Source organism: Ranitomeya variabilis, chromosome 2 (assembly GCF_051348905.1).
Source record: "Ranitomeya variabilis isolate aRanVar5 chromosome 2, aRanVar5.hap1, whole genome shotgun sequence".
Taxonomy (NCBI): Eukaryota; Metazoa; Chordata; class Amphibia; order Anura; family Dendrobatidae; genus Ranitomeya; species Ranitomeya variabilis.
This window is the reverse complement of record NC_135233.1, coordinates 341,982,477-342,054,565: the sequence shown is the minus strand read 5'-3', so window position 1 is coordinate 342,054,565 and position 72,089 is coordinate 341,982,477. Positions and strand designations below refer to the sequence as shown.

The window sequence follows — 72,089 nt, the reverse complement described above, 5'->3', positions numbered from 1 at the left end:
GACATTTATACACTATTTTAATTATTGTAACGATTTGTCTAATAAACTGTGTGTTTTACTTTGCAAAAGCTTTGTTTCTCATTCTTTCAGTAGTAAGGGCCCATATATACATACGTGTACTCATATGGATACAGATACATCCATATACACATACATAGAAATCTACACAGATATACAGATACCTACATATACACATAGATATTCACAGACATACAAATATAAATACCTATCTAAAAATAAATATATATCCATACATAAAACCACCAACACTCCAGTCTTCCTGTGCAACCGGAGACGCTGTATTGATAATGCGTCACTTTTTGAACGCAGCAGCGTCTCCGGGCTGACCTGGAGATATTTAGAATTCAGCCCGCTTCCTTCGCGCAAGCAGTAGCGTCCTGTAATAAACCTGCTGGAGACGTTGATGCGTCGTAGGCGTGGTTTACGGCGTTGATGCATCGTGGGCGGGTTTTACGACGTTGATGCGGCCTAGCTTGTTACAAGAGGCGGCAAAATGGCGGCCAGGAGACGAGCAACACCATGGGGTGACGCAGAAGTGCGCTACTTAGTTGCAGAGGTGGATGCAAGGGATTATGGGTGTCATGAGCACTCTGGACATCCAGTCCTCCACAAGCAGGCTGTGCTGCGGAGGATCAGTCGGGGCCTAGCCCAGAGATTTGGGGTGCAGCGCTCCAGTACCCAGATCCGGAAGAAGCTGGCGGATCTGCGGTACAGGTCCAGTGAGCGTATCGCCAGCATCCGGTCACAGAGCCTGCCCCATCGTGGTGAGTGGCGTTAAGATAGGTTAGCATAGTATATGGCGGCACATTAGTTACAACAGTAATTACAGTGCAGCACCTCAGGTATGTAATAAGTTATTTTTTCTCCAGCACCTGCAGACCCGGAGCCCCAGCCGGAGTCACCTACAGGCTCGTCACCTACAGGCTCGCCAGCATCACTCCGTCATATGGGTGCAGCCTTGTCTCCCGGTAATTCTTGCACATAAAAAAAGGTCCATACAACTTGTAAAGGATAGGGCTGTCGTGTACTATGAAGTGTTGTATCTTTCCCTAGCCGGTGATGCCAGAGGATCCGGGTGGTCCCTTAACTCGTCATCACCCGAGCTAACCGGAAACCGTAAGTGTTAAATAACAAACACGTACCTGATAGTTAGATGCATGTACAGAATAAGTTTTACCATTCCCTCCATAGAAATCCCTACATTAGAGGACCTCCTGGCTTCACACAGGAGGATGATGGTGGCACAGCGGACACTGACTGATGCAGTCAAACAGCACGGAGTGATGCTGGCAAGTTTTGTGGCTGCCCAACAGCAGAGCGGCAGCCACTAATTTTTTTTTTTGTTGTTGTTTTTATATTTTAGTTTTTTGTTGGTGTTATATTTATTATCGTTATAAAACAAAATTAAAGTTTATATCCGCTGTTGTGTACGCTTTGTTAAAAACAAATAACATGTTTCATCACTCACACTCATTATATGTATGCATCTGTATACATGCACCCAGCCCATTACCCCGCCTACTAGACCTGCAAATAACTATATGCTGAATTCAGTAAAGCAGGCTGCAAGTTTGAATCAAAAAAACATTTTTATTTATAACAAATATTAAAATTAATAAACATTTTAAATTAACTATTTCATTAACAATAACTTAACTATTTAACAATTAAACTTAAACCCTAAAAGTAAAATGGCACTAAAAGTTCTTCATACTGGTTTTCTGCATTCAAAAATCCTTGCCTGGGCGGAGAAGATAATTGGGCAAGGAAAGAATGTGAAAACCTGGGATGTTGTGGTGGAGGGGCAAGCGGCAGGTTTTGATGTGATATAATTCGACGCACTGGTGTGCTACGCATTGCCTCTGGCGTTTGGGTCATTGACTGCCGTGAACAAGGATCACGTTCCATCCAACTGTGTACAGTTGACGTTTCATCCAGTTGACCGGCTGCCGCTTTACTTAAAGTCTCAAAAATGACCCTTTCGGCGTGGATCCTCTGTGTGTCTTCCAGCTTCCCAAGATGATCAGCGGCGAAGTTGGCAAAGCTGTCCACGCTAGTGTTGGTCTGCTGGCTTAAAATTTGCTTTGCCAAACAGACTAGCTCTGTCGATGGCGACAAGGTGGCCTTTCTTCTGCGTAAATTGTTTATTCGCCGTGGTACAGTAGCTGAGTTGAGGGTTGAGGGTGCAGGGTCTTCACTCGACCCCTCAGTAGCCTCCGCCAGGCTCGGTTCATCACCCAGCATGTCGTCACTGGTTGCGGTTGACAGATCATGCCGATGTTGCTGCAGGAACAGAAAATTAGAATTAAGGGGAGGAACTAGTAGTACAGGATAGGAATTGTCAGTCAACGGTATGAGCACTGAGTGGGGCAAAAATAGTAAAGGATTGTACTTATCTGAAGTGGAAGAGATAACTTTTATAAACTGCAGAATAAAGCAGGTAAAAACTTAGTAAATTTTTTCTATTCAACTATGGCATGAGAGACCAAGTTTTAATGCTTTTTACAGGGAAGCAAGCAAAGAAGGTACTTACATCTCCAACAGGGGTGTCAGTCGGGATCACAGGGTCTTGATCCAGGGTCTGCCGCATCGAAGATACCATTGTGCTCGGCAGCTCCTGGTCACGGGTGAAGCCAAGCAAGTCATAGTACCATAACGAGGGCACATAAACCTCATCTGTGGCGGCACCAGACTTCATTGATTTCACCACCTTGTTCAGCTCTTTTTTATACACTGTGCGTAGACCCTGGATCTTTTTCCGAACAACGCTCTCATCCACCTTCTCGCAGGGGTTATGCTGCTTAAAAAGAGCAACAAGTTTTCCATATGCCTCCCTTTTTTTATTTCTATTACTGTACTCAGCAGATTTAATCTGCCAAAGGCAGGGCAGGGACCGATACATCTCAATTAATTCATGGACAAATTCCTCGCTATTGTAAGACATCTGAAAGAAAGAATAGCATACAGTGAGCATATATGGAACATTTTAAAAAGAGTTAAAAATAAAGTTTGAACCACACTACCGTGTGCCCACGAGACCGCCTAAAATGGCTGCCTGTGCAAAAGTATATGTACACAGATAGCAGCCAAGCCCTCCCTCCCTCCAGAGCAATGATAGCAGATAATTAGTAGGTGCCCTATAAATTAAGGAAAAATGAAAACGCATTTGAGACCCCAAACGATACCTACCGTGCACAAAGTATAGGTGTCAGAAGAACCGTTGAAGAATAGATAAATCGAAGAGGAGTCGCAGGCCGGAGAACTCTACAACAATCTGCAAACCACCACGCGGTCAGGAACAAAGGACGGAAGGGCTATTGTGTCGCCTCATAAGGCAAGGCCGCCACCAATCAGAACGCAGTAGCGACCACCAATCGGAACTGAATGGGCGCGGAAAAGGCAACGCAAATGCATGCCTGTGGGACTACAACGTCACACAGGACGTCCCTCATCGAGGTCTGAATCGTCATAATAGCTGCCATGTGACAGGGTCACAACGACCAACGACATCGTTGTACAGGTCGCTACAGGTCGCCGCATCGCTGCTGCGTTGTTGGGAAGATCTCACTGTTTGACATCTCACCAGCGACCACATAGCAACGCAGCAACGATCCCTGACAGGTCGTATCGTTGTCGGGATCACTTTAGCGTTGCTAAGTGTGACGGGGGCTTAACTCCTTGCAGCAGGAGTTGGAGGCTGTACAAAATAAGATTAGAGAAATGGACTCGCGGGCTGGCCACAATGCGCAGGTGTTTAGTCAAGCTCTACAAGATTTGCGTACTTTGATAGAAGCTCAGGAGACCTCATCTGCTCGGCATACACCACCCACCAGTATGCCTAAATTGCCTCCATTCCGGTTTAATGGTGACCGAAGTCAATTCAGTGGGTTTGTTAATCAGTGCATATTATTCTTTGATGCACATGCCTCCTACTATCAGTCTGATAGATCTAAGGTACTATGTATTATTATGTTGTTGACATCACGGGCACTGGCTTGGGCAAATCCTATGGTTGAAAGTCGCGATGTCTGTCTAAATAATTTGGATGATTTTCTGGCAGCTATGGCGCAAATGTTTGATGATCCCAACCGCCGTGCCTCCGCTGAAACTGCCTTGCTTTTCTGACACCAGGGGAAACGTTCAGTCATAGAATATATTACTGAATTTAAGAGGTTAGTAGTGGATACCAACTGGGATAACAATGCCTTATTGGCAATTTTTAAGAAAGGGTTGTCCAGTACAATCAAGGATGAGCTAGCTCGCTCAATGTCTCCACAGGAATTTGAATTATTTTTCCAACACTGTGTGCATATTGATATCTGCCTAACTGAACGCAGACAAGAGAAATGGGCAGCTTTAAATCGCATCACTAATTTTGCTCTTCCGTCTAGGGAAACTACCAGCAAGAACCCGCGGGAGGCTCAGGAGGTGCCTATGCAAGTGGACTCACTACAAAAACGTGAGAGTAATGAACACTGTGAATATCGTTTTCGTGAGCGCTTATGTTTTTACTGCGGTCAATCGGATCATTTCCTCATTAATTGTCCTAAATGTCCCAGGCGACCTAATAAGGTGTTGGCAGCAGTAGGGGATTATGACAATACGGACCTATATTTAATACGAACACTGAGTCAGAGGTTTTGGAGACCAGTTTACATCTAGATGCTGTGGTTCCCCTAACAGTGATGTCGACTTCCCTAAAGATCAAGGGGAGAAATATTCACATTGTTCTCTTCCTATTCAGATTCAGTGGGAGGGACAGTGGATATCAAGTCCTGCTATGATAGACTCTGGAGCAGACGGGAATTTCATGGATTCTTCTTTTGTAGGGAACATGGTAATAAGACACAACTAAGAGCCTCACCAGTCACCATGTAAATAGTGGATGGTTCTCCGTTAGTTTCCGGACCAGTAGACCCGGAGACGGTGCTTCTGAAGTGTAAGATGGAACCAGACCATCAGAAAACCCTTTCATTTATGTTAATATCTTCTCCTCATTTTCCTGTAATTTTAGGAATTCCCTGGTTATGGTCACAAAATCCAAACATCAATTGGGAAACCAAGGAGATATCCTTCCTCCCGAAGTGTAGTCCTACCATCAGTCCAACGGTAACGGCTCCAGTTACCCAGAATTTGGAGGAAACAATACAGGTATCAACTCTCCCTATGGTTTACCAGGAATTCTTGGTTGTTTCTGACAAGAGGAAGGCAGACCAACTCCCTCCACATAGACTATATGACTGCCCCATAGAACTGCTTCCTGGGGCAGCGATTCCTTTCGGCCATGTTTACCCGTTGGCAGCTCCAGAATTAAAGACTAGTGTTGAGCGATACCGTCCGATACTTGAAAGTATCGGTATCGGAAAGTATCGGCCGATACCGGCAAAGTATCGGATCCAATCCGATACCGATACCCGATACCAATACAAGTCAATGGGACTCATGTATCGGACGGTATTCCTGATGGTTCCCAGGGTCTGAAGGAGAGGAAACTCTCCTTCAGGCCCTGGGAACCATATTAATGTGTAAAAGAAAGAATTAAAATAAAAAATATTGCTATACTCACCTCTCCGACGCAGCCTGCACCTTACCGAGGGAAGCGGCAGCGTTCTTTGTTTAAAATTTGCGCTTTTCTTTCCTTTACTGAAGTCCCGGCTTGTGATTGGTCGCATGCCGCCCATGTGGCCGGGACGCAACCAATCACAGCAAGCTGTGACGTAATTTCAGGTCCTTCAGGATTTTAAAATTACGTTCCGGCGTTGTGATTGGTTGCGTCGCAGTCACATGGGCAACGCAACCAATCACAGCAAGCCGTGACGTAATTTCAGGTCCTTAAGGATTTTAAAATTACGTCCCGGCTTTGTGATTGGTTGCGTCGCAGTCACATGGGAGACGCAACCAATCACAAGCCGTGACGTCACGGGAGGCTGGACACGCGCGCATTTTAAAATGGGCGCGTGTCCAGCCTCCCGTGACGTCCCGGCTTGTGATTGGTTGCGTCGCGATCAACCAATCACAAGCCGGGAGGCTGGACACGCGCGCATTTTAAAATGAGCGCTTGTCCAACCTCCCGTGACGTCCCGGCTTGTGATTGGTTGCATCGCGGTCAACCAATCACAAGCCGGGAGGCTGGACACGCGCGCATTTTAAAATGAGCGCTTGTCCAACCTCCCGTGACGTCCCGGCTTGTGATTGGTTGCATCGCGGTCAACCAATCACAAGCCGGGAGGCTGGACACGCGCGCATTTTAAAATGGCTTCCCGGCTTGTGATTGGTTGACCGCGCCGCAACCAATCACAAGCCGGGACGTCACGGGAGGCTGGACACGCGCCCATTTTAAAATGCGCGCGTGTCCAGCCTCCCGGCTTGTGATTGGTTGACCGCGCCGCAACCAATCACAAGCCAGGACGTAATTTTAAAATCCTTAAGGACCTGAAATTACGTCACGGCTTGCTGTGATTGGTTGCGTTGCCCATGTGACTGTGACGCAACCAATCACAACGCCGGAACGTAATTTTAAAATCCTGAAGGACCTGAAATTACGTCACGGCTTGCTGTGATTGGTTGCGTCCCGGCCACATGGTCGGCACGCGACCAATCACAAGCCGGGACTTCAGTAAAGGAAAGAAAAGCGCAAATTTTAAACAAAGAACGCTGCCGCTTCCCTCGGTAAGGTGCAGGCTGCGTCGGAGAGGTGAGTATAGCAATATTTTTTATTTTAATTCTTTCTTTTACACATTTTTACATTAATGTTGTTTCGATACCGATACCACAAAAATATCGGATCTCGGTATCGGAATTCCGATACAGCAAGTATCGGCCGATACCCGATACTTGCAGTATCGGAATGCTCAACACTATTAAAGACATTACGAGAATATATAGATGAGAATTTAGCCAAGGGACCATCTTCTTCACCAGCGGGAGCTCCCATATTCTTTGTAAAGAATAAAGATGGGACTCTAAGACCTTGCATTGACTACCCGGAGCTAAATAAGGTAACCATTCATAACAGGTACCTGTTGCCGCTTATTCCTGAATTGTTGGAGAGAGTTCGTCAAGCTAAAATATTTACCAAATTACATCTTCGCGTGGCATATAATTTACTCCGTATACGTCCCGGAGACGAATGGAAGACAGCTTTCAGATGCCGGTATGGACATTTTGAATATTTAGTGATGCCATTCGGACTCTGTAATGCTCCTGCTGCTTTCCAACACTTAGCCAACGATATTTTCAGGGATTCACTGGATCATTATGTAGTAATTTACCTGGATGACATCTTGATTTTCTCTGATTCCCTACAGGAACATCAGGAACATGTCAAGAACGTGCTCAGACGTTTGAGAGATAATCATTTGTACATCAAATTCGAAAAGTGTGAATTTCATTGCTCCAAAATTCAATTTTTAGGCTCTGTTATTTCTCCCCAGGGATTGAATATGGAGTCCAACAAGATCCAGGCGATCGTAGATTGGCCGGTACCAGGAAACATTAAAGAGGTACAACGATTCATTGGTTTTGCTAACTTTTATAGACGCTTTATCCGGAATTTTTTTCGGAAATTGTCTGTCCCATCACTCTCCTCACTAAGAAGGGGAAGAAGTTTGTATGGTCTTCACAAGCCCAGGGAGCCTTTGACCACCTCAAGGTTTGCTTTACCACGGCTCCAATATTGACGCACCTGGATCCTGCACTGCCTTTTGTCATGGAGGTGGACGCTTCTGACTGTGCACTGGGAGCAATCCTCTCACAACGAACTGGAGACAAAGGTTTGCTGCACCCGTGTGCCTTCTTTTCTCTCAGGTTATCATTTGCTGAGCTGAACTATGATATTGCAGATAAGGAACTTTTGGCAATCATTTCCACCTTTAAGGAATGGGGACACCATTTGCAAGGAGCAACTCAACAGGTAGTAGTGCTCACAGATCACCGTAAATTGGAATTCCTTAAGTCTGCAAGATGTCTCTCTCCTCGACAAGCTAGGTGGAGTTTGTTCTTGAACCAGTTTGATTTTATTATCTCGTACCGCCCAGGTTCACATAATGGGAAAGCCGATGCATTATCCCAAATCCACACGATGGACTCTGTGCCTGGGACCCCGTCTAAGACCATCTTGTCTGATGCCAATTTCATAAGAGTGCTTCAGGACCGGGACTTGTGGGAAGAGATCAAGCTGGCCTATGATGGTGACGTATTTCTTGCTGCCCCACCTGACAATGTGAATCTTGTCTTTCTGAATGGTGTATAGCTTTGAGATCGATGTATTTATGTCCCTGAGGCTGTGAGACTTCGAATTCTCAAATTGGTCCATGACTCCGTATTGGCTGGTCATCGGGGGGTACAGAAGACGCAGGAACTTTTAAGTCGTTTTTTCTGGTGGCCTACCTGGTTGAAAGATGTGAATGACTATGTCCGCTCTTGTGAGGTTTGTGCACTGTACAAAGTTCCTCGTGTTTCACCTACTGGCCTTTTAAAGCCGCTACCCGTACCATCTCACCCTTGGGGGTCTATTTCGATGGACTTTATTGTGGAGTTACCCACCTCTGGTGGTAAAAATACTATTTTGGTGGTAGTGGACCATTTAACGAAGGCTGCTCATTTTATTCCCTGTACCGGTCTTCCCTCAGCTACAGAGACAGTGGATCTGGTTATCCAGAATGTTTTCCGGCTGCATGGGGTACCAGATGAGATTATTTCTGACCGGAGAATACAATTTACCTCTAGGTTTTGGAAAGGATTTTGTTCTGCGCTCCACATTAATGTTTGCTTGGCTTCTGCATACCATCTTCAGACCAACGGGCAGACCGAACGGACCAATCAAACCTTGGAGCAATATCTACGCTGTTACGTCAGTCATTTGCAGGATGATTGGCTGAAGCTGCTTCCGTTAGCGGAATTTTCGTATAACAACTCACAGAGCAATTCCACGAACGTAATGACTTTTTTCGCCAATCTGGGATATCATCCAAATATTTTACCTAGGTCTCCAGTTGCTACTTCGGTACCGGCAGTTCAAGACAGAGTGGCGGTGTTGCAACATAATCTTGAAGTTTTGAAAGACTACCTGACCGTAGCACAGGAGCGTTACAAGAAGTCGGCCGATAGATTTCAGAAACCGGCACCTTTGTATAAGGTAGGAGACTCGGTTTGGTTGTCCACCAAGAATCTAAGATTGGGTGTTCCTTCGCAGAAACTGGGACAGAAGTTCATTGGACCATTCAAGATCACCGGGATTGTGAGCTCTGTTGCTTGTCGGCTGAAGCTACCACGAACTCTAAAGGTACACCCAGTATTTCATGTTTCTTTATTAAAACCGGTTTCTCTTAACAGATTTCAGGGACGTATCGTACCTCCTCCTCCACCAGTGTTGGTTGATGGCGAAGAACAATTTGTGGTACAGGACATTATTGATTCAAGACTTCATAGGAACCGGCTTCGGTATCTAGTTAGATGGCAGGGTTACTCTCCTGAAAACGATTTTTGGGAACCAGTAAGTAACATCAATGCTCCCCTGAAGATTGCTCAGTTTCATCATAGATACCCAAACAAGCCTGGTCCAGGATCGTCCTGAGGCCGTTTCTAGGGGGGAGTAATGTCAAGTATTCCGGGTTTTCCAAGTCACCTTGTGAATGATCTTGCCCTTTGTTAAGATGGAATTTGCTGTTTTTGTCTGCCCTATTTCCTGTTCGTTTGTTTAAAACCCGGCTCAGGTGTCAACTTCCTTGCTGGAGTATTCTGCTTCTGTTCCCCTTCAGCTCAGCTGTTGTTCTACTGTGCTTCTTTCTGTGGCTCTGGACATTCTCTGCAGTATGTAAGCTACACTCTCTAAGTTATATTTAGTCTGTTGACTTTGGAACTTAAAATTGGTTCACTCCACCTGGTAACAATTTTGTTTCTGAACTGTATTTTTGAGCTAAGTGCCTGGACTGTGTTTTGCTACTTAATCCTTCATTTACTCCCCCCGGTGGGAGCTGTTGGAAACAACACAAGTATAATACTTTAATGTGAACTTGTTTCTGGACTTACCCGTGTTTATGCCACAACTGAGATCAACTTGTGAACTAGTTTCTGGACTTACCCGTGTTCATGCCACACCTGGGATTAACCTGTGGACTTGTTCTGGAGTTCCCTGTATTTACAACATACCTGGATGTGACTCTTTCTGCACCGACAGTGTTTTGGATCTGCACCAAGTCACCTGTCACACTCACCTTTTGATCACCTTCCCGAGGACACTGCCTTAAAAACTCTACTGATTTGCTGTATATGTTTCAACTAATGCTCCAGAACAAAGTCAGGAAAAAGAACTTGAATTACAGTCAGTAAGGGGCAAATAAATGCCCTTTAAATGTGCCTAATGTCATCATCTCTTGGTGCCAGGAGCATTGGCAGCTGGATACTGTTTTGTGGAGCAAATAACTGATCTCGCTGGTTTAGGCCATGCAAGAAGTTAATATTCAGTTTGCTAGCAACACCACCAGCATGTAGAGCAGCACCTGCTCACTGAAATAAAGCTCTAGAACTAGGTAAGAATAACCATTCTATAGAGCATGATTACAATAGTCACAGTGCACAAGTTCACTCTATACTCCATTCAAAGGGGTCACTCAGAACCCCCTTTCTCAAAGTCAGGGGGGTCTCAGACGGCTGACCCCCCCCCCACTGATCACAACTCATCTTCAATCCTATGGATAATTTGCAGCTTTGCTTGATCCTTTTTACTATTGTTGAATCTAAAGACTCCCATAGACAACAAATAGCTGTTGGCTTAATGATCATTCGGCAGTTTGGTAAGTTCTTTTTACCTCGTTCCTCATACAGAGGAACGCTCGCCCGAGAGCTGCTACCAGACTAAATATACAGGTGCTCTTCAAAAGATTAGAATATCATCAAAAAGTTAATTTATTTCAGTTATTCAATACAAAAAGTGAAACTTGTATAATATGTTGAGTCATTACAAACAGAGTGATCTATTTCAAGTGTTTATTTCTGTTAATCTTGATGATTATGGCTTACAGCCAATGAAAAACCAAAAGTCATTATCTCAGTAAATTAGAATAATTTATAACACCAGCTTTAAAAAATGATTTTAACATCCGAAATGTTTGCCTACTGAAATGTATGTTCAGTAAATGCACTCAATACTTGGTCGGGGCTCCTTTTGCATCAGTTACTGCATCAATGCGGCATGGCATGGAGGCGATCAGCCTGTGGCCGTGCTGAGGTGTTATGGAAGCCCAGGTTGCTTTGATAGCAGGCTTCAACTCGTCTGCATTGTTGGGTCTGGTGTGTCTCATTTTCCTCTTCACAATACCCCATAGGTCAGGCGAGTTTCTGGCCAATCAAGCACAGTGATATCTACCAGATAGATATACATCTTTATCCACTGTAGATATCTACTTTGTATCTCCATGGTTTTTGGCTTTCCCATCTACAGTATATAGCTTTTTTTTTTTTTTTTTTTTAAATATTAAAATCAAATTCTATTTAAACAGAAAAAAATCCCCACGGTCAATGTGAAAAAATTGTCCACAACTAATTTTAATACTCCGGGGAAAAAAATGCAACATTATTGTTTTGTTTTGTAACATCTTTACACCCTGGGGTTTTATATCTATTCCCTCCTTTATTATATTCTTATTTGTATCGTCAACTAGAAATTGTAATTTACTCTAACACTTTAATTAATACCAGTGGACCAATATATTTAAATACGAAGCCGTGACTTCTGCTTTTCCCGTAAGGGTACCTTACATCAATAAGCATGTTCTTTATTTCCATGGATAACTGGGCAAAGTCATGTAATGCAGGCAGAATGTATAGTTCGATGCTACATAGTTATATTGTTATATTTTTGCAGGATGTATATGTTGATGTTATTTAATGAATTCATTTATTTCTACATCTTACTTCCTGCAACCCTGAGCAGTAAACTTGTGTCATTCGTAGCATCTGTACAAGAAACTATCTAAAAACGGGTTGAGTTTTTAAGAGTTAGGGTATGTTTTATTTCTTCTGGTTACTAAACTGATCGTAACTTATACCTGCAGTTTACTGTTGCTTTTTCAGATGTTTAATTTACAGTTTCTTTCCCAGTGACACTAATAGGCTCATTGCAATTATTTATACCGTCACAAATATTAAAAAGGGCTTTATATTAATATTTAAAGATAGTTACAAAAATTTAAAAAGTGTCATTTCAGCTCACCACTCCTGTGTTAGAATGTTAGAGATTAAGTATCTCAGGAGACTTCAAGCGTAGACTGTCTGTGGTTTGGGGGTGGTGCACTGAGTATGCACTGGTCTGGCTTCCAGGTCAAGGATCCAACGGAGATCATCTCCATCACCAAAGGAAAGTGGTTAAAATTTAGCTTTTTATCTTATACGATAAAAAAATGGCAGAATGTACACATATAAAAAAAACCTAATGCTAGCCTGTTTCTGGTAGAAAAATCCTTAATCGTAGGGTTTTTAACAACTTTCCTTTGGTGCTGGAGAACATCCTATTTGGACAATCGAGATTTGAAGATAGCATTATAATTTATGGTGTGGAATAAATGGTATCCATAGGTCTTAATCCTCCCATACACTTTTGATAGCTCTCAGACAAATGAAGGGTTGTCCGAACATTCGTCCGGTAGCTATCTCGGCCATCTCTCCCATATATAGAAGCACTCAATCGCTTGAGCACTTTGTGATAGAGCAGCTGCCAGATTCATCTGGCGGTGGCTTATCTTTTAGAAGATGAAAGAATCGACAGTTGAAAATATTAAATGCTTCTCTTCCCCAATATCATCTGTCGGTGGTAAAGTCGGGGTCCCTGTGTACATTACACTGTCGGCTGAACCTGTTGATATCAGCGTGTTCGGCCAACCTCAGTCTAAGGTGCATGATGGCCTTTGTATATATAGATAATCCTTCTTTCTTCATGTACTTTCCATGATAAGGTCATAATATCTCATTGATGTGTTTTTTCGTTTTTACCTGTATTAACCTTAAAAAAGTTATTTTCATGTTGCTGGCTTCTATATTAGGTTTACAACTCAGCTACTGTTCGTTCTTAAAAACGTGTTATCTTTACTTTTTCTTTCTCAGATGGAAATTTTAAAAGTGAGGTGCTACAATCAGACCACTGTTTCAGAATTTCTTCTTGTGGGATTTTCAATGTTGAATGATGCTGGGTCTTACATTTTTATTCTCATTTGCATCATTTATATGTTATCTGTAACAGCCAATACCTTTATCATCATCATAGTTAAAAGTGAACCTCGTCTACACAAACCCATGTACTTCTTCATTGGAGGACTCTCGTTCCTTGAGATTTGGTACCCTTCGGTCACTGTTCCCAGATTACTTTGGGCTTTGCTAACTAAGGAAGAGTCTATTTCTTCAGCCGGTTGCTTAACTCAATTCTTCTTCCACTTTTCTTTTGGGGCCACTGAAAACTTTCTCCTGACTGTCATGGCCATTGACCGATTTGTGGCTATCTGCAATCCATTACGTTACTTATTGATTATGAACCAAAGTACTTGCACCATACTACTACTGGGCTCGTGGATCTGTGGGTTCATAGTTGTAGTTGTCCCTTGTCTACAGATCTCAAAACTTTCCTTCAGTCTCGAAAATGAGATTGATCACTATTACTGTGACTTTGCTCCCTTGATTAAGTTGTCCTGCACCGAAACATCACATATTCAGAAGATGGTTTTTGTTTCATCATGCTTTGTAATACTAGGATGCTTCTTGGCAATCATCGTGTCCTATACTTGCATAATCCAAGCGACGATGAACTTTCCGACCTCCTTTGGCAGACAAAAGACATTTTCTACCTGTGCATCCCATCTAATTGTTGTGATTGTCTTTTATGCTACAACTATTTTCATGTTTGTTCGACCTACTACCGGTGATTTTATACATTTGAATAAGATCATTTCTGTAATTCCGTCCATTGTAACTCCTTTACTAAATCCTATCATCTATACGCTGAGGAACAATGAAGTAAAAGAAACTATAAAGAAGAATTTCCAAAACTTGACAATAAAAACACAAACAAATTTTACATTTTTGTTACAATAAAAAGTATTATCAGGGATTTTCATCCTCCAACTAGAGTATACAATAGAAAGCAAAACCAAAGAAATGAGCCAGAGCATAAGTTGGTATACATGTAATGTGTAGAAACACATTCACACTGTGGCCACTTCACAGACAAAACCCAAGAAAAAAAAAACAATAGAAAATAAGCATATACCCTGTAGTAAATAAATACGCAAATAGTAATAGTACACGTAAATAACATAGGGGACTTAGTTAACACTACTTTGATCAAAAAAGCGTAAAAGCCATCCAACAAGGTGAATCAAATTGGGATGGTCCTATCTCTAGTATTAAAATCTCACCATGTGTCAGCTGACCTCAATATGGATAAGGAAGGAGCAGGAGCCAGACTCGACTGTTCAGACATCTGTCCATGGGAAGCTATATAGATGAAATGCCTAGCTCAGAAAAGGAGGCCATGCCCCTGTTTGTACAAAGGACAAGAAACTACAGCAAAACCAAATAAATGAGCTGAAACATAAGTTGGTATATAGTGGCTTGCGAAAGTATTCATCTCCATTGGAAGTTTTCTTGTTTTGCTACCTCATAATCTTGAATTTCACAGTTTTTTTGAGGGTTTGCATCAGTTCATGTAAAGAACATGCCTACAACTCTGAACATTTGGGGTTTCTTCCATTGTGAAGCAAACAAATAGGATAAAATAACTGAAAACTTCAGTATGCATAACTATTCACTCCCCCTAAAGTCAGTTTGTAGAACCTCCTTTTACAGCAATTACAGCTTCAAGTTGCTTTGGATAAGTCTCTATGAGCTTTCCACATTTTGCCAGTGGGATTTTTGCCCATTCTTCAAGCAAAACTGCTCCAGCTCCTTCAAGTTAGATGGTTTCCTCTGATTAACAGCAATCGTCAAGTCTGAGCACAGATTCTCAATTGCATTAAGATCTGGATTGTGACTAGGCAACTCCAAAACATTTACAAATTTCCCTCACTCACAGAATGAAACAGGTTTTGCTCAAGAATATCTCTGTATTTCGCGCCATCTATCTTCGCCTCAACTTGGACCATTTTCCCTCTCCCTGCTGCTGAAAAACATCCCCACAGTATGATACTGCCACCAACATGTTTCACTGTGGGGATTGTGTTGTTGGGGTGATGAGCTGTGTTAGTTTGGTGACAGACATAGCGTTGAAGTTGGTGATCAAAAAGTCCAATTTTGGTCTCATCTGACCACAGCACCTTCCTCTATACATTTGTGGAGTCTCCCACATGTCTTTTGGCAAACTCAAAACGAGCCTTACAATTTTTTTGTGGGTAAGTAAAGGCATTTTTCTGCACACTATCCCATAAAGGCCACCTCTATGGAGTGTGCGGCTTAATGTGGTCATAAGGACAGATACTCCAGTCTCTGCTTGTGAACTCTGCAGCTCCTTCATGGTTACCTTTGGTCTCTGTGATGCTTCTCTGATTAATGCCCTCCTTGCCCAGGCTGAGAGTTTGGTGGGCAGCCCGCTCTTCGCAGGTTTGTTGTGGTAACATGTTCTTTCCACTTCATGATAATGGATTTGTTAGTGCTCTGGGGATCTTCAGAGATTGAGATTTATTTTTTTCTTGGGCTTTGTCTATTAAATGGCCACAGTGTGAATGTAATCTTACATGCTGCACGTATACCAACTTATGTTCTGGTGAGTACCAGAATATGCACAAAGAACCTTTTGTCTCTTTTTTATTTAGCTGCCAAACTGTCAACTTGGTTTGATGTTTTGAATAGTTGTTATTTTGGAATGTCTAAGAAATACATACTCATGGCCACATTCCGACTAGACTGTTAAGAAACTCACTCAATACACTTGTATTGTCGAGGCTGCGCCCATCTAGTCTGAATGTGACTGGGAGTATGCATATCGCATACTTGTGCTCACTTTATTGCCGGCTGAAGCATTGGAGAATTCTGACAGTGTGCAGTGCATGTGATATAAAGATTCACAAGATTTGTAGTTTAGGACAGAAAAACCCCTGTAATGAATTTGTTGTATCTCTCTGTTGTCGTGCACAAGCGTCAGGAATGTTCTCCAGTCGCTGACTGTACTACATTTATATCTTTATTTGCGCCACTTTAGTTATGTTGACTTTGTCACGTTTTGGTTGGCCAAGGCCCCAGGTGTTCCACCCAAAAGTCTTTCAATGTAAAATGATTGTTTTGAAATCTTGTTAATTTTCAAATAATTTAATTAATTTTTGCTTTTGCTAATTTTCAAATAGCTTTACACTAGATTTGTGCTGCAAATTGTTTGTTGATTCTGCTCTTTCTATTATAATGTTTTTCACACCAACAAATATGAATTCTATGTTTAATCTCTTCTCGGTTATTCATAGATTTTCTTTGAACTGCAACAATACTTATTCTCTTTCTTACTCTCGTACCAAACTACATTTTTTATACTGAACATCAGGCAATGGTTATACTGAATTTATTGCAACATGAAAATGTTTTTTTCTTTCCCAATTTCTTAATTAAATCTATTTTTTGCATTTTTGTCACACAGTAGTGTGTATTGGTGAGCACAGTAAAAAAAACAAAATAAAACAAAGAAATAGAAAAAAACAGGCAACATTTTCATTTTGTTTATCCAGCCACTAAAAAAAATGTAATTGGAAATTGATCAAAAAATTTTATCTGCAAAAATGACCCATCATAGAAGTTATTTTGATGGAAAAAGAAATGTTATGGGTTTAGGAAATTAATTTTTTTGCAAGTGTTTTTGTTGCAAATGTAGCATTTTTTAAAAAAAATTTGTAATCGTAAAGTTATCAGCTCATTTATAATGCACAATGAATGCTATAAAAATACATCCCTCCAAAAAATTGCAGGAATACTTTTTTTTCCCATTCCCCCGACCAAAACTTTTTTCCATACATTATTTGTGCCCGAAAAATACAAAAAGTGGTTAATTATTTCTGGTCGTATCATAGTAAGCTGACATTGGTAAAATTTGTGTCAAAAGTGTATCTATACTATATATAAAAGGGAAGTTATAATAAAAAATGACCTATTGATTCTATCAAGTTTTTACGTTAAATGCATTTTTTTTTTTGCAATGTATTTTTTTCATATCGCAATCCGTATTTAACATAGGCAATAGAAATGTGGCAAATTTCACACTCTTCACTGGGGCATTTTCCAACTTTAACTTCCTGTTGTTTCAGGAAACAACAAATGTACATTCTGCACAATGAACGGACTCTAACAGACTCTTTAGTATTGAAGCATCTAATGATCATATGCAAAGGCCATTATGAAGGGAGGAAGGATGTATCCTGTGTTATCAGCTGTGTATAGAGGAGTTACTTCTCACTGTAATCCTGCCATTTAAACAATTAGATCATTTCCTGATTATATCTTCCCTTGAAGAGGATTTGGTTTTAGGGCTGATATTTGGATGAGTTTAAAATATTTCTGAATTTCTGGAATTCGAGCAGGTGATGTTAACAGGATAAAATGAATAGAAGTATCATTTCTAAAAATTTCCAAAAATACAGTACTCACAATGAAACAGAAGAATTAAACTGCTGTTACCGAGTTATACCTCTTAGGTTTATCATAGTCCACTGCAGTTGGATTTAATGTTATCCTTTAATTATTGCGATTACTGATAGGTGTCTTCTCAAACCCATGTACTTCTCCATTTGTGGTCTCTAGGTTTGTATAGATCTGGTACTCTTCATTTATTGTTCCCAGACTTTTTTGGTTGTCACTTAACATAGAACGATCGATTTTTTTCAACCTCTTACATTATTTGAATATATATTGATTCCTAGAACTTGCGTCGATTTGCTGTTGGGATCCTGGATTGGTGGTTAGGGCGCAGTCAAAAGGATGTATAACACGGACAATGATCTCATTGTAGTGCATGGGCCGGCTGTCGGCTCTCATAACCCGATCGTGAGAAGAGCTGCATAAAAATATATGAAGATCTCACGCTTGGGTCAGTAGAGCCGCTGGCATGTCTGAGCATTGCGATACTATAGTCGTCCATGCTATACGGCCATCTGACTGTGCCCTTCTTGTCATTGTTGTCTTGTGCATACAGGTCTCAAATCTTTTATTCCATCTTTTATTACTGTTAATTCGATTTTGAACCACTAGTAAAGTTGTATTGCATAGAAACCTCAGACCTTTCTTACATCTACATCGTCCAAACAATTTTGACATTCCCAGCTTTTGGAAAACACAAGACCTTATCATCATGTGCCTTTCATCTACCTATTGTTTTCTTTTTTACACCTTACCAATTTGTGTTATGTTTGTTCAACCCACTACTACTGGACACTTTTTGTATTTGAATAAAAACATATCCATCCATATTCCATTAGTGGTTGCCCCTCCATCAAAAGTGGCATATAAAAAAACATCGAAAAGTTGTACGTTATTTTGCACAACGCTGAGTTGTGCCAAAAACCTGTAACTTTTGGCATTTTTACACCAATTTTGAACAGCTCTGTTGAAATGGAGGGAACTGGGGTGGAGCCTGGGTGGGACAGGGCATGGAGTAACATTTCTATAGCGATGCTCAGTGACTCATACCACTCAGAAGGAACACTGAATTCATTAAGTGGCGAGCGTCTCTTAATGAATTTGCTGCCTCATTTACTCAATAAAAACTGGCATAGCGCGAGGGTACACTACACCAGTCTTGATGAATCGGCCCCTAAATTTCCTGTTGCTGCATCAAATCACAAGAATATGATCCAAACAATCTTAGTTGAAGCTGTATCATTTTTATTTTATATTATGTTATAAAACACAATATCCCTTGGAGGTCGATTAATCAATACTGGCATAGCGCACAATCACACTACACCAATCTTGCAGGAATAGTAGGCGCTGAATTTATTAAGTGCTGGACGACACTTACGTTCAATGCATCTCCCAAGTGACGTGTGCCTCTGAGCATAGCGACAGAAATGCTCCTCCAGCCAATCATTCAGGGATTGGAGTAGCATTTTTGGCAAACAAAAGCATGCGCTTTTGCTGACTTTAACGAGCAAACATGGACAATTCTCATGAAACCCCACACCAGCTCTGCCCCAGCTTTGACCATTTTACCGGAGCTAATTCAAACTTGCATGAAAATGTCAAAAGTCGCAAATCTTTTGCGCAACTCTGTGGTGCACAAAACATTTTGCAACTTTTAGAAGCTTTTACACCAATTTTGTGGCTTTAAAGATTTGATAAATTGGGTCCATTGTGTCTAACCTTTACAATGTATAACATTTTGGCACAGACGGTAGCAAAATAAACCTTCAGTGGCATGTAAAAGTTTGTGCACCCCTGGTCAAAATTACGGTTATTGCGAACAGTTAAGCAAGGTGAAGATGAAATAATCTCTAAAAGCCCTGAAGTTAAAGATGACACATTTCTTTGTATCCTTGTAATTTAGGCAAATATATATATATATATATTTTTTTCACCTTTTACATTTGAAAAATTACGAAAAGGTAAATGGGCTGATGCAAAAGTTTGGACACCCTACAAGGTTAGTACTGAAATAAAAAGAAAACAGAAGCATAATGATTGAATACCATGCAGTAAATAAATAAGCAGCAATAGTGTATGAAAATTAAATACAGTACTAAGGCTACGTTCACATTTGCGTTGTGCGCCGCAGCGTCGGCGACGCAACGCACAACGCAAACAAAAACGCAGCAAAACGCATGCACAACGCTGCGTTTTGCGCCGCATGCGTCCTTTTTTTGATTGATTTTGGACGCAGCAAAAATGCAACTTGCTGCGTCCTCTGCGCCCGGACGCGTGCGCCGCAGGGACGCATGCGGTGCAAAACGCAAGTGAGACGCATGTCCATGCGCCCCCATGTTAAATATAGGGGAGCATGACGCATGCGGCGACGACCGCAAATGTGAACGTAGACTAAAGCTGGTTTCACACTTGCGTTTTGATCTGCAGCGTTTATTAAAAAAACGCATGTGGTGAAAAAACGCATGTAACGCATGCGTTTTTGCGCCAATGCATGTGGTGAAAAAACGCATGTAAACGCATCGCATGCGTTTTTGCGCCCAAAAAAAATTTGCGGCAAAACGCGGCGTTTTCCCGCGTTTGCATGCGTTTTTTCCCCGCGTTTGCGTTTTTGAAACGCATGCTGAGAAGTGTGTGACAGCTGCCAAACATCAAAATCAACTAGAAAACACACTATTAATAGAATTAGCTAGGGTTAGGGTTAGGATCCCTAGGGTTAGGGTTAGGGGTAGCTTTTTATTAGAATGTCCTGGTCACCAGGTCACTGATAAGCCACCCCCCACCATCAAGGTGATAAAGGGATCCAAACCCTAACCCCACCCCTAACCCTAACCTGAAATACTTGGCACTGAAATACGTGGCACTGAAATACGTTTATATACGTATATAAGTGGCACGATATTTCAGTGGCCACGTGTATAAGTTCCACGTGTATAAGTGCCACGTGTATAAGTGCCACGTGTATAAGTGCCACGTGTATAAGTGCCACGTATTTAAGTGCCACATATATAAGTGAAACGTATATAAGTGCCACGTATTTACGTACCACGTATTTAAGTGCCACGTATTTCACGTAAATGCCACGATATTTAAGTGCCACGTATTTAAGTGCCACGTATTTAAGTGCCACGTATTTAAGTGCCACGTGTTTAAGTGCCACGTGTATAAGTGCCACGTGTATAAGTGCCACGTATTTACATTTATAAGTGCCACGTATTTACGTGCCACGTATTTAAGTGCCACGTATTTCGCGTAAATGCCACGATATTTAAGTGCCACGTATTTAAGTGCCACGTATTTAAATGCCACGTATTTAAGTGCCACGTGTATAAGTGCCACGTGTATAAGTGCCACGTATATAAGTGCCACGTATATAAGTGCCACGTATATAAGTGCCACGTATTTCACGTAAATGCCACGATATTTAAGTGCCACGTATTTAAGTGCCACGTATTTAAGTGCCACATATTTCACGTAAATGCCACGATATTTCCGTGCCACGCATTTAAGTGCCACGTATTTACGTGCCACGTATAACCACGTAGTTATAGTATTTATAGTACGTGGCACTTAAATACGTGGCACTGAAATACGTGGCACTATGACTGTCAGAAAATGTTCATTAAACGGTTAGGGGTGAGGTTAGGGGTAGGGTTAGGGTTTTCATGTTTTTTTTGTGTTTCCTTGTGTTTTTCTATAAAAACGCATGCGTTTTTAATGCAAACAAACGCATGTGTTTAAAAACGCATGTGTTTACATAGACAGCAATGCATTTTTTTGCCGCGAAAAAACGCATGCGTTTTTTCGCGGCAAAAAAACGCCGCAAGAAAATACTACAGGTAGCATTTCTGCAAATGAACGCACGCGTCAAAAAACGCATGCGTTGCCGAAAACGCGAAAAAACGCATGCGTTTTTAATGTTAAGTATAGGGGAAAAACGCATGTGTTTTTTGCGTTTTTTAGCGCTAAAACGCAGCTTACAAAAACGCAAGTGTGAAACCAGCCTTAGTTAACATGTTTTTTTTATAAAAAAAAATATGCAAAGGCCATCCCACCACTCCACGGTGACCCTAATTGGGACAGTCCTAACTCTAATATTAATAACCTTACCTTTTGTCATGGGATATGCATGTGGATAAGGGCTGAGAAGGACTGGGCCCAGCTAGTGGACACACAACCATGGGAGACCACATCTATATAATGTCCAGCTCAAAGAAAAAGGCAGGCCACTCCTTTATATGCACATGATGCAAACAGACTGAAAATAAAACTAAGGATATGAACTGGGATATAAACTGGTGTGCATGCAGCGTGTAAGTACACATTGGCCACTGAACAGTGTGAAGTGATGGGATGGCTTGTGCATTTTTTTTATCAAAAAACTGTAACAACCCTGTCGGCATCACTGCATGGCCTTCCATCCCCCACCTGCCTGATACATCAACTCACTCACCCCGGGCCATGCTGTGAGTTCTGTCTGTCTGCTGCCGGCTCCATGCCGTGTGCCTCATGGCCGCTTGCTTTGTGTACATTTCCTGGCTGTGTGCATGGGGGGGGGGGGGCGCTGTCAAATCCAGATTCTTATTGAGTCTGTGTGCACCTCCCTATGGTGTCCCCGGCCAATTGCCTAGAGGCCTCTGATACTTAAGCCGTCCTCACCCATTGGAGGATGCCTGAGCAAACTATTTCCCTCAGTTAGTATTTGCTACTGAGCTGCCAGGTCATGTTCTGTTTCCTGTCTCTGAGGGCTGCAATACGCAGGCCTATCTGTGTCTAGTTCTAGTGTCTGTTACTGTCTGAACTCTGGTCTATGTCCGTTCCTGTTGTTTCTTTGATTGCCAATCCCACTCTGCTGTGCGTACCTCTGTATTCACTACCTCTGCATCTCTCTGCTCTGCTCACCACTACCTGTGGCTCTGCATCTCTCTGCCCTGTTTGCCACTACCTGTGGCTCTGCATCTCTCTGCTCTGCTCGCCACTACCTGTGGCTCTGCATCTCTCTGGTCTGCTCGCCACTACCTGTGGCTCTGCATCTCTCTGCTCTGCTCGCCACTACCTGTGGCTCTGCATCTCTCTGCTCTGCTCGCCACTGTCAGTGGCTCTGCACCTCTCTGCTCGCCACTGTCAGTGGCTCTGCACCTCTCTGCTCTGCTCATCACTACCTGTGGCTCTGCATCTCTCTGCTCTGCTCGCCACTGTCAGTGGCTCTGCACCTTTTTGCTTTCGGCTCCGCACTCTGTGGCTTTGCTGTGCTCTCGGTCCCACACTCTGCAGCTTTGCTCTGCTCTCGGCTCTGCACTCTGTGGCTTCGCTCTGCTCTCAGCTCTGCACTCTGTCGTTTCGCTGTGCTCTCGGCGGCTTCGCTCTGTGGCTCCGCTCTGCTCTCATGCTCCGCTCCTTGCGGTTCTGCCTTGCTCCACTCCTACGTTTCTGCTCCTGTCTGAACAGGTTCCTACCTGTTTCCATTTACCCTTCTGTCTGAACAAGTTCCTATATACTCTCCTGTCTGAACAGATTCCTACCTGTTTCCATGTACCTGCCAGTATTCCGGTACCTACCTGACCTGCCAGAGTTCAGCCCTGTCTGCCAGTCCTGCCAGTGTGCCAGTCGTGTCTGCCAGAGTGCCAGCCGTGCCCGCCTGCCCGCCAGTGTCTCTGCTGTACCCGTCTGCCCGCCAGTGTCTTTGCCGTACCCGTCCGCCTGCCAGTGTCACAGCTGTGCCTGCCTGCCTGTGTCCTGTCCCCCAGTGCGATCAGCAGCCACAGCCAGACACCGCCCTGGAGTGGTACCTGGTACTAGGTAGCTTTCTGCCGCACAAGTCTGACCTCACCATCAGAGGCTCTAGAGAAACACCTAGGAAGCTACTTAGTTACACCCCTTCCAGGGTAGTCTGGTCAGTGGTCCAGTGGGCCACACCCCCGGACCCCCTAGCCAACTAGTCTGGGCATGAGCGTTACATTAACTAAGTATCCTATATTATTTTCATGCACTATTGCTGTTTATTTCTTTACTGCAGGATATTCAATCTATATGTTTGTTTTTTCTGTTCAGTGGCCAGTGTGAAAGTGCGCTTTCATGCTGCATGCACACCAGTTTATATCCCAGTTCATATCCTATGGTTGGTGCCTAGTAGCTCCCCCTTTTGAAAGTATCACAGCTTGTAAACACTTTTTATAGCCAGCCAATAGTCTTCCAATTCTTGTATGAAGGATTTTCATCCATTGCTCCTTGGAAAATTTTTCCAGTTCTGTGAGATTCCTGGGTTGTCTTGCATACACTGCTATTTTGAGGCCTAGCCACAGGTTTTCAATGATGTTCAGATCAGGGGACTGTGAGGGACATTGTCAGCCCCCAGAGGAAGCCAAACGTGAAACGTGCGTCAGGGCGACAGACGTACACCTGGGTTATTTCCCACATGGGTAAGCAGTGTGCTGCACTTTTTTACACATGAGGACAATTTATCAAGCTTTCTAGTTCTTTTACGAGTACATAGCCTGTTCCTTTGACTTGGACAAGTATGTGAGAACATTTTTTCTGCACTAGGGTTCCATCTTGTGGCCATATCTTTTTACTGTCCATCTGTATACATTTTTTCTCAAGATTGGGACTCATAGTTGTCCTTCCTACTAGGTTCTTTTACTCTGATATATGATGTGATTGTTCATTGTCCTTATCTGCTTGTTTGTCATACCTATCATTACCCATGGTGATGTTCTAATTGTGTCCTCACCATCAATCTACTATACTTGTTTGCATTAAAGTATTACTGTTTGTCATTAGTTTTTATACATTGAGAAATAATTTCATATTTTTATTACCACCATGACTTTTAATTTAGTGTTACTTAATTTTGGGGCATATTGCTGTATTTTTTGGTAGGTTCTATGTTTATACTATGGTGTGGCAATCCTTATCCTATAGTATGTCTAGAAAGTAGTTGCTCAACTGAGTTGTACATAAGGAATACTGTTCTTTACAGGTTATTTATCTTTTTATATTACTCATAATTTACTTTTGCATCTGCTGCTTGGAATTTAATAATGTTACATAAAGAAGAACTTAGGTCATATGATATTGGGCATATAATATTGATGACTTGTCCTTAGGCTAGGTGACCAATATCAGATCGGTGGGAGATCGACATCCGGCACCTCCACTGATCATCTGCAACCAGATGTAAACATTGAACAGAGCTTTTTCACAAAACTTTATCGAAAGTGTAGTGGCCGCAAATGGACACCCAGCAGCTTCCGTGACACTAGGAACAAAGCTGAACAGCACAACTCTGATCAATGCTTACACCCAACCAGCACTGGAGCTGCTAGCCATTGATCAGTAGGGGTTCTGGGTATCAGATGGTCTGATATTGATGGTCTTTCTTCTCTGACAACCCCTTCAATGACATTCATACAATTGACGACATGGTATCAGACCATCTTAAACATTGATGACAAGTGATTTTCTAGAAATGATCTTTCATATATGAATTACACTGTATAATGATTCCAGTCTTTGAAATAATCCAAAATATTCATTTTACAAAAATACATATAGAGAATTTAATTAAAAATTGTATCTGGATTGGACAAGAACCCCTCGGTTTCTAGACCCATATGACCAAGCTGATCATCATTGAAGCCCACTGCTTAGTTGCTTTGACTAGTTGTTATTGATAGAAACACTTTAGTGATAGTATGGATATCCTCATGGTCCATTTATCAAAAATAAAAACATTTGTCAGTGCATTTGATTACATGAAGAAGTGGAAAGGAACCTTTATTAACCCATACCAACTTAAGTTTCAGCCCTCTCTATGGAGCCTTTTTCAAGCAGTTCCATCTATTGATATGACTTTTGACTCAAGCTAATGGAGGAAACAATAGAGATATTCCCAATCTAATATGTCCTTCATGCCATTTCTAAAGGAACTCTGCAAATTTGAAAAATTAAAGAAAATTCACCCTGGCATAGGAACATACATTTCATGAACAACTCAATAATATCGTTGTAAAATAAATAAATTGGAGTTGAAAAAAAATCAAGGGATCACCTAATGGAAGAAACACTTTCTTTGCTCATGAGACGAACACGGACCACGGAAGAACTACGCTTGGCCAATTCATTCTGGAACTCTGATGCAGTAAAATAATACAAGATGGGGTTCAAGCAACAATTGATACTGGCTAGGCACAGAGAGAATGGGTGGAGATCCATAACAACTTTTTGCACTGCACAGTTATGGATTATATTCGAGTTGAACATTACATAAAAAAAGAAAGTGATATGATATGGAGTGAAGCAGATAAAAAACACAGATGCGCAGGTTACTAGCATCTTTAAAGCCTTGTGTTTCTCCTTCATATTTACGCACCCTAATGAGTCAATTTTTAATTCTTTTTTTGTTTTTAGGGTACAGTATGCAATAACCATCAGAGGGATTAAGAAACCAGACAACTCTGCCCCTACAAGCATGATGACAACGGTCATAGTGTTCATCTGTTTCATTCCAAGATCAGCAAAACAACTAGTACTTGTGTTGCTTAGACCAGAGCTTCGGTATATTGGGAAAGGCAGACAGGCAGCTCCGACCACTATCCATACACCTACACAGATGGCGACATCATATCTCCTCTTCCATCCTTTGGCTTTGAAAGGGTTTGCGGTGAAGACGTAGCGCTGTACACTTATCAGAGTTAGAAACATGATACTTGCATACATGTTGAGATACTTAAGGTAAAAGCACAGCAAGCATAGGAAGGTCCGAAACGGCCATGTGTGGTTTACATAGTAATAAATCCGTAGGGGTAGTGACAAGACGTGAAGAAGGTCAGCCAATGCCAAATTGATCATGAATATAATGGCCTTGTTCTTCTTGTTGATGAAGCCCCTTAGAAGCCATAGAGCAACACTGTTTGCAAGTAGGCCAGGTATCAGTATGATGGTGTAGGTGACCGCATAAAGGGTATGCCGAAATTCCTGGGTATTGTTGCAGTTTGCCATGCTTCTGTTAGGCTTTTTTGTAGAAAATCTTCTTTGATATCTGCATAAATAAAAGGATAGTTTAACAACCTGAGTATTATGGCAAGACTTGTGTATTATTGCGAAGGTATGAAGGTATGAAGACTCATTAAGAAAATCCACTGGATGTATACTCAGATGGACCATCAGCTTCAGCACTGTTATTTTTAAAGTAGAGGAGCTGTCCAGTTTAGAGAATTTACTGTCATGTACTTTATTGGGAATTTTTAAGCTTATTTTTCATGGGTCCTCTCTTTAAAATTCAGATTTCTTTTCTAGAATGGTCTCCTGCTGTGAATAGCCTGTCCCGACTTACACAAACAATGGCCCAGATTTCACCTCTCTGCTGTCTAAAATCCCTGAGTGTCTATAATGCATATTCTCCTCATCACGCTTTCTGAAACTCAATGGGCACAAAACCAAATTGATCATTTTTCATCCATCTCACTCATCCCCCATCAGACCTACAGTACCTATCACAAAGAATGACTTCATACTGTCCCCTTTATCACATGCCCGTTGCCTTGGTGTAACCAATAACTCTGCTATGTCCTTAAAACCACACATCAAAGCTCTCCCCATCTTTTCCTGAATCCCAATTCCACTAAAATGATAGTGCATGCTCTCATCATCTCTCACCTGTACTACTGTACTGTCCTTCTCTGTGGCCTCCTAACAATCTTTCACCTTTTCAGGCCATTTTTAACTTTGTGGCCCAATTAAACCTTCTTTCTCCTGTCTAATCCTCCAGCTCTGCCCTTCACAAATCCCTTAACTGGCTTCCAATTCCCCAAAGAATCCAGTTCAAACTACTAACAACAATTTACAAGGCCGTCCATAATCTGTCTTCTCCATATATCTCACGTTATCTCTGGTCCTCACAAGACCTCTTTATGTCTTCCATTTTTTTACATTCCTCACCCAATAACCTTCAAGCATTTTCCAGAGCCTCCCCCATACTCTGTAATTTAGTACTTAAATCTTCCTAATGTCAGCCACAATTGGAGCTTTCAGATGCAGGGTCGTAATGATTGCGGTCACAGAGGTTGGGACTGGGCCTGTACGAGTGAGGAGCCTGCCAACGTCAGCACAAACTTCAACTGGATGTTTGTCCTCAGACACACATTCAGCTGAAGTGTTTTGTGGTGCAGGCCCGTGAGCTGCAATATATGCTGCCAGCCAGAGGCCAGCAACTGAAGTCGGTGTGCACATGACTGGGGGCACATGGGAGTGACGTCACTTGCACGCTGAAGTCAGCTGCCGGTTTCAGAAAAGGACGTCACTTGGCATGGGAGTGGAGGAAAGGTGAGTAGAATCTTTTTTTTTCCTATGCATTAAAGATCAATGGCAGAATGAGGGACACATACCAGGATGGGCACAAGATGATGAACATATATATTAGGATGCAGGATATGTATACCAGGATGGGGCCCAGGATAAGGGACTTATGTACCAGGATGGGGAACATATATACCGAGGATGTGCCCATGATGAGTGGCATATATATACTAGGATTGGCCAAGTATGGAGAAGATATACATCAGGATGGAGAATATATATACCAGGATGTGGAACAAATATACCAGAATGAGCCTAAAATGTGGAACATATATACCAGGATGGTCCTAGGATGGGGAACATATATACCAGGATGGGGAACATAGCAAGATGGAGGTCATATATACCAGGATGAAAGATATATATATGCAGGTAATGCATAGTGTCTGGTTCACAGCCTATTAGTCACGTGGCTAACGCCCATACTATTCGATTAGGCAGGCTGGCCAGCACTCTCTAAATGCATCCCAGTGAACACCCCTGTATACAAGACCCAACGTCCTGGGCTTGGCTGCACCTTGAAAAATAAAGTGCACAAAACACATATAAATATGTGAGGTATTGGTCGATATTTTGGCAAAGATATGCAAACCTGCAACACCCCGTGTAGGGTCCTCACGCTTGCGAGTCCTAACAATAAACTTAGTAGTAAAGCCACAAAAAAGGACTGAAAGTCCTCCAAAAATTCAAAAATACAGCTGAAAAGAGGCAGCACCGCTTACCTGCCCAGGTCTCTGAACAAATGAAGCCAACCCATGTAGTAAAGATGTCAGCAACACAGGTGCAAAATACTAAATAGACAGCCACTAACAGCCTACCAATTAATGGATGGGGTGACTGCTTAGTATATGTTTGCAAAATAGAGGCCTGTCGGCAATTGTAGCTTTCGACATTATGCAAATGAATGGAGAGAGACTCACATTTCTGGCCACGAATCAACGGACAGCTAAGCACCATGGGGTCCCATTCCCAGGGACCGACTCACTTTTATCAGACATTTATACTGTATCCTGTGGATATGCCATAAACATACCCAACAGGACAAGCCCTTTATGTATTGTCCTCCAATATTCAAGTCTGTAGTGTTCACCTAAATTTTGCTGTCACTAATTTCAGCCTCCATAAGGAAAATGGCCCAGAGCCACACTTCCAGCGAACAAAGCAATAATATATAAAATTCTTGGAGTAACTTCATGTTATATTCACTGTATGTATAATATATTTTCATTCAGTCCCAAGTTTTATAACCTATTTACAGATCTGTTTGGCTGTAAATTGCAGACATATCACACTGTCTGTACCTGTTAGTACCCATGTTAAAATAAGCATGTTGCAAAACAGGATATGTGTAAAGGGCGAGATTAATAATGCAAGAATGAGAAAAACAAGATGATCGACCACAACATAACAACAACATAACAAACAATCTCAGGGTAACATCTAATATACTCTGCTCAAGTCCTTGAAATGTTTAGTAAATGTCATACACATGAATAAAGCTAAAAATGATAAAAAATCTGCAAGAACTGTTCTTTATTTTAAGGCACTGTGCTATCTGCAGTTACCTAAAGAATCATTTAACATCGATGAATTATTGAGTTAAGATTCTCCACTTTTAACAATCCCTACTTGTTTAAATGGTTTCTTGGAAATACAAAGATTACAAATATATAAGGGGTAGTAGATTTGGATGATGATGCTTCACTATATATATTTTCAATACAGTAACCGTTGGAGGTACAGCTTCCCACTAACGGATGATGGAAGGATGACAGAGTACACAAGAGAACGTTATTCATGAAGAAGCAACAAACCTGGGGGTTACATCTTTCAAGAGGTAAAATCCTTAGCTGTTACAACAATATACGAAAGACAACAAGAAAGGTGGTTACAAAAATATGCAAGAGGCAACAAGTTTGGTGGTTCCACCGGTTTACATAAGGCAAAAGGCTTGGTGGTTATACAAGAGGCAACAAGTTTTGTGCTTCCAATAGATTACATGAGGCAAACAGCTTGGTGGTTAAAACACTTATAAAATACAACAGGCTTGGTGGCTGCCAGTAGATTATACTTGTTACCATCATAGCACTACCTCAGCACCTTTTCTGCCACACCGCAAAAATCTTTCAATCACTGTCTTGCAGTTCAGTACAGTGTTGTCATACCCATCCCACCACTCACCTCTTGACCTTTAGCAATCCTTCTGCAGTAGCTTTGTTTTGTCTGGATGATATGCACACATTTGTGGCCTACCTCCATAATTATTGCTTCACAGTTCTTCACACTTAAGCATCAGTCTCCTAGAATTCTCTGATGTGGAAATACACAGACTTCAGCGTCTACACTTCCTTTGGTGTGGTTTTCTCCTCGTGGTCTTATGGCAGCTAATCTTTATCCTATCAGGAAGCTATCGGGTTCATCCTGATGGTGTGTGCACTCTAAGGCCATGTGCACACGTTCAGTATTTTTCGAGTATTTTTCGCGTTTTTTCGCTATAAAAACGTGATAAAAACGCGAAAAAAACGCTTACATATGCCTCCCATTATTTTCAGTGTATTCCGCATTTTTTGTGCAAATGTAGCCTTTTTTTCCGCGAAAAAATCGCATCGCGGAAAAAAAAGCAACATGTTCATTAAAAATGCGGAATTGCGGGGATTCCGCACACCTAGGAGTCCATTGATCTGCTTACTTCCTGCACGGGGCTGTGCACACCATGCGGGAAGTAAGCAGATTATGTGCGGTTGGTACCCAGGGTGGAGGAGAGGAGACTCTCCTCCACGGACTGGGCACCATATAATTGGTCAAAAATAAAAGAATTAAAATAAAAAATAGTCCTATACTCACCCTCGATGTCTTCCCGCCTCACCGCTGCATGCTGCCGCTTCGGTTCCTATAGCTGCTGTGCGGTGAAGGACCTGTGATGACGTCACTGTCTTGTGATTGGTCGTGAGCGGTCATGTGACCGCTCACGTGACCGCTCACATGACCGCAACGTCATGGAAGGTCCTGCGCGCACACACCAGCTATAGGAAGAGGAACGGACGCCGCTGAGGAGATGTCTGGGTGAGTATAAGCATTTTTTTTATTATTTTTAAACATTCTATCTTTTACTATAGATGCTGCATAAGCTGCATCTATAGTAAAAAGTTGGTCACACTTGTCAAACAGTATGTTTGACAAGTGTGACCAACCTGTCAGTCAGTTTTCCAAGCGATGGTACAGATCGCTTGGAAAACTTTAGCATTCTGCAAGCTAATTACGCTTGCAGAATGCTAAAAAAAACGCGAAAAAAACGGAAAAAAAACGCAAAAAAAAAAATGCGGATTTCTTGCAGAAAATTTCCGGTTTTCTTCAGGAAATTTCTGCAAGAAATCCGGACGTGTGCACATACGTGTGCTGCATAAGCTGCATCTATAGTAAAAAGTTGGTCACACTTGTCAAACAGTATGTTTGACAAGTGTGACCAACCTGTCAGTCAGTTTTCCAAGTGATGCTACAGATCGCTTGGAAAACTTTAGCATTCTGCAAGCTAATTACGCTTGCAGAATGCTAAAAAAAACCCCTAATAAATATGTCGCCTGCGCCAAGATACTGATGTCTTGTAAGTCTTTGGTCTATAGCAGCCTTCAGCTTACAGGATCATACGCTCCCAGCTCTACCAGAAGAGCCAACTGTATGGGCGTCATTCTGACACTGATACAGTTCAAAATGGCACTTGCCAAAAAATCTGCTCCGAATCTTCAATGCTAGTCACAACACTGCTACTTTCCTTGTTTTCCCTTAAATTTTGTGTTTTTATGAATTTTGCCCATGGCATAGTTGTCCATACGGCCAGTATACCATGACACTAGGAGTAATGTCCTCTATAAGATATCACTCACTCGCACCCTGCACATGGTCAATTGTTGCATGTGTGGCGCCCCAGGGTCCGGGTCGTCACAGTAGCATTACTTTCCTCACAGGGAGAGTGATGTTACGCTTTAAGGCAAGAAGGGATAACTGCAACCAGGTACCACAAATATGCAACACATTCACACCCCAAGCCACCAGGGGGAGCTTTTGATCCTACTTGCTAGGTGACTCTCCATATATATATAACTGGTAGTCTGTAGGGAAAGTTAGTTAGTTCTTGCCAGGACACAGGCTGGATCAGTCTGAGGCAGCAGAAGGTTTTACGGAGCTGTGCCGCCGCAGTGCAGCAGCTCCTGGAAAGAGACATTGAGAAAGCCAAATACATTGCAGAGAGCGTGCAGGAGAGCAAAGCATAGGAGAGAATACCAGGGGGAGACTTGCCCTGAGCAGGCTGCCTCCTTCTGAGGCACAGAGACTGGTAGCCGGAACACCAAGGGTGTAAGGACCTCTATGGCTTACATCAGAAACCGGCAGCCTGAAGCCACCAGTCCTACGGGTTATGTCCTATCCTACCTGGGGGACAGAGAGAGAGATAACAACTGTGAGGACCTTATGTGGAGCTTTAAGCCGCAAGGAACTACAACACCATGGTGCTAGAGGAAGGCTTTTGATTTCCACCTGGGTAAGGGGACTCCTAACTAGCCTTCAAGCCAGCCAGACCCTGCCTGCCCTGTGATCTGGTGCTCTGGACTGCGGATGCTGAAGTCTTCAGTAAACCAAGGTAAAGAGACTGCAAACCTGTGTCCTCATTCTTTACTGCACTCCTCACCATCTTCCATCTACACACCGGGAGCCCTGGGGATATACTTCACCTGTGGGAAGTTATACCATCTAGCTGCCATAACATCACCCCAGAGGACCCCTTAAAGCAGCGTCAGTCCCCACTGACCGAATACCACAGGTGGCGTCACAAAACTTTATTCCCTTTAAAGACCTTTCCCTTTTACATGAGCGCTCAGGGCCATGGACCAGGTCGCAGCCACTGTGACATCCCCCTGTGAACCGCAGGATCCGGTACCAAGAACCCCACAGCCCTGGCGGGCGACTCACATGTTCTTATAAAAAACTATAAACTTACACACAAATGAATGTGCAAAATGTTCATGGCATTGCATTGAGGCCTTACTATATAAGGCATAATACATGTAGCACAATATAATGTTACATTTAGACACTTAGATCCTCACTGTCTGGAGGTTATTCCTCCTGTCAGTGTTCGAGTTTTAGTCATGGCTGTGGCACCGCCGTGGGTTCAGTAACCGCTCTGTCTATAGAGAGCGGTGGCTGTAACTGCCCCCTCGGCACTGACTAACAGCTCGCTCAGCATTAGGGCCAGCTGTCAGTCAGTGCAGAGGATGTAGTTACAGCTGCCGCTATCTATACATAGATTGGTGACTGAACCCGGCACCCCTCTGACTGAAACCTGAACGCTGCCGGAAGGAATAAAGTTAATTTCCTCCTGGCATCGAAGCTCCAAGTGACGGTGCTGGGCAGATTCAGAACGATATTAACCTGCAGATTAACTCAATATTTGCAGGTCAATAGGGTTTTTTCATTTGACAGATTCCCTTTAACCAACTATGTACTGTCTCCAACAAATTATTGTCAGCAATTGGTCATAAAAGCCAACAAAGTTGATGAGAGTGCTGGATGGTTAAGAAACCAGAGGGGTCCATGTTACCTAAGTCCTTATTTTTGTATGCCAGACATGGTGGGATTCCCAGTGATCAGTGAGAAAACCTGCCAATAACCGTTCTTTGTAGCGCCTCCTCTGGGGAAAATAAGAACTAAATTTTATTCTAATATAAATACAATAGAGAGGCTGACTTCTGGTCGATACTAAGTATGTTTCTAACAGTCAAGCGCACGGTCATGACTCACGTGGACCTGCGGGAGAACTGAAGGGTCCATCATGTATATCGCTATCAGTTGGGGGGATAAACATTTTCCTTTTTTACATACAGAGGTTAATAATAAAAAAAGAGTTAATGAAAAAATGATAAAAATAATCTTTTTTTAAATAATAAATACATTTTTTAATAATAATAGTAACAAAAAGTTAATAATGCGGTAAGTCCCAGTCCAACACAATACATTTGCATTTATTACATTTTTTACAGATATTTAAAAATACAAAGCCTACAGGTATGACAGTTTATGTATTAAAATGGCAACTTTATTACTTGAAAAATATAAAATGTAGAATATAGGATTATTGGTGTTATTGTCTCAGGAAAATTACATGATGTATACAGAGTATAGAAAATGGTGCATGGAGAGAACAAAAGAGGAATAACGACAATCAAGTGGTATATCAATACATACAGCATGTGTTTAGACAATGGCTATAGCAAAATACTGTGATGCTAAGCTGTAGTAAAAGAGTGAATAAAAAAATAGGGAGAACTGAAACAGACCTCTGACTTTTACTGCTCACAGTTGCTCATGGCAGAAATAGCTTACGTTCACCTCACAGGCACTTGCTGATTCCACCAGTATCCAGACCCTATTTTTTGCTAGGATGTTATAATCTTTTATTCATTGATTTTTTTCTGTCTCTGTACATGTGCTGTGATACCTGTACATTTTGTATTTGACTGCTGTCTATGACTGCAATTTTGTTTGCTATTTGCATCGGCACGCTGGTTTGCTGCCAATAACATGTCTAGGTTTTAGATATCTAAAAATGCAAAACGGTTCCACCTTCTCTGCAGTGTCAAAGATAAGCCTAAAATGTGAGATATCAAAACGAACAGAAAACACATAAAGGCATAACACAGGGAAACATCATTGAGATGATTGCTAAAAAATTGCTGTGAAAAATAGTCTTCAAGAGCAGAGGGGTAATCCTGCCAAAGAAGAGGGTCAGTATAAGGCCAGGTTCACATGGAGTTTTTTTTACATGGACTTTGAAATGGATCCACTTCAATATCCACATTAAAAAACAGTTCAAATACTCTTTGAATACTCTTCAAAATCCACACCTAATACCTCAGTCTGAACATACTGTAATAGTATGTGCACATAGAGTCTTTTTCAGGCAGATTCAGCCTGGACCCCGCCTAGAAAAAGTGCCCAGTAAACATTCAAAATGAGGAACACATGCACGGCAATGTCAAAATGACTTGCTGTGCATGTGTTCCGTCTTTTGAAAGTAATCTCTCCATCTCCTCTGTTGTCGGTGTGCGTGGGAATCACACTGTACACGGGTGACACGTTTCACACGCACCCATAGACTTGTGTGGGTGTGCCATCTGAATTTCGCATGCAATCGCAGCACGCCTCATTTTTCTTCAGTCCTATCTCAATCCAATTGGAGCTGAAAACGCAGATGAGCACACAATCATAGAATAACATTGGTCCGAATGCAATCTGATTTTTTTATCGGATTGCATTTGTCTGATTTATTCGCAAGTGTGAGCGAGCCCTGACAGTATCTGAACCGTTTTTTTTATTTGTATTTGTGATGTGGAACCTACCAAGCTTTGCAAGAAGAAACGCCAACTTTTCCACATTTTTGGCCATTGGCGATATTTCGATATTTATTTTTAAGTGCTTTAACAGCTCAAAGGATGACTCTTCGTGAGTCGGAGGTTTGCCAAGTTTATCCTCCTGAATATTTTTGCAGGGGTGTCTACTTTATGGGTTTACCGAAGTGAAATAGGTGTTTGATTTAGAAAAAAAAAGGCTAAAAGTGTCATATGTGACTCGAAATTTGTAACTTGTCACAGCTTTGTGGTTTAGGAGTCAGGTGGAAGTTGCAGACAAGTTAAGGTGGACTCATTTTATCTAATAGAGGATGTAAAACCTCATGGTGGTAAGCAGGCTCGGCTTTGGTGGCCAACCTCAAGGATGCTGTAATGGTAACGTCACTCAGGGGCGGGCACGGTGGTTAAGCACAGGAGTGAGGATAGTGGGGTCATTGGTGCCCTGGAAGTTTACTGTCTCCGCTTGAATGGTCCCCAGTGTGTGCTGCCCCTTTATGGCTGTCTGTCCTGGTGTTGTATGTCAGCTTGGGATATCACAGAACTAGCGCTTCACCTGACTAATACTAGGTGTCTAGGTTTATCTAAAAGTCAAGACATTAGGCCGGTTTCACACGTCAGTGGCTCCGGTACGTGAGGTGACAGTTTCCTCACGTACCGGAGCCACTGACACACGTAGACCCATAAAAATCAATGCATCTGTGCAGATGTCATTGATTTTTTGCGGACCGTGTCTCCGTGTGCCAAACACGGAGACATGTCAGTGTTCGTGGGAGCACACGTATTACACGGACCCATTAAAGTCAATGGGTCCGTGTAAAACACGGACCACAAACGGACGGTCTCCGTTTACAGTCCGTGTGCCGTGCAGGGGACAGCGCTACAGTAAGCGCTGTCCCCCCCACTGGTGCTGAAGCCGCAATTCATATCTTCTCTTCAGCAGCGTTTGCTGCAGAGAAAATATGAATAATAGTGTTTAAAATAAAGATCTATGTGACGTCACCGCTGTGATCTGCTTTCACTTTACGGCGGCACTCAGTGAGAGCGGGAAGCAGACTGCGAGGGACCCTGACGGACACCGGAATGTGAGTATGTACTGTTTGTTTTTTTTTACTTTTACGATGGTAACCAGGGTAAACATCGGGTTACTAAGCGCGGCCCTGTGCTTAGTAACCCGATGTTTACCCTGGTTACCCGGGACCTCGGCATCGTTGGTCTCTGGAGAGAGCGGTCTGTGTGACAGCTCCCACACAACGACTTTCCAACGATCACGGCCAGGTCGTATCGCTGGTCGTGATCGTTGGAAAGTTGCAGAGTGTGACAGTACCCTAACACATAGTTCAATGCATATTAGAAGAATGAGGGCCCTGCTCACAAGCTTAACCCCTTCATGACCGTGGGATTTTCCGTTTTTCCGTATTCGTTTTTCACTCCCCTCCTTCCCAGAGCCATAACTTTTTTATTTTTAGCGGGACGTAATTTTGAACGACATCATTGGTTTTACCATGTCGTGTACTAGAAAATGGGAAAAAAATTCCAAGTGCGGTGAAATTGCAAAAAAGTGCAATCCCACACTTGTTTTTTGCTTGGCTTTTTTGCTAGGTTCACCTAACCCCTTAGTGACAGAGCCAATTTGGTACTTAATGACCGAGCCAATTTTTACAATTCTGACCAGTGTCACTTTATGAGGTTATAACTCTGGAACGCTTTATCGGATCCCGCTGATTCTGAGATTGTTTTTTCGTGACATGTTGTACTTCAAGTTAGTGGTAACATTTCTTCGATATTACTTGCAATTATTTATGAAAAAAATGGAAATATGGCGAAAATTTTTAAAATTTTGCAATTTTCAAACTTTGTATTTTTATGCCCTTAAATCAGAGAGATATGTCACAAAAAATAGTTAATAAATAACATTTCTCACATGTCTACTTTACATCAGCACAATTTTGGAAACAATTTTTTTTTTTGTTAGGGAGTTATAAGGGTTAAAAGTTGACCAGCAATTTCTCATTTTTACAACACCATGTTTTTTTTAGGGACCACATCACCTTTGAAGTGATTTTGAGGGGTCTATATGATAGAAAATAACCAAGTGTGACACCATTCTAAAAACTGCACCCCTCAAGCTGCTCAAAACCACATTCAAGAAGTTTATTAACCCTTTACGTACTTCACAGGAACTAAAACAATGTGGAAGAAAAAAATGAACATTTTACTTTTTTTTGCAAACATTTTACTTCAGAACCATTTTTTTTAATTTTCACAAGTGTAAAAACAGAAATTTAACCACAAATTTTGTTGTGCAATTTTTCCTGAGTACGCCGATACCCCATATGTGGAGGTAAACCACTGTTTGGGCGCACCGCAGAGCTTGGAAGTGAAGGAGCACCGTTTGACTGTTTCAATGCAGAATTGGCTGGAATTGAGATCGGACGCCATGTCGCGTTTGGAGAGCCCCTAATGTGCCTAAACAGTGGAAACCCCCCACAAGTGACACCATTTTGGAAACTAGACCCCCCAAGGAACTTATCTAGATGTGTGGTGAGCACTTTGAACCCCCAAGTGCTTCACAGAAGTTTATAACGTAGAGCCGTGAAAATAAAAAATCGCATTTGTTTTCACAAAAATGATTTTTTCGCCCACAAATTCTTATTTTCACAAGGGTAACAGGAGAAATTAGACCACAAAAGTTGTTGTGCAATTTCTCCTGAGTACGTCGATACCCCATATATGGGGGTAAACCACTGTTTGGGCGCACCGCAGAGCTTGGAAGTGAAGGAGCACCGTTTGACTTTTTCAATGCAGAATTGGCTGGAATTGAGATCGGATGCCATGTCGCGTTTGGAGAGTCCCTGATGTGCCTAAACAGTGGAAACCCCCCACAAGTGATACCATTTTGGAAACTAGACCCCCCAAGGAACTTATCTAGATGTGTGGTGAGCACTTTGAACCCCCAAGTGCTTCACAGAAGTTTATAACGTAGAGCCGTGAAAATAAAAAATCTCATTTTTTCTACAAAAATGATCTTTTTGCCCCCAAATTTTTATTTTCACAAGGGTAACGGGAGAAATTAGACCACAAAAGTTGTTGTGCAATTTCTCCTGAGTACGTCGATACCCCATATATGGGGGTAAACCACTGTTTGGGCGCACCGCAGAGCTTGGAAGTGAAGGAGCACCGTTTGACTTTTTCAATGCAGAATTGGCTGGAATTGAGATCGGATGCCATGTCGCGTTTGGAGAGTCCCTGATGTGCCTAAACAGTGGAAACCCCCCACAAGTGATACCATTTTGGAAACTAGACCCCCCAAGGAACTTATCTAGATGTGTGGTGAGCACTTTGAACCCCCAAGTGCTTCACAGAAGTTTATAACGTAGAGCCGTGAAAATAAAAAATCTCATTTTTTCTACAAAAATGATCTTTTTGCCCCCAAATTTTTATTTTCACAAGGGTAACAGGAGAAATTAGACCACAAAAGTTGTTTTGCAATTTCTCCTGAGTACGTCGATACCCCATATATGGGGGTAAACCACTGTTTGGGCGCACCGCAGAGCTTGGAAGAGAAGGAGTGTCGTTTTACTTTTTCAATGTAGAATTGGCTGGAATTGAGATCGGACGCCATGTCACGTTTGGAGAGCCGCTGATGTGCCTAAACAGTAGAGACCCCCCACATATGACACCATTTTGGAAACTAGACCCCTTAAGGAACTTATCTAGATGTGTGGTGAGCACTTTAAACCCCCAGGTGCTTCACAGAAGTTTATAACGTAGAGCCGTGAAAATAAAAAAATCGCATTTTTTCTACAAAAATGATCTTTTTGCCTCCAAATTTTTATTTTACCAAAGGTAACAGGAGAAAATGGACCCCAGAAGCTGTTGTACAATTTGTCTTGAGTACGCCGACACCCCATATGTGGGGGTAAACCACTGTTTGGGCGCATGGCTGAGCTCGGAAGCAAAGGAGCGCCATTTGACTTTTCAATGCAAAATTGACTGGAATTGAGATCGGACGCCATGTCGCGTTTGGAGAGCCCCTGATGTGCCTAAACAGCAGAAACCCCCCAAAAGTGACCCCATTTTGGAAACTAGACCCCCCATGGAACTTATCTAGATGTGTAGTGAGAACTTTGAATGCCCAAGTGCATCACAGAAGTTTATAATGCAGAGTCGTGAAAATAAAAAATATATATTTTTTAACAATAAAGATTTTTTAGCCCCCAAGTTTTTATTTTCACAAGGGTAACAAGAGAAATTGGACCCCAAAAGTTGTTGTCCAATTTGTCCTGAGTATGCTGGTACCCCATATGTGGGGGTAAACCACTGTTTGGGCGCATGGCAGAGCTCGGAAGGGAAGGAGTGCCATTTTGGAATGCAGACTTTGATAGAATTGTCTGCGGGCGTTATGTTGCCTTTGCAGACCCCTAATGTACCTAAACAGTAGAAACCCCCAACAAGTGACCCCATTTTGGAAAATAGACCCCCCAAGGAACTTATCTAGATATGTGGTGAGAACTTTGAATGCCCAAGTGCTTCACAGAAGTTTATAATGCAGAGTAGTGAAAATAAAAAATATTTTTTTTCCCACAAAAAAGATTTTTTTAGCCCCCAAATTTTTATTTTCACAAGGGTAACAAGAGAAATTGGACCCCAAAAGTTGTTGTCCAATTTGTCCTGAGTATGCTGGTACCCCATATGTGGGGGTAAACCACTGTTTGGGCGCACGGCAGAGCTCGGAAGGGAAGGAGCGCCATTTTGCAATGCAGACTTTGATAGAATTGTCTGCGGGCGTTATGTTGCGTTTGCAGACCCCTAATGTACCTAAACAGTAGAAACCCCCACAAGTGACCAAATTTTGGAAACTAGACCCCCTAAGGAACTTATCTAGATATGTGGTGAGAACTTTGAAAGCTCAAGTGCTTCACAGAAATTTATAATGCAGAGTAGTGAAAATAAAAAAAATATATTTTTTTCCAACAAAAAAGATTTTTAGCCCCCAAGTTTTTATTTTCACAAGGGTAACAGGAGAAATTGGACCCCAAAAGTTGTTGTCCAATTTATCCCGAGTACGCTGATGCCCCATATGTGGGGGTAAACCACTGTTTGGGCGCACGGCAGAGCTCAGAAGGGAGGGAGTACCATTTGACTTTTTTAGCGCAAAATTGGCTGTCGTGTTTGGAGACCCCCTGATGTACCTAAACAGTGGAAACCCCCCAATTCTAACTCCAACCCTAACCCCAACACAGCCCTAACCCTAATCTCAACCCGATCCATAATCCTAATCACAACCCTAACGATAATCACAACCCTAACCCCAAAACAGCCCTAATCTCAACCCTAACCATAACCCTAATCAAAACCCTAAATCCAACACACCCCTAACCCTAATCCCAACCCTAACCCTAATCCCAACCCTAATCCCAAACGTAACACTAATCCCAACCCTAATCCAAACCCTAACCCTAATCCCAACTCTAACCCTAACTTTAGCCCCAACCCTAACTTTAGCCCCAACCCTAACCATAACTTTAGCCCCCGTCGTCACAAAAAAAGTTCAATGTAACCTTTTTTTTGTACGTCGCGTCCGCCATTTCCGCGGATGCGTGGCCGTAACTCTGCCCCCTCCTCCCCAGGACATAGACTGGGCAGCGGATGCGTTGAAAAACTGCATCCGCTGCCCACGTTGTGCACAATTTTCACAACGTGCGTCGGTACATCGGGCCGACGCATTGCGACCGCCCCGTACCGACGCAAGTGTGAAAGAAGCCTTAGGCTACTTTCAGACATAGCGCATTTTTGAGCGCTATTTTGCGGGCGCTTTTCAAAAATGCGCAATGTCATTTTCGTCTGCCGGCAAAGTGAATGAGAAATTCACTTTGCCGTTCAGACACACCGCAAAAAAACGCGGCGCTTTTGTCTGCAAACACGCCGGCGTAAAAAGAATTGACATGTCAATTCTTTACGCAGCGGCGTGTCTGCGTATCCCCCTAGGGCCCCATATTACCTTCCACACACAGCGCCTTTGTCCTGGGTGTCGGCGTCTTTGTACGGAGGGGTTGACACCCAGGACCGGACGTGACGTCGGACAGGAAGAGGGAAGCCCCCGCCCCCCAGTGAAGCAGCATGGAGTCCTTCTGTGTGTGTGTGTGTGTGCGCGTGTGTGTGCGTGTGTGTGCGTGTGTGTGCGTGTGTGTGCGTGTGTGTGTCCCCATGCGACGCTAGTGCCACCATTGTGCTAAGTCGCCGTATGGGACTACTACTCCCATCCGGTATTAGGATGGGAGAGTTGTCCCTGTGTCCGGCGACTTAGCACAATTGTAAAGTTACACAAAACACCTACACACAATACACATACATGACACACAGTACATACAACATATAACACAGAGTATATACTCACCAACAGCACACTTGTAGGCGAAGCCCTCGATCCTCCAGGAAAAAATCCAAAAATAATAAACCAAATTCATACTCCCTGTCCGCAGAATCCATAAAACGAGTGTCCCACGCCGATCGGCTGCTCTCCGGCGATACACTGCCAGGAGCGAAGCTCCTAGCAGTGTATCGCGTACTGTTCCGGAGTTCAATGACTCCGGCGTCTCGGTTAACAGCAGTACAGCTGTGTTGAACTTTCCCATGCAGCACTGCCGTTAAGCGAGAGTGCCGGGGTCAATGACCGCCGGTAAACTCGCTCGCGCATGCGCAGTGACACACCGACAGGAACTATGGCTCCTGTCAGTGTGTTGCTGCAGCCGTGGAGAGCAGACATATCTCTGGATGTGTCTGTTCTCCATGGAAAATCTTGATACGTGGCACTTAAATATGTGGCAATTAAATACGTGACACGTGGCACTTATACGTGATACGTGTCACTTAAATACGTGGCACTGAAATACGTGATACGTGGCACTTTGATACGTGGCACGTGTCTCTTAAATACGTGGCACGTGGCACTGAAAGATGTGGCACGTGGCACTTTGATACGTGGCACGTGGCACTTTGATACGTGGCACTGAAATATGTGGCACGTGGCACTTTGATACGTGGCACTTTGATACGTGGCACGTGGCACTTTGATACGTGGCACTGAAATATGTGGCACGTGGCACTTTGATACGTGGCACGTGTCACTTAAATACGTGGCACGTGGCACTGAAATATGTGGCACGTGGCACTTTGATACGTGGCACGTGTCTCTTAAATACGTGGCACGTGGCACTGAAAGATGTGGCACGTGGCACTTTGATACGTGGCACGTGGCACTTTGATACGTGGCACGTGGCACTGAAATATGTGGCACGTGGCACTTTGATACGTGGCACGTGGCACTTTGATACGTGGCACTTTGATACGTGGCACTTTGATACGTGGCACTGAAATATGTGGCACGTGGCACTTTGATACGTGGCACGTGTCACTTAAATACGTGGCACGTGGCACTGAAATATGTGGGACACGTTGCACAAAAAAGTTACATGTAGTTTTTTTTGTGTCGACGGTCCGCCGAAGCACGACGCATCCGTCGCACGACGGATGCGACATGTGGCAATCCGTCGCAATGCGTCGCTAATGCAAGCCAATGGAGAAAAAACGCATCCCGCAAGCACTTTTGCAGGATGCGTTTTTTCTCCAACGACGCATTGCGACGGAAGCCAAAAAACGCTAGTGTGAAAGTAGCCTAACCCTAACCCTAAATTTAGCCCCAACCCTAACCCTAACTCTAACCCTAACCCTAACTCTAACCCTAACCCTAACCCTAACCCTAATTTTAGCCCCAACTTGTCTTCTCCTGCCGGCCGGCAGATGGCAGCAGATGGCGGGCGCACTGCGCATGCGCCCGCCATGATAAAAAAGCCGGCTGGCAGGAGAAGACAGAAGAGGACCCAGGGACCCCGGGTGAGTATGTTAGGGTCCCCGAATCCCCCTATTTCTCTGTCCTCTGATGTGCGATCACATCAGAGGACAGAGAAATAACTGATCGCTTTTTTTTTTTTTTTTTTTTTTGCGGTCGCCGGTAAACTGTTAATTACCAGCGATCGCAAAGCAGGGGTCGGTGCAAATCGACCCCGATCATGTTCTTTGGGGTCTCGGCTACCCCCGGCAGCCGAGACCCCAAAGAACATCCGGGTGCCGGGCGGTGGGCGTACTGCGCGTGCGCCCGCCATTTTTTCCCGGAAAAAAGATGGCGGCGCCCATGGGGAGACACGAGGAGCACCGGGGGAGGTAGGTAAGTATTGGGGGGCTATTGGGGGCCATCGGGGACCACATTTCTCTGTCCTCCGATGTGCGATCACATCGGAGGACAGAGAAATTAAACGGCAAATCGCGTTTTTGTTTTTTTTGTTGCGACCGCCGGTAAACGGTTAATTACCGGCGATCGCAACTCGGGGGTCGGTAAAAACCCCCCGAATCATGTTCTCTGGGGTCTCGGCTACCCTCGGCAACCGAGACCCCAGAGAAAATCCGACTCTGGGGGGCGCTATTCACTTTTTCCACAGCGCCGTTAATTAACGGCGCTGTGGTTTAAGTACCCTTAGCGGCCGCCGTTAAAAGGCGTATCGGCGGTCGTTAAGGGGTTAATGCTAAAACTGACCAGCCATTATGATTCTCCAGGTCATTACGAGTTCATAGACACCTAACATGACTAGGTTATTTTTTACCTAAGTGGTGAAAAAAAATTCCAAACTATGCTAAAAAAAAAAAAAAAAAAAAAAAAAATTGCGCCATTTTCCGATACTCGTAGCGTCTCCATTTTTCATGATCTGGAGTCGGTTGAGGGCTTATTTTTTTGCGTGCCGAGCTGGCGTTTTTAATGATACCATTTTGGTGCAGATACGTTCTTTTGATCGCCCGTTATTGCATTTTAATGCAATGTCACGGCAACCAAAAAAACGTAATTCTGGTGTTTCGGATTTTTTTCTCATTACGCCGTTTAGTGATCAGGTTAAGGCTTTTTTTTAATTGATATATCGGGCGATTCTGAACGCGGCGATACCAAATATGTGTAGGTTTGATTTTTTTTTTATTGATTTATTTTGATTGGGGCGAAAGGGGGGTGATTTAAACTTTTATGTTTTTTTATTTTTTTCACATTTTTTTTTACTTTTTTTTTTTTACTTTTGCCATGTTTCAATAGCCTAGAAGCAGGCACAACTCGATCGCCTCTGCTACATAACAGCGATCATCAGATCGCTGCTATGCATCAGAAAATCAGGTGTGCTATGAGCGCCGACCACAGGGTGGCGCTCACAGCTACCGGCGATCAGTAACCATAGAGGTCTCAAGGACCTCTATAGTTACAATACTGAAGCATCGCCGACCCCCGATCATGTGACGGGGGTCGGCGATGACGTCATTTCCGGCCGCCCGGCCGGATGCGGTAGTTAAATGCCGCTGTCTGCGTTTGACAGCGGCATTTAACTAGTTAATAGCGGCGGGTGAATCGCGATTTCACCCGCCGCTATTGCGGGCACATGTCAGCTGTTCAAAACAGCTGACATGTCCCGGCTTTGATGCGGGCTCACCGCGGAGCCCTGCATCAAAGCAGGGGACCTGACGTCGGACGTACTATCCCGTCCGAGGTCAGTAAGGGGTTAAAATCTATGAGGAAATAAGGGAGATACAGAAAAAAAGCAAAAAAAAGTACTTGTTGTGTAAGGTCCAGACATCTACATAATAAATAAGGGAATTCAACTAACGCTGCATGAATCGGTTACCAGCCAGGATCTGTACAAGTACAGATAGAAAGTGCTACTGAGTGCATGGAAGAGAGAGCAGGGGATAGTTCATTAGATTTGTGAGGTAAGGTGACAGTCTAGTTTAAAGAAATGTGTTTTTAGGGCATGCTTGAAACTTTGGATAATAGGAATTAATCGGATTGTCTATGGTGGTGCATTCCAGAAAACTGGTGCAGCATGAGAGAAGTCCTGGAGACGGGAGAGGGAGGTTCAGATCACAGTGAATGTTTGTCTGAAGTCATTAGAAGAACAATGAGGGCAGGTAGGGTGGTAGACAGAGATGAAGAATATGTTCAATTCCTTTTTATCCTATTCTTCATTGAAAAGGACTTTGCAATTTTGGAAATTTCACTATACTATATAAGGTCATTGATAAATCTGTCATGGAAAAATTTGGTCTGGATAAGTGTTGGTCATTATATCGTGGTGGTCTAGAGAGCTGCCACTTCAATTTATCACAGAAATAATGTGACAAAGCCTAATATAACAAACTGGGGATGCACCCCAAATAAAACATCAAATGAATAAGGGGGTCTGTCAGGTTCCTATTAGTCCTCCAGTGTTGCTGATGGTGCTTCAGACTACACTGCCTTTTGTATCAATAGACTCCAACACAAGTGTGAAGAAAACAAGAACTCTGCAGCAGGGCAATGGGATATTCCTTTCTGAGTTGCCAATTTGACTTTTTATATTTTCTGGACGTCGTATCAAAAAATCATGGACAGACAATAATTTTTCTGGACACACTGGAAAACCATTAAGAAATCATTATGATTATCAGTCACACATGTCTACAGCCCATAATTATATGAAGACATCAGCTGCAATTACTGTAAACTGTAAAATAATGATAATTACAGTTACAATTATCTGTATAAGTTTCTTCAGCTTTAAAAAAAATCACGGAATGTCTTAATTATTTTTACGGACAGGGCAAAAAAGTGACCAATTTTTGCAAACTGTCCTGGAAATCCTGGGCGGTTGGCAAACCTGATTCCTTTTACCAAGAAAATACATTAGACTCACTTCTGAATTAATGTTAGTATTACAGTTCTAATATTCTAAAGATTCATTAATAATAATTACAGTGATATGAAAGCTTACCTTCTCAATACTGAGCGACTGTGATCAGTCTGTGCTGCACAGCTCACATGGAAATAAACCGTTATGAGGTTGAGATCATCTGCGCAACATGAGTAATACATAATAAGGAAGAACTAGACTACTGGAGGTACTGTAAACCACAGCTCGCTTTCTTTGCTGGTGTGGTTGAGTTGTAAAGACAGTTTACGTAGGTTGCAGGCACCTCCTGACTCTGTATGGTTTATCTAGACAGTGATGAGTGTGACCTGCTGGAGAAAGCAATTTCTCAAGCTCTGGGGCACATTATGAGCTGCTAAATAGCATCGGTCGAAAGCAATTTCAGACTTTAAGCGACCCAATTTGGTATCCTCTATCATTGTGGAGGGCTTTCTTTACCATTTGCGATCCTTCTATTCAAGAGTGGACACAGACAGAAGAGGTCCCTGTGCAAGAACAATATTTGAGCCCTTTGCAGTCCAATCATACTGCACTATTCAACATTCTTTGAAGGTGGAAATGGATCACCTTACATCTTGGGCCCTAATTGGTTGCACTAATGTTATGTCCACCCCTGCTTCCATTATCCAGGGTGGAAGCAGCTCCCACTGTGCGGGACTCACAACTGAATTGTTCAATGGCTATAGTGTATATTTCTCCAGCAGTGTTACTGACTTTCTTTGGATCTTCTTTAGCGGAAGACTTGACAGGATATATTTTAACATTATTGTGTCTTGCTACTATTTCTCTTGGAAGAAGAAGAAGAATCAAAGGCTTAAAATATACTGCATGTATCCATATGTGTCTGCCTATTACACCATACAAATAAACCAACTATGCAAGGCGAGTGTCCATTAAGACATTATTATTGATACATCATATAATCACAAAAGTCTAGAAATAAAAATATGTAAACAGCATAAAATTACAGAAAGTCACATAAAAATGGGCCAAACTCTGGATAAAGAACTAACCCTTTGGTATAAGTGGAGCGGCCCCCAAACACAGGGCAATGGGGTACTCGGTACCGGGTCCCTTCTGTCTCGGTTCTGGGGATGTCACGGTGGCCCGACCCGGTCCGTGGCCCTGCTAAGGGGCATCCAATTAAAGGTGTAGTTTGTCAAGTGTTCGTGACGCCACCTGTGGTGTTCGGTCAGGGTGACCGACGCTGCTTAGGGGTCCGCTGGGGTGATGTTATGGCAGCTAGATGGTATACCTTCCCACAGGTGAAGTATGTCCCCAGGGCTTCCCAGTAAGGTAGATGGTGATGGTGTAGGTCGCAGTAAATAACGAGGACACAAGGTTGCAGTCTCTTTACCTTTTACTGTAGGCTTCAGCGTCCACAATCCAGAGCACTGCTAACAGGGCTGGCTGAGACAGGCCGGTCCGAATGCACATCCAGAGTTCCCTTTTCAGGTGGAAATCAGTAGCCTTCCCACTAGCGCCTGAGTGTTGTAGTACCTCCCTACTGAGCACCATGGGATAGTCCTCACAACTGTCGTGTATGATTCTGTTCTGTTTCTGTTCTCTCTCCGTCCCCCAGATGATATGGAAAGGACGCACCTGTATGACGGGGTAGGCCTGGAGTTATTTTATAGGGACCCTAGAGACGCCCCTCTCCCACAATTGCCTCCGTTGTCTTCATTAGGTGAAAAGGTGAGACAGCCAACCTAGAGTTAACTGCCCTGCTGTAGTTCAGAGTAATGCGTAGAGCCTATTACTCCCTCGGTGTCCCGGCCGCCGGCTACGCGCCTCAGAAGGATGTTGCCACAATCTTAGGGCACGACTCCTCCCGGTATTATCTCCTTTGTTGCTGTGATCTCGTTTCTCACTTCTCCACAATATACTTCGCTTCGTGTCCTTTCTTAAGATGCTGCCGCAATGAGGTGCAGGCACGGCTCCGTAACGATCTGTCTCGTGCTAGGCCACTGTCAGGATCCCACCCCTGACAGGGACCCCCCTGAGTCTTCCCAAGCAATTCTCTCTCTTACTAGATGTTACCTGGGCAAAACCCAGTCAGCTTCTCCCTAACTTCCTTTCCAACTCCCAGCTTTACCAGAGTGTGAGGAGTGGCCTACTACATAGAACCTTTTGCTCCCCCTGGTGGCCGGAGTGTGAAGTGTAGTGTGTGACTGTGATACCTGGTCAGGTGAACTCCTTTAGTGCCATCAGACGTACCATCACTCCCCTGTTATGATCTGGTGGCCTAGGAGCAGCATGGACGAGCTCTGGAGTAGGTGGCCTCTATACTGACCGCAGACCCTGAACTTAACACCGCAACTAGAAGTAGCCGTGGGATGTTCCTGTCACTCCCTAGACACCTCGTCACAGCCGGAGGACTAATTACCCCCTAAAGAAAGAAACAGGAAAACTATCTTGCCTCAGAGAAAATCCCCAAAGGAAAGACAGCCCCCCCACAAATATTGACTGTGAGAGGAGAGGGAAATTACAAACGCAGACTGAAAACAGAATTTAGCAAAGGAGGCCAAGCTACCTAGAAAGAAAAGACAGGACAGAGTACTGTGCGGTCAATATTAAAATACTACAAAAATCCACCACAGAGAATACAAAAATCTCCACACCTAACTAAAGGCATGGAGGGTAACTCTGCAACTCCAGAGCTTCCAGCTTGGCTGAATAATTCCTTACACAGACAAAGCTGGACAAGAAAAAACATAGCAATTCACTGAACCATAAAGTCCACCGCATGTGGACTGCAAAAACAAAGCCAGGACTTATCTTTGCTGATTTGGACAATCCAGCAGGAGAAACCAAGCAGAGATGTGAATCCTCTAGAAAACAATGGACAACTGGCACTCACCAAAGGGTGAGGCCAGACTAAATAGCCCCGTCCGAAGTGGAAGCAGCTGATGACTGCTGTGAAGGAGAAACAGCAGCACTACCACTTATAACCACCGGAGGGAGCCCAAGAGCAGAACCCACAACAGAATTCACAACACTCCCCCTTGTGGAGAAGTGACAATACTGCAACGACCAGGACTCTGGGGCGCTGCATAAGCACCTTCCATAGTGGGTAAGAATGCAGACCACAAATACATACAAAATATATACAATTTCTTCAAAGGAGAGTGAATGTAAAATGCCGAAGAAGTCTAAGACACAGGTCACCATTGCAAACACAGATGGATCTAATATGCACCCAACAGATAGGGAGGAAGCTGCCTGAGGCCCATTGTTTAGGTTTGCATTTTTTGGCATTCATCTATCCTTCTCTTGTCCCCACCCCTCTTCTTTTCCTTTCTCATATTAACTCATCCCTTTCAGCCCTATTCCCATGCCTTGCCCTCCCCTCTTTAGGTGGGAGATAGTTAATGGGAGATTGTAATGGTAATTTTCCTCTCACCTCTCCCCGTTTCTTTCACATAAATTCAATAAATGGTCTGGTCTGCATTACACACACACATATATATATATATATATAAAGCTGAATGTGTGTGTGTATGTGTGTATGTGTGTATGTCCGGGATTGGCATCTGCACCGTCGCAGCTGCAGCCACAAAATTTTGCACAGTCACATGTCTGGACCCTGAGAGCGTCATAGGCTATGTTGTGAGGCAAAATGTTAACCCCGCGCATTCCAATTCACCAAACAATTTTGCCCCTATCTACATAATGGGGAAAAAGTGAAAGGAAAAGTGTTGGAGGCAAATTGACAGCTGCCAGATGTGAACAAGGGGGACTTAAAGAGTGAGAGCGATGGCGCCAAAGAGTATATACCGTACAGTTGCTAAGGTGGGGCCCCGACATGCGATACCACACATGGGGATATGAACACACACAAAATGCGCCACACACTACCACGTGCTTGAACACATATATCACCCTCAGCACACATTTCACCACACATACACCAACCTCGTCACATAAAAGTCGAAACACAAAAGTCACCGCTCAAAAGTTGCCACACGCAAAACTCGCCACATGCAAAACTAGGCTCACACAAAACTCGCCACACGTGCAAAACTCACCTCATGGAAAACTCGCCACACGCAAAACTTGCACACACGGAAAATTTGCCACATGCACAAAAGTTGCAACACACGCAAAAGTTGCCTCACACAAAACTTGCACACACTCAAAACGCACCACACATAAAACTCGCCATGCGCAAAACTCGCCATGCGCAAAACTTGCTGCACAAAACTTGCTACACTAACCTGTCACATGCAACTCGGCACACAAAAAGTTGCTACACGCATGTCGCCACACAAAACTCATCTCACAAAAGTCGCTACATGCATGTCGCCACACGCAACTCAACACACACAACTTGACACACGAAACTCGCCCTAAAACACACACAAGTCTGGTATTATCCTTCAAAAAAAAAAATCTGATTAATAAGCAGACAAACTACAAGAGCAACAAATGTACCATATAGGAATCCGGCAGCTGTCAGTCACATGACCAGTCTATTATGTGTATGTGTGAGCTAATATATACTGCCAGGGGGTGGGCTTACTGTTGGCTGGGGATTTATCAGGCTGCCAATTTAGCTTACAAATACTGAGGTAAAAATACTGACCTAATAACGTGTGAACGAGGTCTAATACAGGAGGAGATGACATACAGATATATACTATATACAGGAGGAGATGACACACAGGTATATACTATTTACAGGGGAGATGACACACAAGTATATACTATATACAGGAGGAGATGACACACAGATATATACTATATACAGGAGAGATGACACACAGGTATATACTATATAGAGGAGGAGATGACATACAGGTACATACTACATACAGGAGGAGATGCCATACAGGTATATACTATATACAGGAGGAGATGACACACAGGTATATACTATATACAGGAGCAGATTACCTACAGGTATATAGTATATACAGGAGGAGATGACATACAGGTATATGCTATGTATAGGAGGAGATGACATACAGGTATATACTATATACAGGAGGAGATTACATACAGGTATATACTATATATAGGAGGAGATGACATACAGGTATATACTATATACAGGGGAGATGACACACAGCAGGTATATATTATATACAGGGGAGATGACATACAGGTATATACTATATACAGGAGATGACATACAGGTGTATACTATATATAAGGGAGATGACAAACATGTATATACTGAGGTGAAAATGAGAGGTGTGAGGTGAAAATGAAAAGGTGTGAGTGCAAAATGAGAGGAGTGAGGGAAAATAGTGGAGTGATCGGAAAATGACAGATGTGCGGTCGAAATGACAAGTGTTAGGGGGGAATGAGAGGAGTGAGGGGGAAAATAAGAGGAGTGAGGGGGAAAATGAGAGATGTGAGGGAGAAAATGAGAGATGTGAGGGGGGAAATGAAAGATGTGATGGGGAAAATGAGAGGCGTGATGGGAAAATAAGAGAAGTGAGGTGCTATAACTAACCACAGATATTTACTATGCCCAGGCAACGCCGGGCTCTTCAGCTAGTATACTATATACAGGAGGAGTTGACACATAGGTATATACAATATACAGGAGGAGATGACATACAGCAGGTATATACTATTTACAGGGGAGATGACATACAGGTATATACTATATACAGGGGAGATGACATACAGGTATATACTATATACAGGGGAGATGACATACAGGTATCTAATATACAAAGCTGAATGTGTGTGTGTGTGTGTGTTTTTGTGTATGTATGTGTGTATGTCCGGGATTTGCATCTGCACCGTCGCAGCTACAGCCACAAAATTTTGCACAGTCACACGTCTGGACCCTGAGAGCGTCATAGGCTATGATGTCAGGTGAAATTTTAACCCCGCATGTTCCAATTCACCAAACAATTTTGCCCCTATCTACATAGTGGGGAAAATGTGAAAGGAAAAGTGTTTTAGGCAAATTGACAGGTGCCAGATGTGAACAAGGGGGACTTAAAGAATGAGAGCGAAGGCGCCAAAGAGTATATACTGTACAGTTGCTAAGGTGGGGCCCTGACATGGGATACTCACCACACACGGCGATATGAACACACACACAAAATGCGCCACACACTACCACATGCTTGAACACATATACCACCCTCAGCACACATTTCACCACTCATACACCAACCTTGCCACATAAGAGTCGAAACACAAAAGTTGCAACTCAAAACTCGCCATGCGCAAAATTCACCACATGAAAAACAAGGCTCACGCAAAACTCGCCACACGTGCAAAACTCACGTCATGGAAAACTCGCCACACACAAAACTTGCACACACGGAAAAATTGCCACATGCACAAAAGTTGCAACACATGCAAAAGTTGCCTCACACAAAACTTGCACATACTCAAAACACACCACACATAAAACTCGCCACGCCAAAACTCGCCATGCGCAAAACTTGCTGCACACAACTTGCTACACTAACCTGTCACATGCAACTCGACACACAAAAAGTTGCTACCCGCATGTCGCCACACAAAACTCATCTCACAAAAGTCGCTACATGCATGTCACCACACGCAACTCAACACACACAACTTGACACAAGAAACTCGCCCTAAAACAGACACAATTCTGGTATTATCCTTTAAAAATAAAAATCTGTTTTATAAGCAGACAAACTACAAGAGCAACAAATGTACCATATAGGAAATACGGCAGCTGTCAGTCACATGACCTGTCTATTATGTGTATGTGTGAGTGTCAGGACTCTGAATATTTTGATTACCTTTTGTGCATTACTGCCCTTTTCCAAGATGGCATCTTTGGTCTCATGTGCTCTGTGTCTTCCTGCTATATAACTCCACCCCCCCTTTAGTCTGTGCTAGAGTATTCTGCTTGGCATCCAGCTCCTGATGACTCCCTGGCTTTGCACCTGCACCTGCACCTGCTCCTGTGAACCTGTGTGGAGATCCTGCTACTCAGCTCTGAGTTTCTGCTGCATACATCAGTTTCCAGTAATCCTCCATCTGGCTGCTTGTGTTTGTTTCCATCTGCATTTGCTGGACATGTAAGCTGTTGCTGCTCTGCTTAAACCTGAGACTATTACCCAGGCATCCCTGGTTGTGCTAAGATATTATTTGAACTGCCTTATAAGAATATCTATCTGTGTTTGGTCTACCAAGGACTTATTCGTGTCAAGTATCCTCAAGAATAATTGTGCTTCATAGACTTTCTGCGTGATTGCATTTTCCTCTGAAGTTTCCTATAGACTGCTAAGCTGCGTTTAATATTTACACCAAGTGTTGTGGACTTGAGTTTCTCTCTGCACCTGTTTGAATCACCGTGTGATAATATAAACTTTACCACTTATAAAACTGTGTCCTGTAGTTGTCTTGTTCCATGCAAAGAGTCTCCTGAGTTATCCCTTATAATCTTTACAGGATACTCTAGCCTCAAAATAGAAGACTGCTGGAACAATGACTGCAGAGAGCAGATTAGAGCAGGTGTTTTCCATAATTAGATCACTGCAGAAAGATGTGGAAGGTCTGCAAAAGAAGTTTGGAAGCTTTGAACACAATCAACAAGTGTTTGGACAAACAAAGCCCAGGAAAACAAACTTGCTGGCATAGAGTCCCAGTATGGACGGGCTTTTCAGGACATAAGCACGCAAATGGTTGCACAAGCGTCTTTACCATCTGGGCAACCACCACCAGCTAGCCCACCTAAGTTGCCCCCATTCAGATTTAATGGTGATTGCGACAAATTTCGTGGCTTTGTGAATCAATGTATGCTATATTTTGATGTGCATGCTGACCATTTTCCTAATGATAGATCCAAAGTATTGTGTGTAATAATGCTGCTGACCGCATGAGCACTTACCTGGGCGAATCCGTTGATTGAGTCTCGTGACCCGCGGTTAAATAATTTGGACGATTTTTTGGCCGCTATGGCATTAAAGTTTGATGACCCTAATCGCCGTGCAACCGCTGAATCTGCTTTATTGTCTTTACGCCAGGCTAAACGTTGTTATTGAGTATGCTACAGAATTCAGGAGATTAGCGGTAGATACTAATTGGGACAGTTATGCATAATTACCTACTTTTAAAAGGGGTCTGTCTAGCATTGTAAAGGATGAATTAGCTCGCTCTGAATCACCAGAAGAGCTAGAAACATTTATACAGCATTGTGTGAGCATTGACATTCGCCTTACTGAGCGTAGGCAGAAGTTTGCTGCATATAACCGTATTTCTAACTTTTCCCTTCCTTCCAAAGAGCCTGCAGGTAAAACATCTCGAGAGGTAGAGGAGGTGCCCATGCAAATTGATTCTGTTCAGAGGCGCGAGAGTAATGAGCGCTGGGAGCATCGCCTTCGAGAAAGTCTATGTTTCTACTGCGGCCAGTCTGACCACTTTCTAATCAACTGTACCAAGTGTCCCAAGCAGCCTAACAAGGTGCTAGCAGCAGTAGGGGAGTATGACAACTATGATGATGAATCTGACATCTCTGAATGTAGCCTGCCTTTAAACGCTGTATTCCATTCACTTTCTATGACTTCACCAGCCAAGGAGCTAAATGAAAAGAACTCTCACTGTTCTCTCCCAAATAAGATCCTGTGTACAGGACAGTGAATTTCCAGTGCAGCTATGATTGACTCTGGTGCAGGAGGCAATTTTATGGATATCACATTTGCCAAGGAACATGGTATTGAAATTCAGCAAAGAGCCTCTCCAATTACCATGGAAACAGTGGATGGGTCACCTTTAATCTCCGGGCCTGTGGATCAGGAGACCGCACCCCTTGAGATTTTGTTGGAGCCTAATCATCAAGAGCAACTCTCTTTCTTGTTAATTTCTTCTCCTCATTTTCCTGTGATTTTATATATCCCTTGGCTGTGTTCTCTGAATCCAACTATCAACTGGGAGACCAAGGAGATTATCTTTCCAACAAGGAGCAACTCAGCATTAACAGAAGCTGTCCCCGAGTCTACAGCTATGGAACCACCGATACAGGTATTTACTTTACCTTCAGCATATAAAGAGTTCTCTGACATCTGTGACAAGAAGAATGCAGATCAGCTTCCTCCACACAGGCATTATGACTGTCCCATTGAGTTGCTTCCTGGGGCAGCTATTCCTTTTGGTAACATATATCCTTTGGCGGCATCTGAGCTTCAAGCCTTAAAAGAGTATATTGATGAAAATCTGGCCAAAGGCTTCATACTTCCTTCTTCTTCATCAGCAGGGGCACCTATATTTTTTGTAAAGAAGAAGGATGGGTCCCTGAGACCCTGTGTGGACTATCGAGAGCTCAATAAGGTAACCGTACTGAATCGTTACCCTTTGCCGCTGATTCCCGAATTACTGGAAAGAGTCTGCCATGCTAAGGTGTTCTCTAAACTGGATCTTCGTGGGGCTTATAATTTGGTGCGTATTCGTCCAGGGGATGAGTGGAAGACAGCATTCCGATGCCGGTATGGACACTTTGAATATCTCGTGATGCCCTTTGGGCTTTGTAATGCCCCTGCAACATTTCAACACCTTGCTAATGACATTTTCAGAGATTTGTTGGACCAGTTTGTGGTGATCTATTTGGACGATATTCTAATCTTTTCTGACTCTCTACAGGAATATGAAGAACATGTCAAAGCTGTTTTAAGACGTCTGAAAGAGAACCATCTGTATATCAAGCTGGAGAAATGCGAGTTCCATTGTTCTGAGATACAGTTCTTAGGTTATATCATCTGTCCCCAGGGGCTGAACATAGAATCTGGTAAGATTCAGGCTATCCTTGACTGGCCGGTACCCAAGAACGTTAAGGAGGTGCAACGTTTTATTGGTTTTGCAAATTTCTACAGACGTTTTATTTGAAATTTTTCTGCTATTGTCCATCCCATTACTTCCTTGACAAAGAAGGAAAAGCCCTTTAAGTGGTCATCACAGGCTCATGATGCTTTTGATCGGCTTAAGATCTGTTTCACCTCAGCACCGCTGTTGATACACCTAGATCCAACACTTTCTTTCATTGTGGAGGTGAACGCTTCTGATAATGCCTTGGGGGCTATTTTCTCCCAAAGAACTGGAGAGAAGGGTCTGCTACATCCTTGTGCTTTCTTTTCCAGTAGACTATCCTCAGCAGAGGAGAATTACGATGTGGGAGACAAGGAATTGCTGGCTATTATTGCGGCTTTCAAGGAATGGAGGCATCATCTGCAAGGAGCTGCACAACAGATCATAGTGCTTACTGACCATCGCAATTTAGAGTTCCTCAGATCCGCTAGATGTCTTTCTCCTCGTCAGGCTCATTGGAATTTATTTTTAGATCAATTTAATTTTGTTATCTCGTACCGTCCAGGTTCTCGTAATGGGAAGGCTGATTCTTTATCCCGAATCCATGCTGCGGATTCTGTACCTGGAGCCCCGTCCAAGACCATTCTATCTGATGCCAATTTCATCGGAGTTATCCACGATCAGGACTTGTGGAAGAAGTGCAGGGAGGCTTATGACAGTGATGTATTTCTGGCCAACCCATCTGTTGATATTAATCTTGTCTTTAAGGGTGGCATGTGGTTCAGAGATCAATGTACAGTATCTACGTCCCTGAGGCCGTCCGTCTGCAGATCCTCAAGTTGGTACATGACTCCAAGTTGGCTGGTCACAGGGGGGTACAGAAGAAACAAGAGTTCCTAAGCCGATTTTTCTGGTGGCCAACTTGCCTGAAGGATACTAAGGACTATGTTCTCTCTTGCGAGGTATGTGCTCGTTACAAGACTCTCGTGTGGCACCTACGGGTCTCCTGCAACCATTACCTGCTCCTTCCCGACCTTGGGGGTCTAAATCAATGGACTTTATTGTGGAGCTGCCTACATCGGGGGGCATGAATACGATCATGGTAGTAGTTGATCGCCTGACTAAAGCCGCTCATTTTGTTCCATGCACCGGCCTCCCCTCAGCTAAGGATACAGTGAACTTGGTTATTCAGAATATCTTCCGGCTGCATGGGGTCTCGGATGAGATAATCTCTGACCGTGGCGTACAGTTCACTTCAAGATTCTGGAAGGGGTTTTGCTCTGCACTCAATATTAATGTCTGTCTCTCTTCCGCTTACCATCCCCAGACAAATGGTCAGACTGAGCTTACCAACCAGACGTTGGAACAATATCTAAGATGCTATGTTAGCCATCTCCAAGATGATTGGTTGGAATTACTGCCGTTAGCCGAATTTTCATATAACAATTCTCAGAGCGCCTCCACTAAGTTCACACCTTTCTTTGCCAATCTGGGTTATCATCCATGTATCTTACCTAGGTCTCCGATTAACTCTCCGGTTCCAGCAGTTGAGGAAAGGCTGACTGAGATGAGGCAAAATCTGGAGGTTCTGAAGGAATCCCTGACCATGGCTCAAGAACGTTATAAGAGATTGGCTGATAGATTCCGTAAACCTGCACCCATGTTCAAGGTAGGAGATTCTGTGTAGTTATCAACTAAGAATCTGAAGTTACACGTTCCTTCACAAAAACTTGGACAGAAATTCATTGGCCCTTTCAAGATCAATGGTATTGTGAGCTCTGTGGCCTGCCGTCTGAAGCTGCCTAGGACTATGAAAGTACACCCAGTTTTTCATGTATCTTTACTAAAGCCTGTATCTCCTAATACCTTCCAGGGATGTGTTGTGCCACCTCCGCAGCCTGTGGTGATTGATGGGCAAGAACAATTTGTGGTGGAGGAAATTATTGATTCCAGGATTCGCAGGAATCGGCTCCAATATCTTATAAGATGGCAGGGATATCCCCCTGAGGAAGACTCTTGGGAACCTGTGGAAAACATCAATGCCCAACAGAAGATCTCTCGTTTTCCTCAAAGATTCCCTGAGAAACCAGGTCCAGGATCGTCCTGAGGCCGCTTCTAAGGAGGAAGTAATGTCAGGACTCTGAACATTTTGATTACCTTTTGGGCATTACTGCCCTTTTCCAAGATGGTGTCTTTAGTCTCATGTGCTCTGTGTCTTCCTGCTATATAACTCCACCCCAGCCTTTAGTCTGCCTTGCATCCAGCTCCTGACGACTCCCTGGCTTTGCACCTGCACCTGCACCTGCTCCTGTGAACCTGTGTGGAGATCCTGCTACTCAGCTCTGAGTTTCTGCTGCATACATCGGTTTCCAGTAATCCTCCATCTGGCTGCTTGTGTTTGTTTCCATCTGTATTTGCTGGACATGTAAGCTGTTGCTGCTCTGCTTAAACCTGAGACTTTTACCCAGGCCTCCCTGGTTGCGCTAAGATATTATTTGAACTGCCTTATAAGCATATCTATCTGTGTTTGGACTACCAAGGACTTATTCGTGTCAAGTATCCTCAAGAATAATTGTGCTTCATAAACTTTCTGCGTGATTGCATTTTCCTCTGAAGTTTCCTATAGACTGCTAAGCTGCGTTTAATATTTACACCAAGTGTTGTGGACTTGAGTTTCTCTCTGCACCTGTTTGAATCACCGTGTGATAATATACTTTACCACTTATAAAATTGTGTCCTGTAGTTGTCTTGTTCCATGCAAAGAGTCTCCTGAGTTATCCCTTATAATCTTTACAGTGAGCTAATATATACTGCCAGGGGAAGGGCTTCCTGTTGGCTGGGGATTTATCAGGCTGCCAATTTAGCTTACAAATACTGAGGTAAAAATACTGACCAAATAACGTGTGAACGAGGTCTAATACAGGAGGAGATGGCACACAGATATATACTATATACAGGGGAGATAACATACAGGTACATACTATATACAGGGGAGATGACACACAGGTATATACTATATACAGGAGCAGATGACACAGAGGTATATACTATATACAGGAGGAGATGACATACAGGTATATACTATATGTAAGAGGAGATGACACACAGGTATATACTATATACAGGAGCAGATGACACAGAGGTATATACTATATACAGGAGGAGATGACATACAGGTACAGTACAGACCAAATGTTTGGACACACCTTCTCATTTAAAGATTTTTCTGTATTTTCATGACTATGAAAATTGTAATTTCACACTAAAGGCATCAAAACTATGAATTAACACATGTGGAATTATATACTTAACAAAAAAGTGTGAAACAACTGAAAATATGTCTTATACTCTAGGTTCTTCAAAGTAGCCACCTTTTGCTTTGATGACTGCTTTGCACACTCTGGCATTCTCTTGATGAGCTTCAAGAGGTAGTCACCGGAAATGGTCTTCCAACAATCTTGAAGGAGTTCCCGGAGATGCTTAGCACTTGTTGGCCCTTTTACCTTCACTCTGCGGTCCAGCTCACCCCAAACCATCTCGATTGGGTTCAGATCTGGTGACTGTGGAGGCCAGGTCATCTGGTGTAGCACCCCATCACTCTCCTTCTTGGTCAAATATCCCTTATACAGCCCGGAGGTGTGTTGACGTCATTGTCCTGTTGAAAAATAAATGATGGTCCAACTAAACGCAAACCAGATGGAATAGCATGCCGCTGCAAGATGCTGTGGTAGCCATGCTGGTTCAGTATGCCTTCAATTTTGAATAAATCCCCAACAGTGTCACCAGCAAAGCACCCTCACACAATCACACCTCCTCCTCCATGCTTCACGGTGGGAACCAGGCATGTAGAGTCCATCCATTCAACTTTTCTGCATCGCACAAAGACACGGTGGTTGGAACTGAGTATCTCAAATTTGGACTCATCAGACCAAAGCACATATTTCCACTGGTCTAATGTCCATTCTTTGTGTTCTTTAGCTCAAACAAGCCTCTTCTGCTTGTTGCCCATCCTTAGCAGTGGTTTCCTAGCAGCTATTTTACCATGAAGGCCTGCTGCACAAAGTCTCCTCTTAACAGTTGCTGTAGAGATGTGTCTGCTGCTAGACCTCTGTGTGGCATTGACCTGGTCTCTAATCTGAGCTGCTGTTAACCTGCGTTTTCTGAGGCTGGTGACTCAGATAAACTTATCCTCAGAAGCAGAGGTAACTCTTGGTCTTCCTTTCCTGGGGCAGTCCTCATGTGAGCCAGTTTCTTTGTAGCACTTGATGGTTTTTGCAGCTGCACTTGGGGACACTTTCAAAGTTTTCCCAATTTTTCGGACTGACTGACCTTCATTTCTTAAAGTAGTGATGGCCACTCGTTTTTCTTTACTTAGCTGCTTTTTTCTTCCCATAATTCAAATTCTAGCAGTCTATTCAGTAGGACTATCAGCTGTGTATCCACCAGACTTCTGCTCAACACAACTGATGGTCCCAACCCCATTTATAAGGCAAGAAATCCCCACTTATTAAACCTGACAGGGCACACCTGTGAAGTGAAAACCATTTCCAGTGACTACCTCTTGAAGCTCATCAAGAAAATGCCAAGAGTGTGCAAAGCAGTCATCAAAGCAAAAGGTGGCTACTTTAAAGAACCTAGAATATAAGACATATTTTCAGTTGTTTCACACGTTTTTGTTAAGTATATAATTCCACATGTGTTAATTCATAGTTTTGATGCCTTCGGTGTGAATTTACAATTTTCATAGTCATGAAAATACAGAAAAATCTTTAAATGAGGTGTGTCCAAACTTTTGGTCTGTACTGTATATACTATACATATATATATATCTATATACAGGAGCAGATGACTCACAGGTATATACTATATACAGGAGGAGATGACTTACAGGTATATACTATATACAGGAGGAGATGACATACAGGTATATACTATATACAGGAGGAGATGACACACAGGTATATACTATATACAGAAGGAGATGACATACAGGTGTATACTATATATAAGAGGAGATGACACACAGGTATATACTATATACAGGAGGAGATGACGTACAGGTATATACTATATACAGGAGGAGATGACATACAGGTATATACTATATAAAAGAGGAGATGACACACAGGCATATGCATGAGGAGATGACATTCAGCAGGTACATACTATATACAGGGGAGATGACATAAGGTATATACTATAAACAGGGGAGATGACATACAGGTATATACTATATACAGGAGATGACATTCAGGTATATACTATATATAGGAGGAGATGACATACAGGTATATACTATATACAGGAGATGACATACAGGTATATACTATATATAGGAGGAGATGACATACAGGTATATACTATATACAGAAGAGATGACATACAGGTATATACAATATACAGGAGGAGATGACATACAGCAGGTATATACTATTTACAGGGGAGATGACATACAGGTATATACTATTTACAGGGGAGATGACATACAGGTATATACTATATACAGGAGATGACATACAGCTGTATACTATATATAAGGGAGATGACAAACATGTATATACCGAGGGGAAAATGAGAGGTGTGAGGTGAAAATGAGAGGTGTGAGGTGAAAATGAGAGGTGAAAGGTGAAAATGAAAAGGTGTGCAAAATGCGAGGAATGAGGGAAAATAGTGGAGTGATCAGAAAATGACAGATGTGAGGTCAAAATGACAAGTGTTAGGGGGGAATGACAGGCGTAAGGGGGGAATGATAGGAGTTGGAAAATAAGAGGAATGAGGGGGAAAATAAGAGGAGTGAAGGGGAAACTGAGAGGCGGGATGGGAAAATGAGAGAAGTGAGGTGCTAAATGAGAGGCATGACGGGAAAATAAGAGAAGTGAGGTGCTGTAACTAACTACAGATATTTACTATGCCCAGGCAGCGCCGGGCTCTTCAGCTAGTATATATATATATATATATATATATATATATATATATATATATATATATATATATATATATATACGCAGGGCCGGTATTAGACAAAGTGGGCCCTAAGCAAAAATTTTAAGTGGGGGCCCCAAATGATAACATTGCACTGTGGCCCCCATATTTAGGGGCCTTATATCAGCCAACGGGTCAGCCACTATTAGCTGTATGCAGGGTCACTGCTGGCACTTTGAAAAGCAGCTTTTTGCCATGTTCATATGCAGAATTTTTGCAGCTTTTTCTTCTGCAAATAAGTTTACAGCATTTTACAGCACAAGCAAAAACTGAGATTTTCAGAAATCTCCTGCACACCCTTTTATTTTCCTCTGACTGAATTTCACAACTGCAGTGTTTTTTAAATCTGCAGCATGTCACTTCTTTCAGCAATTTTTTTCACCCGTAGAAAGCAATGAAAAAGTTTAAAAAATGCTGCAAATGTTGCAACGTTGTTTTTCACTGCGTTTTTGGTGAATAAAATTAACTTTATTAAACATGTACTGTAGACAAAATGCATACTGTAAAAAACAAACAGCAAAAGCTCTAAGGGTGTGTGTCCACAATCAGTAAACACTGCGGGTCGGCTGCTGTGTACTTGTACAGCGTCCAACCCGCAGCTGCCAGATGTTACAGTATAGTGGATGGGATTTCAAGAAATTCCATCTCTACTATGCGTGCACTGACACCCGCACCTCACCTGCGGAGACGGACATGTGGCGCGTCTCTCCAGACCCCAGCATGCCAATTTATATGGCGCAGATGCGAGTCTCCGCAAGAGAAATCTCACCCCTGCAATGTATAGAACGCGGTGATTCCGCACAGATCAATGAACACATGCGGAATCACCTGTGTTCAAAAGATGGCAGCACTTTGGACACCGCACATGTCCACTGCATCCAAAGGGCTGCCATTTCCGGATCCTCTGCACATACCCTAAAAAATGGGTGCTTTGAAAGCAGTGTTTTTACTGCCAAGAGAGCAGGCTTTGGCTGCAAAAAAAAAAAATGCACCAAAAACGCTGATTCCTATGCACACCTGTACTATATGTGTATGGTTTACCCTTATTATTTCACGTAGGAATTCATTTATTTCTATGTAATAAATACCCTGATTTAGCAGACAATATTCCTGTCTTGTGTCATCCAGACAGTAGTGACAAGAGGTCACCCTGTCAGATTACCAGCAATGATTTAGTGACTGGTCAGAGCCAATGCTGATGGCTGCTGTATGTGACTGTGAAACCTGATCCTATAGCAAACAGCACAGAGCTCCAGACCACAGTGAGTAAATCACTGCACTGAGGGGGTCTCAAGGGGGGGTTTAGGAGAGACGCTCTGGGATTCACTGCTGTACACCCTCTGGGCACTTCATACAGGGGCTGCAGAGGCAGGGGGCCCCCTTTCTAGGTGGGGGCCCCAGGCATCTGCCTGGTCTGCCTGTGCCAAAGGCCGACCCTGTATATATGTATGTTTTGTGTGCTTCCCATTTTGTTTTCTTGATTATAACACCGTGAGGTATTTGAAGTCACAGCAGGCGGAATGTTAACAAATGGATCTGTGACGTGAGCTTTGAAGGTGGACATAACAATGACCTTCTGGAGACAAACAGCTGACAGATAGCTTCCTAGATCAACGGTTTAAAAAGAAAAAAAATTTGCTATTCATGGTTTAATGAAAAAAGTTAATGAATGCTGTGACCAACATCTGTTCATCAAAAAGGTTAATGGTGTCAGCTCTTTATTTGAGCAGGGGATTGGGAGTGTTAGCGGCATTATGGTGGGGTCATCTCCTGCCGGTATTTTCCAAAGTAAGCCTCTAGTATGAGAAAACACAACAGGTCATATGCAATTCTAAGAACAGCTGAGTAAAAAAAAATAGTTTCTACTGTGCTAAAAAAAGTAGACAGAGCACATAAGGGTGCTGCAAGCTCGGTGCTCACTTCTGTCCCTACAATAATTGATATTTCAGCATGCCTAAATGTAGCAGATCACTTTTGCACTCAGATTATTCTACACAGGATGCACCTGTTACATGCGCTACGCATCATAACTTTACATTTTTAAAAAAACAGTGATGAATTTACAGTCAACAAAGGTCTAGACCAGACAGGGTATTTCCATCTTAAACATTTGTCTCATATACAAGACCTCAGTCTTAACTAAAGATAGGTCCTCTGTATTAGACATTTATGACATATTCTGTGGATATTCCATAAATATATGACCCTGTAATAAGATATAGCATTGGTTGTGTGTGGTGGTCCATTTAAATAATATTGATATGCTGGCCCTTGTACAGAGTGGTATTCTCACTCACAGATGGCAAAGCAAAGCAGACAGTAACCAGCAAGAGTTCAAGTGAATTTTACTCATTAGGTGCTTGATGATTACAAGATCTAAGTTAACTGACTTGAGCAGAAGTAGAAAGTTGGTTTAAAGCTGCTGGCAAACACTTCAGCTGCACTTCTTTGACACAGACATAGGCCCCAATTGATCAAGATTGGCATTGTTCATGCCAGTCTTGATATAGGGGCGTGCTGGAGTAAGATGTTAGTGAAGAAAGAACAACTTGCTGCAAGGTGGACAATGAAGGTTCTTTATTAGGACAACGCCTAATAGGCATCTTTATCAAGCCATTTGTTGTTTTTTTTTACTTGATACAGGCGTCTGTCCAGAGTTGAAACGCGTTGACCTAATAAAAGAACCATCATCGTCCATCTTGCAGCAAGTGATTCTTTCTCCATGAGCGCAGCCTTTTAAGATTTTTTTTCCTTTTTTTTAATGTACATTTAAACACATAGCATATCATAAATTACTACATTATTTGTAACATCATGTTATAAAATCAACATGGCATCAGCACAGTCCTGATCAGTTTTAGCATAGCAAAAGTTTGTGATAAGTGACTGTGTCAACCTATTTTTAGCCCTGTTAAGCTTTACCATATGGAATTAATAATAATTACGCCATAACCATTTTCAGTAGTTTTGTAATGCCTGCTGCAGTGCAGTAGCACATAACCTCCACCGTGGGGTGTGGTGAAGAAAACAGGTACACTCGCAGAGAAATCACAGAGCAGCAGGCAGGAGCAACTAGGTGGTGAAAGAGTAGTCAGAAGAAGCCGGGTCAGCAACAGAGAGGGAATGAAGTACCAAATGTCACAGCAATACACGTGGTCAGAAACAAGCCAAAGAAGTCAGAGACGATCTGGAGCAGGAAAGCCAGAGACGCAAGACTGTCAAACAGGTCAGAGGACAAGCCAAGTCAAATACCAAGGGGTCACAACATGGAGAGCGAGTAGTACAATGAGCGAAGTAACAGGGGAACACAGGAACGGGACCTAGGTAAATGGGTAGAGGATAAATCAGGGTATAACGGGATCAGCTGCTCAGGCCAGAGACAGGAACTATAACTGACACTGCTAACAGGTAACAGTGGACTGAAAAAGCCAGACAGATCTCAAAACAAGGCCAGGAAGATTAACCCCCGCATGATCATCCCGGGGAGAGAATAATCAGAAGAAAACCCCGGACTGGATCATGACAAGTTTAGAGGAAAAGTATTTCAGTTGAGTTGTTGTTTGCGGTAAAACGTCTACTGTTTTATCGAGTGATTTAAAATATACAGTATGTAACATCACAGCTACTTTTGAGAAATCAATATGTAGCCCACACTTTCAAAACAGCCTGACCTAAAAACCAAGCACCCCAGAATTTTTGCCGCTGCTGTGATCTTCACAAAAATATCTGCCAGGACTTCATACAGTCACATGGACATTGTAAAAATGATACCCAACCACAGCTGGAGGAAACGTGCCCAGGACTATTGTTATAATAATATATCATGTCACTGGTTTATTGTGACAATGTAGAAAGGCTGACCACAGTTCTGTAATAGGCCTAGAAAAACCACCCCTTCCTCTGTGACTGCTAGCTTTCATACACACTGGTTGTGTTAATGTGAACAGGAAACATTTGGGGAGTTAACTAAAAGTAAGCAAGAAAACGTTGTCACCCATCTGTATCTATTTCTACAGTATATACCTTATCTTGCAAACTTGTAATGAAGCTCATATCCTGATTAAGCTGATTAATAACTGCAATTGTTCGATTTTCTGCTTATATGATAACTCACCGTAAGTATACAGTTGTGCTCAAAGTTTATATACCCCAGCAGAATTTTTGCTTTCTTGGCCTTTTTTCAGAGAATATGAATGATAATAACACCAAAACTTTTTCTCAACTCATGGTTACTGGTTGGGTGACAACCCAAAACATCCAAATGACCATTAGGTAACATCCTCACCTGTGACCTGTTTGCTTGTAATCAGTGTGTGTACATAAAAGCTAAGTGAGTTTCTGAGATCTAGACAGACTCTTGCATCTTTCATCCAACTACTGACGTTTCTGGATTGTAAGTCATGGGGAAAGCAAAAGGATCAAAGGATCTACGGGAAAAAGTAGTTGAACTGCATAAAACCGGAAAGGGATACAAAAAGATATCCAACGAATTGATAATGCCAGTCAGCAGCGTTCAACCTGTGATTAACAAATGGAAAATCAGTGGCTCTGTAAAAACAAAAAACAAAACCACGATCAGGTAGACCAACAACCATGTCATCCACAACTGCATGGAAAATTGTTTGGGATGCAAAGAAAAACCCACAAATAACATCAGCTGAATTACAGGACTCTCTGAAAACTAGCAATGTGGCTGTTTCAAGATGCACAATAAGGAGGCACTTGAAGAGAAATGGGCTGCATGGTCGAGTCGCCAGAAGAAAGCCATTACTGTGCAAGTGACACAAAGTATCTCGCCTACAATTGTGGAATAAGGTAATTTGGAGTGCTGAGACCAAAATATTACTTTTTGGCTACAATCATAAATGTTACATTTGGAGAGAGGTCAACAAGGCCTATGATGAAAGGAATACCATTCCTACTGTAAAGCATAGAGGTGGATCACTGATGTTTTGGGGATGTGTGAGTTACGAAGGCACAGGAAACTTGGTCAAAGTTGAAGGAAAGAATGCAGCATGTTATCAGTAAGTACTGGAGGCAAATTTGCACTCGTCAGCCCGGAAGCTGCGTATGGGATGTACTTGGACATTCCAACATGACAACTATCCAAAACCCAAGGCCAAGTCGACCTGTCATTGGCTATAGCAGAAGAAAGTGAAGGTTCTGTAGAGGCCATCTCAGTCTCCTGACCTCAATATCACTGAGCCACTCTGGGGAGATCTGAAACGCGCAGTTCATACTAGACAGCCCACTAATTTACAGGAACTGGAGGCTTTTTGCCAGGAAGAGTGGGCAGCTTTACCATCTGAGAAAATAAAGAACCTCATACACAACTACCACAAAAGGTTTCAAGCTATGATTAATGTTAGAGGGGGCAATACACGGTATCAAGAAATGGAGTATTTTTTTCTCATTAATGTACACTCTGCACCCCATCTTGACTGAAAAAACAGAAATGTAGTAATTTTTGCAAATTTGTTAAAAAAGAAAAAAAAATATCACGTCACGTGGTCATAAGTATTCAGACCCTTTGCTCAGTTTTGAGGAGAAGCACCCTTTTGAGCTAGTACAGCCATGAGTCTTCTTTGGAATGATGCGACAAGTTTTTCACACCTTGATTTGGGGATCCTCTGCCATTCTTCCTTGCAGATCTTCTCCAGTTCCGTCAGGTTGGATGGTGAATGTTGGTGGACAGTCATTTTCAGGTCTCTCCAAAAATGCTCAATTGGGTTTAGGTCAGGGCTCTGGCTGGGCCAGTCAAGAATGGTCACAGAGTTGTTCTGAAGCCACTCCTTTGTTATTTTACCTGTGTGCTTAGGGTCACTGTCTTGTTGGAAGATGAACCTTCGGCCAAGTCTGAGATCCAGAGCACTCTGGAAGAGGTTTTCATCCAGGATATCTGTGTACTTGGCCGCATTCATGTTTCCTTCAATGTCAACAAGTCATCCTGTCCCTGCAGATGAAAAACACCCCCATAGCATGATGCTGTCACCACCATGTTTCACTGATGGGATTGTAATGGGCAAGTGATGAGCAGTGCCTGGTTTTCTCCACACATATTGCTTAGAATTATCACGAAAAAGGTCTATTTTGTCTCATCAGACCAGAGAATCTTATTTCTCAGTCTGGGAGTCCTTCATTTGCTTTTTTAGCAAACTCTATGCAAGCTTTCATATGTCTTGCACTGAGGAAAGGCTTCCGTCTGGCCACTCTGCCATAAATGTGTGGTGCCTCTGAGGGTCCAGTCGTCACAGGTACTGCACTTCAGCCAGAGATGTGGTATCAATCTAGTTCTCGGGTAAGGAGGGGCACTACCAAGGGACTCGCACATGTGCATCCAACATGACACTGCTCCAGGCAAGGGGGGACGGGCCTCAGCTCTGGCGGGGAGTGGTGTGACAGTTGGAGGTAAAGTAGTGTGGGAGGAGTTGATAGGAGCAAACGTGAAGAAAGGAGCTCCTAACAGAGAGAGAGCGAGAAGGGGTCCTAGTGACCTGTGAAGTGAGGAATCCACCCATGGCGCCTGAATCCACACCGATCGTAGTCAGGTGGAAGGACCAGGTCGCAGTGGGGGACCGGCACCAGAGTAGTGGAGGACTGCAAGACTCAGCTATCAAACTGGAGGCTGTGGTATCTGTATTTGCCACAGCCAAATCCACATGCATTCACTGAAAAGGCAGCCATATAGGGTCAAGGGGACCAGGAGAGCATGGCCCGACAGGACCCGAGGCTGCTGGCTTGGGACACTGTGTCAGGCGCATGGCAGGAGGGCGAAGCCAGCACAGAGAGACATACTAGAAAGGTACACAAGAAGGGAGTCTCGGAAAAGTGCACCCAAATTACCTGAGAGCTGGCTGGACCACAGACCCAGAGGACACAGCACCCGGCTGGAGACTGTAACCAACCGACTATGAGTAAAGTGTGAAAACTGCACCCTGCTCTGTCCTCAGAATTATTACTGCATCACCTGCCCTGCACTACAACAGTCCATCATTGACTTTAGCACTTTAACTGCCCTGGTGCCTAGCTCTACCCGTGGAGAGCTGTAACATCTCTGTGCGTCACCATCTGCCCCAGTGGATCTGAACCGCAGCGTCGTCCATTTCCATATTGCTGAACACTACGGGTGGCGTCATGAGCTAATCCCCTATAAACTTTATTCCTCCTTTATTTCAATTTTATTGGATGCCCAGGGCCACGGATTGGGTCACTGCTGACGTGACAAGCCCCGAAGAACCATTTGACCCAGCCCAGGTACCCCACAACCCTGCTGGGTGCTCCATTTTGGCGTAAGGAACAGGATGGACTGACCCGGTAAACCAGGTCCCGTGCACCTGTCGTGGGCCGAATTGCCATACGGTGCAAAAGTTGTACCCGCCCACTGTAAAGACTTCAATGCAAAATAAACTTGTCCGTCAGCCAGGGGAATCCATCTCCTGGTCTGGAGCGGCGGGAAAAAGAAGAAGGATCCGGCCATGAAGGAGAGAGAATGGAAGGAGCATGCGGGAAAGTGTGCTGCAGGAGAGGCGACAAGTAACCCGGTGTGCACCATGTTAAGTGGTGGTCGGAGAGCTCCATAGCGTGGGGTGGAAGCGGTGGACTCCCCCAGCCGACAAGACTCGGACCAGCTGCCCGTGGTGGACCCGGACTTCCTGAGAGCCGAAGTGAAGGAGCTGGGCTGTCAGCTCCAAAAGACACAGGTTACTGCGATGACAAAATAGCGGGAAGCCCTGCTGGAGAAGGTGAATGAGCAGTGGACGGTATACGTGACCCAAGAGGAGGAGGAGAAGGAGAGAGAGGAAAAAGGTATGGGCGCCGGCGTTGCCCCGGTGGCCGAGGAGACCCTGGTTGGGTCCTTAAAACCCCCGCCAGCCCTAAAACCCAGCCAGACATTTAAAAACTATGCTAGGACCAGACAGCATATGTCTTGGATAGACTGGCGGTTCCGCTGCAGCCTGAACTCATGCTCCGGGAGGTACACGGGGAAAGAGTGGTTTTCCGTTGGGGACACTAGGAGGTGGAACTGATGGGGTTCCCTGAGAAGGCCCAAGTGGGAGTAGCCCAGGTAGAGACCCTGAGTTGGCAGGACTACTGCCGACAGTATGTGCCCAGTTGGGAGGCAGAGGAGCAGGAGCGCAGGGCCCAGTGGAGAGTAATGGAGGAAGGGAACATGAATGCCAAGGCCCAGGCCCGCAAGGCTAGACACCGGGTTCCACAGAGGCAGGGCAAGGTGGTCTCCTTCGGTTTAAAAAGGGGCTGGGGGTTCATCAAGGAGCCCAGAACTATTTGTAACCGGCCGGCATGTGGAATCACACCTGCTAGAGGGCCACCCTTATCGTGACTTGCACCCGGGGGACCTAGTGACCTACACCCGGCATGTGGGTGAAGATGGTGGTACGCCCTCAATGTAAAGAAATGTACGTGGGGATGTGTTGTTCCCAAACCAAAGGATGCAGTGCCAAAAGGCAACCGGCAGCTCCAACCCCGGTCACTGCACCAGTCCCTGCAGCTCCAGCAAGCATGATCATGCGAACACGGGCCACCCAGACCCCAGTGTTGTGGATTCTGTTTGTGGGCTCCCTCTGGTGGTTACTGCTGGTACTGGGTGACTTTGGTGGGTTGCGGCCTTTGGTTTCCACCTGTCCATCAGAGGCTGGGTGTTTCCTATTTTACCTGGCCTTTCTGTCATTCCCTTGCCGGCTATCAATGTATTCAGATGTGCTCTGTTTGGTTCCTGCCTACCTGCTCCCAGATCTTTCAGGATAAGCTAAGTGCTGATTTTCAGTTGTTTGGTTTTTTTGTCCAGCTTGCTTATTATGTCTCTATGCTAGCTGGTAGCTCTAGTGGACTGAGGTTCTCCCCATGTGCCATGAGTTGGCACATGGGTTCTTGTAATCTCAGGATGGTTTTTTTGATTAGGGTTTTTTGCTGACCGCTCAGTCCCCTTTTGTATCGTTCTGCTTTCTAGTTTACAGCGGGCCTCAATTTGCTAAAGCTATATATATCATCTCTATGTGTGTGCCTTCCTCTCATTTCACCGTCAATACATGTGGGGGGCAACTATATCTTTTGGGGTTCATTCCTCTGGAGGCAAGTGAGGTCTTTATTTTCTCTGCAGTGCTAGTTAGCTCTTAGGCTGGTGCGTGGCGTCTAGAACCAACGTAGGCACGCTCCCTGGCTATCTCTAGTTGCGTTTGTCAGGCGTAGGGCAGCGGTCAGCCCAGGTTCCATCACCCTAGAGCTCGTCCGTTATTTATTTGTACTTTGCTTGTCCTGTGCTATCCCTAGCCATTGGGATTCATGACAGTATAGCCGGCCCACAAAGTGTTAATTGTTTGGGCAGAAGCAGGAGAAAAAGAAGTGTGTAAGGGAAATTTTTTTTTTTTTTTTTTTCCTTCAGAGTTTTGCTGCCTAGCCCTTAATTGCTGTCTAGCTGCTTCTTACCTCCTCTTAACCCTTGAATGGCTCTGATCTTAGCTGTTTAACATGGATGTCCAGAGTTTGGCTTCCAGCCTGAGTAATCTCGCGGCAAAAGTTCAAAACATACAGGATTTTGTTGTTCACACTCCCATGTCTGAACCTAGAATTCCTATTCCAGAGTTCTTTTCTGGAGATAGATCTACCTTCCTGAATTTCAGGAACAATTGTAAATTGTTTCTTTCTTTAAAATCTCGCTCCTCTGGAGACCCTGCTCAACAGGTCAAGATTGTAATATCTTTCCTGCGGGGCGACCCTCAGAATTGGGCATTTGCATTGGCACCAGGGGATCCTGCATTGCTCAGTGTGGATGCGTTTTTTCTGGCATTGGGATTGCTCTATGAGGAACCTAACCTGGAGATTCAGGCTGAAAAGGCTTTATTAGCCCTTTCTCAGGGGCATGATGAAGCGGAAATATATTGTCAAAAATTTCGGAAATGGTCGGTGCTTACTCAGTGGAATGAGTGCGCCCTGGCTGCAAACTTCAGAAATGGTCTTTCTGAGGCCATTAAGGATATTATGGTGGGGTTCCCTACGCCTACAGGTCTGAATGAGTCTATGGCTATGGCCATTCAGATTGATCGGCGTTTACGGGAGCGCAAACCCGTGCACCAGTTGGCGGTGTCGTCTGAACAGGCACCTGAGACTATGCAATGTGATAGAATTCAGTCCAGAAGTGAACGGCAAAATTATAGGCGGAAAAATGGATTGTGTTTTTATTGTGGTGATTCAGCTCATG

At 43.4% G+C, this 72,089-nt stretch overlaps 1 protein-coding gene across 1 annotated transcript; it reads right to left on the bottom strand.

Annotated features, from left to right (window-relative positions):
* Positions 1 to 25,080: 25,080 nt before the first annotated feature.
* P2RY10 (P2Y receptor family member 10) lies at positions 25,081 to 46,334 on the bottom strand. The gene is made up of 2 exons (XM_077292461.1): positions 46,211 to 46,334; positions 25,081 to 26,656 (listed from the first exon to the last, which is right to left on the bottom strand). The coding sequence occupies exons 1-2, from the start codon at positions 46,309 to 46,311 to the stop codon at positions 25,663 to 25,665; spliced, it is 1,095 nt and encodes a 364-aa protein (XP_077148576.1). The 5' UTR covers positions 46,312 to 46,334; the 3' UTR covers positions 25,081 to 25,662.
* Positions 46,335 to 72,089: the final 25,755 nt, after the last annotated feature.

Coding starts and splice junctions, on each gene's coding strand:
- P2RY10 (XM_077292461.1), bottom strand. CDS start 46,311: ATGTATTACTCATGTTGCGCAGATGATCTCAACCTCATAACGGTTTAT. Junction 26,657..46,210: donor AGTCGCTCAGTATTGAGAAG/GTAAGCTTTCAT, acceptor TTATTTATGCAG/ATATCAAAGAAGATTTTCTA.